This window comes from Somniosus microcephalus, chromosome 9, assembly GCF_052327205.1.
Source record: "Somniosus microcephalus isolate GS21.2 chromosome 9, FLI_Smic_1.0, whole genome shotgun sequence".
Classification (NCBI taxonomy): domain Eukaryota; kingdom Metazoa; phylum Chordata; class Chondrichthyes; order Squaliformes; family Somniosidae; genus Somniosus; species Somniosus microcephalus.
In genome coordinates, this window is record NC_140995.1 from 168829935 (window position 1) to 168902023 (window position 72089).

Genomic DNA, 72089 nt, shown 5'->3' on the forward strand with positions numbered 1-72089 from the left:
CTCGCCCTGCTTCTCCGCTGCGGCTTCTAAAAATGGCGTCTCCCGCGCTCTTCCTTCTTCTCCGCAGCTCAACGGCGTCTCCCGCGCTCTCCCTTCTTCTCCCTGCAGACACTGTTCAGCCCTTGAGCCCTGACTGTGCTCTGCGCGTTCTTTTTTTTTTTTGTGCGCCTTTCCCGTTTCTGCCGCTCGGTCCTGAACCCGGCTGCTGCTTTACCCTCTCTCTCTCCATTTTGTTTTTCCTTGACGCCGCTTGGTTTTCAACCCGCGGCTTCACCCTGTGCGCTTCACCCTCTGTCTTACCCCGTCGACGCTGCTCGGCTTTCTCTCCGCCGTCAGTCGGCTCCAGCCGCCGCTGTCCGGGAAGGGTCTGTGCTGTACCTGTCGTCAGTCTATTGCTGATCGTTGTGGCTGGTGAACCAAGCCCGGCTCTCCACAGCCTGCCCTGCGATGTTCACTCTCTGCCAGACGACTGGGCGGTTGCTCGTGGTCGACGCCCGTGTTTCTGGCCTCGACTTTCTTCCACCGCCCTCCCGGAGCGAATCATCAAAGAGAAATGCAGAGTTGCAGGTAGATTCGAATCGACACTCGTCGCCACTGTTAGGTCCGTGATTCTGAGAGTATGATGTTTTTCAATAACCACACGGATGCTGTAACTTAACAATCAACAGGTATTTACTGGAGTAGGGTAGTTTCAAGACTGGGGTAGAGAGGCATGCTCAAGGCTTATATACAGGTGTGGTCACTGCCGGTACTACAGTATACAGGAGCTGTAAAAGTAGTTCTCTCTTAAAGGTACATACACTACACGCGGGAGACGCCATTTTGAGCCAGTCTAACCACACCCAGGGATGCCGAAGAGTGGCAGTGTCACAGCGTTTGACAATGAAGTCGAAGATTGGATGACATATGTCGAACGCATAGAAGTGTACTGCAAGGCGAATGAAGTGCCAGGTGACAGGAAAGCGCTGGTATTGTTGAATTCAATGGGTGCAAAAACGTATGGCTTACTGCGAAACCTAGTAACCCCAGAGAAGCCAGTGGAAAAGGATTTTGAAAGCATAGTGTCAATCCTACAGGACCACTTAAACCCCACACTGCTGCTGATAGCAGAAAGATTTAAGTTTCACAAAAGGAACCAGCATAAAGATGAAAGTAATGATGAGTATTTAACGGAACTGCGCAAGCTATCGAAACACTGCCAGTTTGGAACGGGACTAGCAGATACTTTAAGGGACAAGTTTGTGTGTGGGCTTCAAAGTGAAGGAACCCAGAAACGGCTTCTATCAGAAAAGGATCTTACGCTGGACAAGGCTTTCAGCATTGCAGTATCACACAAAGCAGCAGCACGGGGCGCGGCAGAGATACAACGGAGACCGCAAAAATATGGCACAAATGAAATGTCATACGGAACAGTGAAGTGCTTTCGCTGTGGCAGAACAACACACGACCTTAAGGATTGCTGGTTCAAGGACAAAGTGTGCAGACAGTGTGGAAAAGTAGGACACATAGCAAGAGTCTGCAGGTCGGGAAAAAAAACCAGCAGCAGGAAATCTCCACAGGAGAAGTACAAGAAGGTACATAAGGTGACGGAGAGTAGTTCAGACGAACAGAAAAGTGATACAGACTCCGGAAGCAAGGAGCTGGGTTGTCTGAAACTACATATTGTGATCAAAATGGAGGATCACCAAACTATCTGGGTCACACTCAAGATAGCAGGAGTCCAAGTGAAAATGGAATTGGACACAGGATCAGCTCCAACAGTCATAAACCGAAGGGACTACAAGCGGCTATTCTCACATATACCCTTGAGAGACAGAAAGATTGTCTTGAAGATGTACACGGGGCAAAAAGTCTACCCCAAAGGAAAAATAAGGATGAACGTTATATAACGGCAAGGAAACACCAAAAATGGACCTATATGTATTGACAGATGGAGGACCACCACTACTAGGATGTGAATGGATCCGGAAGATACAGCTAGATTGGCATTCCATACAAGCACTTACTGTAGATGCCAAAAAGGATGACGACGTCACACCTGGACGACTGTCAAAAATGCTAACTGACGCACAAGAAGTGTTCCAGCAGGGACTCGGAACACTAAAAGGCATAACAGCAACGATCAAAATAGAGGAAAATGCAAGCCCAAAGTTTTTTAATGCCAGACCGGTACCTTATGCGATCCGCCCAGCCGTCGAAGCAGAGCTGGAAGGTTTGGAATGTTCAGGAGTACTGTCCAAAGTAGACTGGAGCGAGTGGGCTACACCCATCGTTCCTGTAATGAAGAGGTCGTTGAGTAATACACCTGGGGAACCAAAGAAGGTTTGCATCTGTGGGGACTTTAAGGTGACAGCGAACCCAATCCTTCACACTGTACAATATCCGCTTCCGCGGATTGAAGATATTTTCGCCTCGCTATCTGGAGGGAAACGCTTCACTAAGATTGATCTGGCCCAGGCGTACCTGCAAATGGAGGTAGAAGAAGCCTCGAAACAGTACCTCACGATCAACACTCATAAAGGTCTCTATCAATACAACCGGCTGGTGTTCGGGGTAGCATCAGCTCCGGCTATTTGGCAAAGGGCAATGGAACAAGTCCTGCAAGGGATTCCAGGGACCCAGTGTTATTTGGACGGCATCCTGGTCACGGGCGAAAATGACACTGATCACCTCGCCAACCTGGAGCAGGTGCTCACTAGATTGAAGGAATATGGGCGCCGAGCTAATCGCCACAAATGCGAGTTTTTCCAGAAGCAGATCTCGTATTGTGGCCATGTTATTGATAAAGAGGGGTTACATAAGTCCCCTGAAAAGATTGAAGCAGTAGTCAAGGCTCCAGCACCGGAAAATGTGTCACAACTGAGGTCGTTCCTCGGGCTGGTGAACTACTACCATAAGTTCTTGCCGAATTTGTCTACCGTACTACACCCACTGAACACCCTACTGCAAACGGGGGTACCATGGAAGTGGAGTGATGAATGTAAATGAGCTTTCCAGAAGAGCAAAGCATTGATCACATCAAAAGAGGTGTTTGTTGTGTCGGTACCTTTCTACCTGGACACAATTTAGGACTCAGAACTCAGAGATTCAAACATGAAGTGCTTTATTGGAAGGAAAGGAAGTTCTGGCAATTTCCGAACAAAGAGAGCTAAAACTTAACAGAGAACACCCAACCATTTATCTCCTGTGACAGCGCCACCACAGGTGGGAGGAGAACACACAATAGAACACACAATACATAACATTTCCTCCCCTCTTAAATGGAAGGTCCACATTATTCCTCAACAGGTAAGTTACTTTCAATGTACTCAACGAACCTAGGGTAGAGGTAGACTGCCTCAAACCCTGACTTTACCCTGGGGTTTATTCAGCCCCAGTCTTGTGGGTAAGTCACTAAGCCTACAGATCCAAGCGTCTTGGAGGCCGCCGCTCTCTGACAGGATACCGGCGGTCATCGCTGGCTTCCACAGCAGTAGGCATTGACACAGGCCTGGAAGGAGAAGGTGCCTGTGTCAGTTGAAAGTCAGGAGTTTGCACAGGTGGAACAGTCTCTTTGACTTCCTGTGTTGGAGAAGAGCACTGTGGCAAAGGATGCTGGTTTGCAGTATCAGCCGGAAACAGTTCAGGCCAACCAGCCGTTGGAGCCTCTCTGGCTGTCTCTGCTCCTAGCAACAGTTGATCTGTGTGTCTTCTCCAGATGACGTCCTCAGCAGTCTCAACCGTGTAAGCCATCACCGTAGCAGGAACCCATTTCGGTCCAGTGTTGTAGTTTCGAGCTAGGACGTGCTCTCCAGGGTGAAACCGTCTCTCCTTGGCTCTTTTCTCTCTCTTTTCAACTTGAGCTTGTTGTTGACAATGGACAACCTGTTCTGCCCTTGGAGGTTTGAGTAAGTCAAAACTTGTCCGCAACTGCCTCTTCATCATGAGCGAAGCGGGGGAAGTTTTGGTTGTGGCATGCGGCTCGTTCCTGTAGGACAACAGGAAGCTGTTCAGACGTTGGTGGATTGAGCCCTGACCTTGTGATGCCTTCAAGGCGTGCTTCAAAGTTTGCACAAACCTTTCTGCCTGGCCGTTAGTAGAGGGATGATAGGGCGCAGACCTGATGTGTTGGACACCATTCACATGCAGGAAGGTTGCAAACTCCTGTGATACAAATTGTGGACCGTTGTCACTTATGAGTTGTTCTGTTGAGCCATAACGGCTGAACATCTCACCAAGTTTCTCAATTGTTTTCTCTGCCGTGGTAGACCTCATCACAGCGACCTCCGTCCACTTGCTACGAGCGTCCACAACCACCATAAACATCTTCCCTTCGAAAGGACCGGCGAAGTCCACATGTACTCGCTGCCACACTTCTGCAGGCCAATCCCAGGGGTGTAGGGTTGCCAGCTGTGGAACATTCCGGACCCTTTGACATGGGGAACATGTTTTGGCTTTCTCCTCAATATTCCCATCGAGACCTGGCCACCAGAAGTAGCTTCTTGCCATTTCCTTCATCCGAACCATCCCACTGTGGCCTATATGAAGTTGTTGCAGTATAGGTTCCCTCAGAGGTGGCGGAATGATGACACGACATCCCCAAAGAAGACAACCTGCCTGGACAGAGAGCTCATTTCTTTTTGAAACGTAAGGTTTCAAACTAGGAGAATCTCCTATCGCTCTCCCTCGAATGACATCGTCCATTACCTCAGACAGGACTGGATCGTTGCGGGTGTACCTTCGCACCTGAACTGCAGTGACAGGTGCTCCCTCCACTTGTCTAAAGTAGAAGATGTCTATCTGACGAGGCTCTGGGGGAGTAACAGGCAAGGGTAGCCTCGAGAGACTGTCTGCGTTGCCGTGCAAGTCTGATTTGCGATATTTGATGTCGTATGTGTGTCCTGACAACAGTAAAGCCCACCTTTGCATCCTGCTTGCAGCGAGAGACGGAATTCCGGTGTGGGGCCCGAAGATTGAAGTCAATGGACGGTGGTCCGTCAGGAGTGTGAACCTTCTCCCAAACAGGTACTGATGAAATTTTTGAATTCCAAAAACGATTTCCAAGGCCTCGCGCTCGATCTGCGCATAGTTACTCTCAGCCTTGTTCAAGGTGCGTGATGCGAAGGCGATAGGTTTCTCTTCACCCGAAGCCATGATGTGGGATATGACTGCTCCCACACCATATGGTGATGCATCACATGCTAGCTGCACGGGTAGCTTTGGGTCAAAGTGTGTCAGGACCTCCGAATTCAGCAATGCTTTCTTTGCTTGGGCGAAAGTTTCGTTGCACAGTTCAGTCCATTTCCATGTTTTGCCTTGACATAGCAACTGATGTAACGGCTTCAGCAATGTTGCTAAGTCTGGAATAAACTTCCCATAGTAGTTAAGTAGCCCCAGAAATGAACGTAACTGGCTCACATTCTGGGGTGCTGGGGCCTCCACGTTCGCCTTGACCTTTGGCGGCGCCTTATGCAGGCCAGTAGTGTCAATCACATGCCCCAGGTACTCAACTGAAGCCTGAAAGAATTCACATTTGTCTTTACGAACTCTGAGTCCGTACTCTTTCAGTCGTTGTAGTGTCACATCCAAGTTCAGAAGATGATCCTCCTCATTTGTCCCAGTGACAAGGATGTCGTCCAGGTAGCACTGGACTCCTGGCAGTCCACTCAAAATCTGATCCATTGCCCTTTGGAATAGAGCAGGGGCCGACGTAATTCCAAACGGAAGGCAGCAGTACCTGTATAGCCCTTTTTGTGTCACAATTGTCAGCAGCTCCTTTGATTTGTCATCGACATGCATTTGTAGATAAGCCTGGCATAAGTCTATTTTGCTGAACTTTTGCCCTCCGGCCAGGCCCGTAAAAAGATCATCAATGAGGGGAAGAGGGTACTGTTCCGCAGACAGCACCGGGTTAATAGTCACTTTAAAATCCCCGCAGATTCGAACAGATCCATCCTTTTTCAGGACAGGAACAATGGGTGTGGCCCATTTGCTCACGCTCACAGGCTCCAGGACTCCATTCTCGACTAAGGCCTCCAAGTTAGCCTCAACTTTGGGCCTAATTGCATAGGGTACAGGTCGGACTTTGTGAAACTTCGGCTTGCTGTCAGGTTTAATGTCCAGTTTCACGCTGATCTTTTTCATGCTCCCAAGTTCCCCATTGAAGAGTTCTGCATGTTTGTTTAACACTGCAGTCAGACCCGACTCCCCTTTTGACATCATGCGGACTGCAGGCCAGTCCAGCTTGATTTTCTCTAGCCACGCACGTCCCAGTAGCGATGGGTAATTTCCCTTTACCACATATAGTGGCAGTTTTGCAGTCTGTCCGTTCAATTTAACTGTCACCTCAATGACGCCTCTCATGGCCACAGGTTCGCCGGTATACGTCTTTAGCACAATGTTTGTTGGCTGAAGGGTAAGATGCTTTAGCATTTTGTTGTAGACAGTGTCTGAAACAAGGGACACAGCCGCGCCTGTGTCCACCTCCATCCTCACTGATTGTCCCTCCACCAGTGGTGACACCCAGTAGCCATTTGAACCACCTGCAACCGTCAGTATGTGCACCTCTTCCTCCTCAGAGGTGTCGCTCCCCTTTGTTTTGCTTGTTCCATCATACTGCACTGAATGAACACTCTTTTTCCTCTCCTGTCCAAATACAGACATTTTGCTTCCATGCTTCCCAGCTCTGTCTGTTCTTTTTTTACCTCTACAGGCGCGTTCAATGTGACCCTTTTTGCCACAATTTCGGCATTCCAGCTCCGTACACCAGCAGTCATTAGCGTGATGGCCCGTTTTCCCACAACGGTAACATGTGCCGTTCCGCGCACCTTTAGGCTCAGACGACACCTTGTGAACTCTCCCTGTTGAACTCAGTTGGTGAGCCTCCTTTTCCGCCATCTCCATGGAGACACTAACTTCAATGGCCTTTTCAAGAGTAAGGTTGTCCCCAGTAAGAAGGCGCATCTGTGTGGCTGCATTTTGCAGACCACACGCCAGCCTGTCTCTAATGGTGTCATTCAGCACCTCCTTGAACTGGCAGTGTTCCGACAACCTTTTTAAAGCAGCAATAAACATCGTCACTGATTCCCCCTCCTCTTGATTCCGTTTGTGAAATCTAAATCTCTCAGCAATAACCAGAGGTTTTGGTGAAAAATGTGCTCCAAGAATTTCCACTAGTTGCTTATATGTTTTAGTTCCTGGCTTATCTGGCTGCATGAGGCTGCGAAGTAAATTGAAAGCCTTCGGCCCGATTACACTCAAAAAGGTAGGCACGACCTTTTCATTTGCCACCGCATTCGCCAATACAAAATAGTCAAAACGTTCCATATATGCGCTCCATTGCTCCACATTTTCATCAAAATCACCGATGTTTCCTAATATAGTAGCCATCTCACGTTTCAAATTAAATTTTCTGTTTACTCACTGCACCCGTAACGTTCGCAGATTCATCCGCTCCTTGTTGCCACTTGTTGTGTCGGTACCTTCCTACCAAGACACAATTTAGGACTCAGAACTCAGAGATTCAAACATGAAGTGCTTTATTGGAAGGAAAGGAAGTTCTGGCAAGTTCCGAACAAAGAGAGCTAAAACTTAACAGAGAACACCCAACCATTTATCTCCTGTGACAGCACCACCACAGGTGGGAGGAGAACACACAATAGAACACACAATACATAACAGTGTTGGCTCATTTCAACCCAGCACTACCAATTCGGTTGGCGTGTGATGCATCACCCTATGGCATTGGAGCGGTGCTGTCGCACAAATTCCCGCTTGGCTCAGAGAGGCCAGTAGCTTTTGCGTCTCGGTCACTAACCTCAGCCGAGCGTAACTACGCCCAGATTGACAGGGAGGCCCTCAGCCTAGTGTGGGGAGTGAAAAAGTTCAATCACTATCTGCACGGGCAGAAGTTCACCTTGCTGACTGACCACCAACCACTTGTCTCCATCTTTAATCCAAAGAAGGGCGTTCTGGTGATGACTGCGCAACGGCTACAAAGATGGTCCCTTTTCATGGGGCGCACCAATATGAAATCGAGTATAAGGGCACGAAACAGCATGGAAATGCTGATGGGCTATCACACCTGCCACTGCCTACTGCGGAGGAAGCACCAGCAGTGGATCCTGTCGAAATATTTCATTCGACTGTAATTGAATGCTTGCCAGTAACTAATGCTGGTATAGAGAAGGAGACCCGAAATGACCCGACACTGTCTCGGGTATATGATTTGACGGTGAAGGGATGGCCAGCACATGGCAACTCACTGTTGCCAGCATTCTCATCCAGAAGAGAACAGCTGTCAGTATGCCAGGGGACCTTGATGTGTGAATCCCGAGTGGTAATTCCACCCAAGTTAAGGGGGAGAGTGCTCAATGAGCTTCACGAAGGTCATCTGGGAGGGGTGAAAATGAAAAGCCTTGCTAGGGCTTATGTGTGGTGGCCGGGGATCGATCAGCAAATCGAGGACCTGACGAAAAGCTGCTCAGGTTGCCAGAAGGTGCAAAATGCACCACCACATGCCCCTCTACACCCATGGGAGTGCCCTCATCTCCATGGCAACGGGTGCATATTGATTTTGCTGGTCCATTCATGGACTCAATGTTTTTAATAGCCGTGGATGCGCACTCGAAATGGCCTGAGGTGAACAAAATGTCCTCCACCACCACGGAGAAAACTATTGCAGTCCTACGGACCATTTTTGCCAGGAACGGCTTGCCAGAGCAGATTTGCTCTGATAACGGACCACAGTTTGTGTCCGAAGAGTTTCGAAGATTTATGAAAAGGAATGGGGTAAGGCATTACACATCCGCCCCGTATCATCCAGCCACAAATGGATTGGCTGAGAGGTTCGTACAAACCTTTAAAAAAGCAGTAAAGGCCATGTGTGATGATGACATTCCACTGCAGCATAAGGTGGACAATTTCCTGTTAGCCTACAGAAATGCGACACATACAGTCACCAACCAGGCCCCGGCCATGATGTTCTTTAACCGAAGGTTGAGATCTCGTCTGGATTTGCTCAGACCAAATGTACGAAGAGATGATGAGAGTAAGCAATTCCAGCACATCAATGAGAATCCGACAAGGAGCTTCAATGTAGGGCAACCAGTCTTGGCCCGCGACTACCGAACAGAGAAATGGCAACCAGGAACGATATGCACACGGCAGGGGCCACTAATGTACACAGTGGATGTTGGGGAGAACATTGTGAGATGCCATGTTGACCAGATCCTAGAGTCACAGGAACGAGTCAACCCCATGTCTCGCCCATACGTACCTGGTGATGAACCCGATGTACAGGTAGCATCTACCCCAGAAACAGTAGCATCGGAAGCGGATGAACCAACCAACGACAGGGGGCCAGAATCGCCTCCGCACCAAGAGCAAGACACTCGGGAAAGACGCTATCCAGAAAGGATCAGGAAGCCTCCCCAAAGACTGAATTTATAAATGGGCTATTTTCAGTTAATGTTGCATGTTAAAAGTGTTAATTGTAATTAGTTTGATATTTAATTGTTAAATGAGTGTTATGGTATTGTTAATCTAAAAGGGGAGGAATTGTAATGTATGTACCTTTAAGGGGAGAACTACTTTTTACAGCTCCTGTATACTGTAGTACCGGAAGTGACCACACCTGTATATAAACGCTGAGTAGGGATCTATATAGTTAGTTCTAGAGTAACCCTCATTCAGTAAACAGCTGTTGATCGTTCCCTGCAGTCTCTTGTCTAATTATTGAAGGACACAACATCAAGATACACGGATCTAACAAAATCAGAAAGCACTTTTTCACACAAAGAGCAGTAGAAACCTGGAACTCCCTTCCCCAAAAAGCTGTTGATGCTGCGACAATTGGAGCTTTCAAGACTGAGATTGATAGATTTTTGTTCGGGAAGGGTATCAAGGGGTATGGAGCTAAGGCGTTGAGTTGAGGTACAGATCAGCCATAATCTAATTGAATGGTGGAACGGGCTTGAGGGGCTGAATGACCTACTCCTGCTGCTATGTTGCTATGTTCCTATAACAGCTTTAGTCTTTCTCTATCAAACTAACCTTACTTTAATGTCATAACCTTGTTCAAAATAAAGCAACCAGCCATTTACTGACAGGACAGTCTGTCGGAGGGGAAGTTAAGCAACAACTATGAGAGGCCCTTGCTTTAGCCGATTGCTGCCCTTTTATAAGCAATGAGAATTAATTACAAAAAAGGGAAAAGCTAACTCCATTTATACAAATCCATGTTTAAAATATGACAATGGGAAACCTGCACAAATGTTTAGCTCTTTTACGTTTATGGAACCCATTGTTCCATTCTGTTTCTGGCCCGAGCGACTTGGACGCGTACCAGACGTTGGCTGTGCCGCCTCTGTTTTACTGCAGTGTTCACTGTGATGTAGGCGAGTCAGTTCCCCAGCAAAGTTTTGGCATAAATTCTCCACTGAAGGATCGGGGAACACAACAGTTTAACTTATGGTGTGGGGGGCAACTGTTATCTCTTATCTTCACTACAGAGATTTGAGGTGTTAAAAACCAATTAGTGAAGTAGTTCTTTGACATGCATGGCTCTGACCCTACCTATCTCTCCCAGCCACAGCCACAAACTAATGTTTACTTTTCTGTCTGTATAGGGTAAGATGGCACTTAATGTCTGTTAGCGGAGTATATGGGTGGGGTGTTTCCTTCCCGAGGGGGATTGCCCATCATGAGGAAAGGGCCTTTCAGCTACAGGGCCACATGAGTTTACTGTCTGATGTCAGACATTGGATTGAGCCAAGGTGTGTGTCACATTTCTTGCTTTGGCTAGGAGATAGAGAAGGTTTGTGAATGTGCTGCGTGCTCCAAACCTCTTTCTTGGCTGCAGCGTGGAAAAAGGAGATCCGAGTGTGAGGAAGCTCGGGCAGCTTCTGAGCACTGGCATACTTGGCCAGTTTGGGGTGAATCGCCCTTTCTCATTTCGCACATTGAACGTGAAGGTAAAACTTACGCGATGTGGCAGATGAACATGCTGCACCATTGAAACATTTTGTTCTTCCTTCCAACAGGTTCACTGCAATGAGGGGGGAGGGGGGGCTGCTGCAGAGGGCACGAGGGAGGCTGCAGTGGGCACGAGGGAGGCTGCAGAGGGCACGAGGGAGGGGCTGCAGAGGGCACGAGGGAGGGGCTGCAGAGGACACGAGGGAGGGGCTGCAGAGGGCACGAGGGAGGGGCTGCAGATGGCACGAGGGAGGGGCTGCAGAGGGCACGAGGGAGGGGCTGCAGATGGCACGAGGGAGGGGCTGCAGAGGGCACGAGGGAGGGGCTGCAGAGGGCACGAGGGAGGCTGCAGAGGGCACGAGGGAGGGGCTGCAGAGGACACGAGGGAGGGGCTGCAGAGGACACGAGGGAGGGGCTACAGAGGGCACGAGGGAGGCTGCAGGGGGCACGAGGGAGGGGCTGCAGAGGACACGAGGGAGGCTGCAGGGGGCACGAGGGAGGGGCTGCAGAGGGCACGAGGGAGGGTCTGCAGAGGACACGAGGGAGGGGCTACAGAGGACACGAGGGAGGCTGCAGGGGGCACGAGGGAGGGGCTGCGGAGGACATGAGGGAGGCTGCAGAGGACACAAGGGAGGGGCTGCAGAGGACACAAGGGAGGGGTGCTGCAGAGGGCATTGAGGGGGAACTGCTGGGGGCACAGAGGCTGCAGAGGGAACTGAGTCAGCAGAGGGCATGGAGGCAGGGGCTGCAGAGGCCATTGCGGTGGGGGCTCCAGATGGCACTGAGGCTGCAGTGGGCACAGGGACGGCTGCAGAGGGCACTGAGATGGTGACTGAGTTGGAGGAGGAGGAAAGGGGTTGTAGTGTATGTAACCGTCTACCTTTAAGAGACTATTGTATGCAACCATTCACCTTTAAGAGAACTATTTTAGGTGTGGCACTACTTATTTGGCTTCTGTATACGGTAATACCGACGGTGACCACACCGGTATATAAGTGCTGTGGCATGATTTATAGGGCAGATTCGCCCTGACCTTCGAATAGTAAAGTCCTGTTTGTTTGTTACTCCTGAAGTCTGTGTCGTTATTAACTGCACAACCCACAGACTTTACAGTGGCGACGAGTCCGATCGTACACTGCGGCAAGACTACCAAAGCAACTAAAGAGCGTCGAAGAGAGGCAACCGCCCTCGTCGTTCTGCTGGGAGAAAACACGAGGCTGCAGCAATAGAAAGGAGGAAGACTTTAGCAACAAAAGCTTCCATCAGCAACAGGCACTGACTGTCCCTTCTGCCACGGTGCGGAGTGAGCCGATCAGCAGGAAGCAAGGCGGCCACGGAGACTGTGAGTAAGGGAAAGTGTAAAGAATATCCGGAGGATAAGGGCTGTGCACTCGACCACGGTCGAGGGGGAAAGGAGCTGGACGGAAAGTCGGGTCCAACGGCGTCGTGAGACAGCCAGACCACGATCGGCGGGAAAGCCGGGCAGCGACCGAAGCCACGAAGCGCTGAGACCGGGAGCGTAGGCGCGGGAAGAGAGAAACTCAGCCGCAGCCGGGGAGGGAAGCACCGGACTGCGAGAGGGCTGGGAGGCGAATGGGAACCGAGCGTGCGGGAGAAACAGAGCCGACCAAGGGAGACTGCGCAAGAGCCAGTCCAGCGGCTGAACTGTTCTCCGCCAACGGGAGTACCCAGCGCCGGTAGAGCCGAGCGGGCGGGAGAGAGAGAGACAGAGCCGAGCAAGGGGAGAGAGACTGCGCGAGAGCCAGTCCAGCGGCTGAACTGTTCTCCGTCAACGGGGTGTACCCAGAGCCGGTAGAGCCATGCGAGCGGGAGAGAGAGACAGAGCCGAGTAAGGGGAACTGTGCGAGAGCCAGCCCAGCGGCTGAACCTGTCCGCTGTGGGGAAAGCGTACCCCTCCCACCAGGGAAGAAACGCGGGAAGCCGCCATTAGGCGGAGAAGACGACAGACGCGGGAAACCGCCATTGAAGGGGCGGGGAGAGAAGGAAAGAGCGGGAAACCGCCATTTTCGCGGGAAAAGCCGCCATCTTAGAAAAAATAAATAAATAAATAATAATTTAAAGAAATACTTGTGTTGTTCCCAAGGAAAGGAAGATGCCTGAGCATGGGGACATCAACGATTTTAATTCTGAGATAGAAGACTGGACCACGTACGTGGAACGTATTGAGATACATTGTAAGGCTAATAAAATAGCAAAGGATGAAAAAGCTTTAACCTTACTTAACATAATGGGTGCGAAAACATTCGGGTTGTTGAAGCATCTTCTCTCACCAGCTAAACCGGCGGATCAGACTTTCGATGATATTGTAGCAGTGCTGAAGGATCACTTGAACCCCGCACCATTGATGTTGGCTGAACGATTCAAATTCTATGCAAGAACGCAACGGAAATGCGAAAGCAACGCGGAATACTTGGTCGAACTGCGTAGGCTAGCGAAACACTGCCAGTTCGGAGGGAATCTGACAGAGGCACTGCGAGACAAGTTCGTATGCGGATTGTCCAAGGAAGGGACGCAAAAGCGACTACTCGAAGAGAACGATCTTCCACTGGATAAGGCTGTCCTTATCGCAGCAGCAAACGAGGCCGCAGCGAAAGGAACTGCGGAAATGCAGCTAAAGGCAGCGGCACTCGGTGTGGACCAAATTACCTCGAGTATAACAAAATGCTATCGCTGTGGGAAGACAACACACGATCAGAACCAATGCTGGTTTAAGAACCAGGAATGTAGGAAATGTGGCAAACTGGGTCACATCGCTAAGGTATGCCGGTCAGGGAAGAAGACCAACAACCAAAGGAAGCCATCACAGGAAAAGTACAACAAGGTACACAAGGTGGCTGAGAAGAGTTCAGACGAACAGAATTCAGACTCAGACCCAAACGGCCAGGAGCTGGGTAGTCTGAGAATTCATAATGTGAGTAAGGAAGCTGACCTACAAACTATCTGGGTCATGCTAAAAATAGCTGGAGTCCAAGTGAAAATGGAGTTGGATACTGGATCAGCTGTATCAGTCATAAATCGAAGGGATTACCACAGGCTATTCTCACATATACCCTTAAGAGATACCAAGTTCGTATTGCAGACATACACGGGGCATAAAGTATACCCCATGGGAAAGATAAGAGTCAAGGTGAGAGATAGGGGTAAAGAACACCCAAGAATGAACTTATACGTACTACCTGAGGGAGGACCACCACTTCTAGGACGGGAGTGGATCAAGAAAATAGACATGGAATGGCACTACCTACAAGCAATGACGAGTGAGGACTCGGTGCAGACAAGCAGCTCAGACTCTGAGCCGGAAGACGATAAGTCCAGCCCAAGTATGAAAAACAAGGTTAACATGAACTCACTGACTAAGGTTGGAAAAACGATGGCGTGTATAAAGACAGAGAATTCTGAGTCTGTTCAAGTTACAGACATATGCATTACGGAGGAACACCGGGCTCGAACTCAACGTTATCTCAAAGTATGACAACAATTAGAACAATTGAGTTACCGTCTCGTACAAGAGATGAAAACAATGAAAAAGTTCTATGACACCGAATGGGAGAGTCTGGAAAGACAACAGAACCTGCTGGCTCAAGCAGAGAGCGACCATAGAGCCATCGTGACCAATTACCGATCACATCTCCCTTATGATGTTCAGGAGTTAGAATATTTGCATGATCTAGAGATACAGCATAAAGGCAAACCACGCTACACTGAGGATTTTGTCCTGCAATTGGAGACGGAGCTAGTGCAGGCAAGGTTAAGAGAAGCTGAATCGCAATGTGCACTTAAAGAGATGCAGAAAAAAATCTTGGACATAGAAAAGAGAAACGCTTCTTTACCTGATGAGAATAATGTGGCCATGTTGCAAGAGGAGCTTATGGGGCGAAACTGAAAGAAGCTAAGCAAAGGATGTTGGAACTTGAAACACAGAACCAAATCAGCAGTAACCAGCTATGTTGAGCAGAGAAGGTCTACAGGAGAAGGTGCAATATCTCTCAGCCCAGAATAAGGGACTACTCACTCAGTTAAATGAAAGTAAAGGGAAAATGGCTGAGATAGACTGCAAGAATAAAGAAGAGTTGATGGCAGTGAGACTTCAAGAGGCAGATAGCATAGCAGCCTTGGCTGAACTCCAACAGAAAATTGCGAAAGAAGCAAATGAAGAGGAATCTTTAGGAAGCCAGGATTTTATTCCAGTTCTTCTCTACGCCTCCTTACAAGCAGAGTGTGAGAAGTTGAAAGAACAGTATGAACAGGCCCAGGCTATAATTCTGGAGGGGGTTAACTCGGCAACCTCCGAAAAGCTAGTTTCAGTAGAAGCATATGAGCAACTAAAGGTTGAACATGAGCAAGAAGTCCAAAGGCTGCAGGAAATTCTTGATGAGCTCAAGGCCAAGACAGACTCATCGGTAGAAGTTCCATCCATAGATGAGAAATTAGAGGTGAAAGACATGGCAGAATATGAAAGACAAGATGTCCAAGAACTCATAAAAATATTGAAGGAAACCCAAGACAAATATGAGGCGGCAATGACCGAGGTTCAACAACTTGAAGAACAGATTCAACTGGGAATCCTTTCAGTGGAAGAAAAGGAAACTGTAAGAAACACAGAGACTGTAAGAATGGCCCCTGAACATGAGCTAGAGAGCATCAAGGCGCAACTTCTCCGAGCGCTGAAAGCCAAAGTACAAGAGGAAAAGAAGGTGAAAGCATTGGAGGAAAAGGTGGATGAAATGGAGAAGACTCTGATCCACAGTGTTCCCGTGGAAGAGTTAACGGTCAGCCAACTCCTTCATATGCTGAGGGACAAGACTCTGCAATGGGAACAATCTGAACACGAGCTTCAATCTTCAAAGGGAAGGAGTTCGGAGCTCTCAAAAGTTATGGAAATAGCTGAGTTTGCAACACAGATTTTACTGGGATGCCAAAAGTATGCTGAATCACGTCTATGTGAACAACAGAATGTTGAAACAGCTGCTCCAGTAGAAGGATTGAATAGCCCGATCAATCAATCCCCGATGGAAGGGGAAGTGTTGAAATCACAAATGAGGTCCTTAGTGAAGGATTTGCAGGAAACCCAGGAAGAGCGGGATGACTATGAACGCATGAAGAAGTCCCTTCAGGAAAGATGTCTAGGGAGGGAACAACGGTCGGCTAACGTCCAGTTGGGTAAGGAAGAAGTAGCAGGCCCTCTCGCTAGACTAGCTCAGGATGACACCGAATATTACCATGACCTGTTGAGTGACACGGAATATTACGAGGACTTGGTCTGCCCAGCTTGTGATGAAAACTCCCAAAGTGCAGAAATCAGGATGAAGCACTTAAAGTCTAAGGAACATAGGGAGATGGTGGCGCTACAGCTGGCAGCTGAGAAGGGAGCCCCGAGAGTCTCCAAGAAGCAAAAAAGGAAAAGACGAAGCCGAAGATGATAACCATCTAAATCATTATCACTTCTAATGGGAAAGTAGGGAAAAATTACTAAGGCAGTCCAGCTGTTTGTAAAAGTCAGCACTGCTGGTTCAGCAGGACGGAAGTTCAAGCTGTTACGTCAAGGGAAAGACTATTGGATGAGTCACGCTAGCAATGTGAACCGGCTACACCACAGAGATGTTGTTCGGACCGAGTCAAGACCAGAGACTGAATCTGTGAACTGTTCCCACAGAGACTGAACCTGTGAACTGTTTTCCGCAGAGACTATATCTGTAAATTGTTTTACATAAAGTTGAATATATGTTATGTTTAATGGGGAATACGTATGTTGTAAGCTAAAAAGGGAGGATTGTAGTGTATGTAACCGTCTACCTTTAAGAGACTATTGTATGTAACCGTTCACCTTTAAGAGAGCTATTTTAGGTGTGGCACTACTTGTTTGGCTTCTGTATACGGTAATACCGACGGTGACCACACCGGTATATAAGTGCTGTGGCATGATTTATAGGGCAGATTCGCCCTGACCTTCGAATAGTAAAGTCCTGTTTGTTTGTTACTCCTGAAGTCTGTGTCGTTATTAACTGCACAACCCACAGACTTTACAGGGGTGGTAGCAGGAGGGGGGTGAGGGACCACTGGAAGGTGGGGGAGATACGTCCCGGGGTAGACATATTGGGGAAATGAGTCCCGGTCCCCTGTACAACAGGGTAGACATCAGGCTCAGCTTGATGACGACTGGGAGGTAGAGAGCAGGGGGGAGAAATTCAGTATCGCCCTGTTTGGGGCGCAAATATTGGCCGGGCACAAAGTTTAGTGCCTGACGCTAATTATCACCTCCGACTGCAAACTTGGCTTTTATCGCCCCTGGAGGTGATTGGAGCGCTAAATCAGGCGCTGCACACCTGTCTTAAGACGCAAAGGCCGAGGAGCGAGGCGCTAACTCAGAGAGCGGGCGCAGCGCAGGTGATGTCAGTTAGTGATGGAACACAGACACACTGGCACCGGATAGTTCTTAAAGGGGAGGGTCGCTCTTGCTCTCCAGCCACACCCTGCTCATTGGAGCCTTGGATCTCGGCCTGGAGAAACCTGTGCCTACATTTTCCAGCCAAGGACTATGGGGAGGGTGAGAGAATGAGCTCAGCGCTTCAGCGAGATGTCCTTGGAGGCTCTGGTTGGCACGGTGGAGCGCAGAAGATCTATTCTGTACCCAGAGAGTGGCAGAAGGCCTTTGCCGTGCAACTACAGAAGAGTGTGGAGGGAAGTGGCTCAGCACGTCTCCTCCAGGAGCAGAGTGCCCAGGACCCATACTCAATGTCGGAAGAAGTTCAACGACCTCACTCGGGTCGTCAGGGTGAGTGGCTTTTTTTCAATACATCTCCATCCCTCCATCTCAACCTCACTCTGTGGCCAGAGGGTCTTAAAACCCCAATGCCCAACACTCATCTAACACCTATGGCCCTCTCATGAAACACACACACACATTCCACACTTTGCATATAGTAAGGGCTATTCAACTATGGAAGGCACATCAGGCAAGACCATGGCTGCCTACAGTAAGGGCTATTCAATTATGGGAGGCACATCAGGCAAGACCATGGCTGTATATTTACTCAGATGCCGTCCTTTTTCTTGCAGGTCAAGGTATCTCATAATAGGAGACAGCAGCAACAGACAGGTGGAGGGTGGCCTCAGCTGCAAACCCTCAGCGATCTTGAGGCGCACGTCCACAGGATTGTGGCAAACAAGGTGATCGGTCCCGTCACCCCTGGAGAGGTCGACCCCGTTCGGGACAGCAATGGTAAGGTCATCACCTTTTTCTCCTTTCTCATTCCATTTGTCCCTCACAACACCAGCATTTGACACTTTCAATCCAACTTACTAAATCGCTGCACTCCTTCCTCCCTTACTGCCCCCTGTACTCACGCTAAAGCCACTCTTGTACATCCCTGCTTTCAGATGGTGATTCAGCAGCTGAGGAGACGGGCCCACAAGCGGCCAGTGGGAGCAAAGCCGCAGGCAAGGAGGAAGAGGAAGCCGGAGCATCGGCGCCACCCTCTCCCGAGAAAGCCCATGCCCACACTGGGAACACGTCTTCCCTGGAGGGGAGCAGGGGGGAATGATCTGATGAGGGTGAAGCTCCAGGACCCAGCGGGCTGCAGCAACGCGATGTGGCTAGGAAAGCTCGGGGACCTTTTCCCCGGAGGGAGAGTAGGCCAGCGAGTCCTGCTGCACTGGACGCAGAGGAGGAGCGGCTCATTGCTGAAATGAACACCCAGGCGGTGGACATGCACACTCAACTCATGGGTGCAGTGGGAAGGGTGCCCGAATGCATTGATGCACTGGCAAGGAGTGTGGAGCACTTCGCTGTAGCACAGGCGGATGCCACGCTAAAGCTTAGTGCTGCAATTCAGTCACTGGCTGCCATGATCCCATCTCAGACTGCTCTCATGCAGACTCAGATTGAGGCCATGCATGCACTGACTGCTGCCATTGTTGCTGGTTCAGACACATTTCCCCGGGGGTCTCAGCGTGCCGCAGCAGGCCAGCAATCTGTGCTCCAGCCCATTGCTCCGGATGCTGATGTGCTGCCCTGTGGGAGTGCCAGTGTGTCACTCAAGCTGGGAGTTGCTGTCTTCTCTGAAGATGACAGCATTCCTGCTGTCACCACTGTCACTTCCGCATTGCACTTGCTACCACCTATAGCCTAGACTGCTGCCGCCCATGCAGAGTTGGTGCAGTCTGCAGCCGGGCCCTCCAGGCCCAGAGCTGGTCGGGGCCGTCCTTCAAGGGCACCTGCAGTCTCAGGTTCTGACAATCAGCAGCCTTCCACCAGCCTTTCTGCAGTTACTGGGGCCCCATTACAGAGGAGCAGTAGGGTGGGAAGGGGAGAAGTACGCAAGGGAAGGAGATCACTCTCAAAGGGCAAAAAGTAGGAGGTGTGACGAAATGTTGGTCAATTTTTTATTAAAGGCCGAGGTTCGTGTTCAAACTTTTGATCAGTGTTTTGGACATTATCTCCAGGTTGTGAGAACTAGTTATGTTAATGAATGATTTTTTGTGTTTGTTTCCATTAGTTTGTCATGAAGAAATGACACACACAGAGTTTGTAAAATAAAAAAGCTTTTGTATTTAAAATGTACAGGTTTGGCCTTTGGAATCATTGCTGCCTTGGCCGGCTTAGGGGTTGCGGGTTGGTTTCATTCATGTTCTCCATGCCAGAAGCCATTTCCTCAGTAGGGGCCTCGAAGCGGCTTATTATCAGCCATTGATGGACGGCCCTTGCAGGTTCAACATTGTGGGCCTCCCTCCCGCCTTGGTGCTGCTGCTGATCATCCTCCTGTGACGGGGTTGGGGAGCCATGGGGCCGTGTTCACACGGGGCCGTGCTCTCCTGGTAATGTAGGTTCTGGACCCAAGTGCAGAAACGAGGCGAGAGGCAAATATACAGTACTTTGTTTGAACTTTACTAGATTCACACATAACTAGATTAACACAAGGAACACAGCAATATACATAAGAACTAGAGACAAGTTACAAAACAACACTAAGCTTGAGACAAGCTACCACAAGGGCAACCGGCTTGCCGAGACGGGACTCGAGACAAGCTACCACAGGGGTAAGCCACACATAACTAGATTCACACAAGGAACACGGCAATATACATAAGAACTAGAGACAAATTACAAGACGGCTAGTCAAGATAGGAACTCAGGACAGCTTCCATGAGGAAAAGCCACTTGTCCATACTGAGCTTGAGACAAGCTACCTCAAGGGCAACCGGCTTGCCGAGACAGGACTCGAGACAAGCTACCACAGGGGTAATCAGCTTATCAATACAAAGCTCAGGACAAGCTCCAACATGGCAACACGCTAGTCCAGCCCAGCACCTTATCAAGACTAACAACAAGAACACAGACTTAGATACATCTTAAACACAGAACTCGAGAATACATCTTAAATACAAAGCTCAAGAGACACCATGGCAACCAACTAGTTAAAGCCAGGAGCCACAGAGCAAGGGCTAGTCCCTCCGGTTACCTGGCTAGGACTGAGCTCAGAGTGAAGCAACCACAGAACTTATATACCAAGAAAACCAGGTGAAACCCATGAACAGCTAACAGGCCGTTAAGACTTAACACAGAAGGCTAGGAACAATTAACAGAGAAACAAACAAGTGAAGGTGCCATCTAGAGGTTACAAAAGGAACTGACTGGCACCCTCACACCTCCTCCTCTTCCTCCTCCTCCTCCGGTGGTGCTCCAAGGCCTGGTGGCATTGGCTGTGTCCTGAGGATTGCCAGGTTATGCAGCATGCAGCACACAACTGTCTTGTTTTGCACACTTTGTACAAAAATAATAAATTGCAGGACAACAGAGTATTACAGTTTCTCTTTTAATGAAGCATCAGGTCTGTAAGCTTTCATCAGTACAGCACCGTGTGGACAAGATGGAGTCAGGACCCCCGGGTCTTCTAAACAATAGCAGTCCTTACAGATGCCTGCAGGCCAATGACAACTCAGCATGTGATCACATGTGAATATAATAGGTATTTCTTACCTATTGGCCTGCGGGCCAATGATAAATCAATATGCAAATGTTACATCCCCTTTCTTTTAAAAGAAAAATGTTATGCATTACTTTTGAACCTTTCTTCTACATAATGTTCTCAGTAGCATCAACATATAAGTAAACGCAACATTTAACTAGCACTGAAAATATCTCAACGTTTCAATAACTATGTACAGTTTTTTTTAGGGCAGCGATCCGCCTACACCCTTTGGCAGTTCACAAATCAAGGATAACTCTAGGCTTGACCTCTCATCCTGACCTTGTGTGGTATGGAACTGAGCATGCTCCTGAATCGGTCAACAAATCAGGTTCAGGTTTAGGTTCAGGTAAGTATGATGTGTTTTGTGTATTGCTCTGTTCATCACACTCTGTTGAACTGATCCTCTCGTCAGAATGACGGTGTTGTTCCTTGGTGTTCAGGAGGTGCCTGCGATTGCGGCGGTACACCTGTCCTTCTGGGGTGCGGACGTGATACGATCGCTCAGTGTCAGCTGGCTGGATGACGACTGCTGGCTTCCAGTAGTCATGCTCCTGGATTCTGACGGATTCTCCATTGTGCAGCAGCGGCAGTAGTCTAGCTGACCTGTCATAGTATCTCTTTTGGTGTTGCTGTCTCTGTACATGTTTTGCATGCACTTGCTTGCAGCTGACGACCTGCCAGGGCCTGTCTGGGATATGGTGAGATATCATGGGCTCTTTGACATTTGATGGGCGGCGTTCTAGACAAATGGAACACTTTCCGACAATGTCCTCAATGTATTTGCACATTCCGGACCAAAACATAATGTCACGTGCTCTTTGTTTGCAGTTTTCCATGCCCATATGTCCAGCATGAATTTTTGTCAACACCTCTTCTCTGAGACTGGTAGGAATGATGATTTTCTCCCCTTTGAAGATGGTTCCGTTGATTTGTGACATTTTGTCTCTGTGGTTCCAGAATTTAGATATGCTCTGAGGGCATTTCCTCCTTTCCTCAGGCCATCCTTCATGTATGACTTTGCTCAACAGTGTGAGTTGTGCATCTTTCTCTGTTCCTGCTCAGATCTCCTTCAGTTTTGAGTCACTCACAGGTAAGCTGTTGTACACCATGTGCACCTGCACATCCATGCCTTCACTGAGGCTGCTGTCCTGGTAGCTAAGAGACTTTCTGGAGAGCGTGTCTGCGACAGGAATGTCTTTGCCTGGACGGTGAATAATTGTGAAGTCGTACTTCTGTAGCTGAAGGATCATTCTCTGTAGCCTTGGTGGGGCTGCGGCTAGTGGTTTCCTCATGGTTGACTCGAGGGGCTTGTGGTCGGATTCCACAATGACTTGTCAGCCATGGATGTACTGGTAGAAACGCTTACATCCAAACAGAATTGCATATAGCTCTTTCTCGATTTGAGCATAGTTGATTTCACTGTCTGAGAGAGATCTGGAAGCGTAGCTGATGGGCTTTCCTTCTTGCAGTAATACTGCGCCTAGTCCATACTTTGACACGTCCACTTGTAGTCTGAGCTCCTTGTTGGGGTCGAAGTAGGTAAGAACTGGTCCTGGTTCTCTGGTGATTAGGTCTTTCATTTTCTGAAATGCTGTGTCATGTTGTTTGTCCCACAGGAACTCATTGGGTTGTTTGAGCAACTGACGGATGGGTGCGTTGATTTCGGAGAGGCTCGGGGCAAACTTGGCTAAGTAGTTAACCATGCCTAGTACTGTCTCCAGCTCTGCGCGGTTCTTCGGCGGCTCCATCTTCTTGATGGCGGCGATTTTCTCTGGATCCGGCTTAATGCAATCAGTTGAGAGGCGATACCCGAAATAACTGATCTCGGTGGATCCGATTATGCTTTTCTCGGGGTTGAGCCGGATACCTTTTTCCCGTGATCTTTGTAGCATCGCACGGAGGTTCCTGTCATGTTCCTCTCTATTCCTGCCATAGATGCGGATGTCGTCTACGATTGCGACTACTCCGTCGAGGCCTTCATAGGTTTCGTCGATCTTCCACTGGAATCATCCTGAGCTGAGATAAGACCAAATGGTAAACGCAGAAATCGGTAGCGTCCAAGTGGTGTGTTGAACGTTGTTAGCTTAGATGACTCTTCCGTGAGCTTGATATTCCAGTATCCTGATCGTGCGTCCATTACACTGAAGTAATGTGCTCCCACTAGCTGTGGGTGTGATGTCATCTAGCGTTGGTAGAGGGTAGTGAGGGCGTTTGATAGCCTTGTTCAAATCTCTGGGGTCGAGACAGACTCTGAGCTTGCCTGTACATGGTTTCTCAACCACTACTAACGCGTTGACCCACTCTGTCGGTTCTGTTTCCTGGACGATGATTTTTGTATTCTCCATGCTCTGCAGCTCCTCCTTCAGGTGACTACACAGAGCAAGGGGTATCCTTCTCGGTGGGCAAACCACAGGGGTTGCTGCTGGGTCAAGGTGAATAGTGCATTCACCTGGGAATAGTCCAATTCCTTTGAAGATGTCAGCAAACTCCTCCATGACTGTCTGCTTCTCAACTGGTGCTGTCAATGATAGCACGAGCTTGACGAGGTCCATGTCTAAACATGTCTTTAGACCTAGCACTGGTGGTGCTCGAGTGTCAATAATGTAAAAGTCCAGCATCATATCGCTTTCTTTGTACTTGCAATTCGTCACGCATGTGCCTTTTACAATGAGCTGCTCACACCCATAGCCGGTCAGTCTGCATGAGGTGGGCTGCAGCTCACACTCATCCTTCAAGCTGTGATACTCACTCAGAGGAATTACATTAACCTGAGATCAAGTGTCTAGTTTAAACTTAAGCTCTTTGCCTTGTTTTCCTATCTCAATATCGGTATAGGCTTGCTCAGTCTCTGAAATCTGTTTTTTCTGTGACACAGAATCAATAAACAATTCCTCTGCATTTGGCTCTTGTTATATCCGAGTAGTAAGGTCCAATTACTTGATATAAGTGAGACTTCAGGAACTCAAAACTTTACTTTTAATTTACACAGAATAAGGAGAGAACAGAGCTCTTACAAGCTACAGGCATGCACTTCTAATTCTACTGCATGATGCATCCAAGATGGATGATCCTATGATGTCATACCCACAATGCAACATTACCTTATAACACTGGTAAATGAACCCCTTAGCATTTGTCTCCCTCTGGTGGATAACTTAAGCATTACATCCGAGATTACTATATCCCCCCCTCTTAAGTTACAACAATTCTTAACAGCATTCTTAAAAAGTCCATAAGGAAACTCCTTTAACGATAGTCCATCCTGAACAATCTAGCAGGTTGTGATCAATCGCTCTGGCGGCTTGTGAGACCTTGTTGAACGTCTTACAGTCAAGTCCCTGCTTGGTTGTGGTAAAGCCACCTGTTGCTCCTGAGCAGTACCCAGACTATCTGACTCTGCTACGATGGTTTCCTCTTGATTAAGGGGTCCAGGTATAACTGTCTCTGTTCATGGTGCTGGTACCACCAGTGCATTTGAATAACTGGGGACCAACTTGTCCTCCAACCTTTCCTCTGGAACCTCCAGTTCGATCTCCCTTTGTCTGGAAAGTATCTGATCCACATGTCTGCGTACTACCTGACCAGTTCCCAACATGACCCTATATGAAACTATGACGCCAGGAATCCATTTTGGACCATAACTGAAATTTCTGGTAAGGACCGCATCTCCTTCTCCAAAACTGCGGCTCTTTGTCCTTCTGTCATGGTTCTCCTTTTGTTTGAATTGTCGGTTTACCACCTTCCTTTTTAGATCTGGGTGAACCAGGTCAAGAGTGGAGCATAGTCGACGCCCTAACAATAACTCAGCAGGAGAGAGTCCTGTGGTAGATTGAGGTGTTATTCTGTAACTGAACAGAACTCGTGACACCTTTGCTGTCAAACTCCCTTCCGCACTTTTTTTCATCATCTCCTTAAATGTTTGTACGGCTCTCTCCACAAGTCCATTTGAAGACGGATGATATGGAGCTGAAGTCACGTGTACTATGCCATTGTTTCTCATGAACTCTTTTGTTTCTGTACTCACAAAACACATGGCATTGTCACTTACTACGATCTCCGGTATCCCTTGATTACTAAAACTCCTACGCAGGCAGTCTATAGTAACAGTAGATGAAGCAGAATTTACAGGATACACATCCATCCATTTGGAATGTGCATCAATGATTATGAGGAACATCTCTCCCATGAATGGACCCACATAATCTACATGTAATCTCCTCCATGGTTTCTCCGGCCACTCCCAGGGGTGGAGTGGAGCTGCTGCCAGTGCCTTCCTGTGTTCTTGACAAGTGCTGCATATCTTGAAAAGATTTTCTATCTCCTCATCTAGCTTTGGCCACCAAAAGTAACTCCTTGCCAAGGCTTTCATGCGCGAAACTCCAGGATGACACTGATGTCGTTGCACTAGTATAGACTGTCGTGCTGGCTGTGGAATAATCACTCAAGCTCCCCACAACACGCAACCATCCTGCTCACCCAGCTCTGTCTTCCTGATACTGTAAGGTGTGAAATCAGTCCCTTCCGGATGTTGTGGCCAACCCCTCATTAGATATTCTCAGACTCTAGACAGTACTGGATCCTTACCAGTCCAAGTCCTTACTTGTTCTGCGGTCACAATTGCCGTGTTCGTGTCCTCCAACATCAAAACTCTGTCCTCTGGAGCTGCACGGATAGATGTACCTGGTAGTGGAAGACGGCTTAAGGCATCTGCGTTCCCATGGTACTTGCCCGCTTTGTAAACGATGACATACTCATATGCCCTTAACGTCACTGCCCATCTCTGGATTCGGGGTGACACCATCTGTGGTATTGCTTTCATCTCATTGAAAAGAGATAGAAGAGGTTTATGATCGGTGCATATGGTGAATTTCCTGCCATATATGTACTTATGAAACCTCTGTAACCCAAACATTACTGCTAATCCCTGTTTATCCAACTGGGAATAGTTTTTTTCTGCTGGGGTCAGAGTTCGAGACATAATCCCGATCGGTCTTTCAGTTCCATCTTCCATACAGTGTGAAAGAACTGCCCCCACCCCATAAGGTGAAGCATCACAAGAGAGAATGATGTCTTTCTCTGCATTGTAGTGAACCAGCACATCCGAGGACAGCATCAGTTTCTTGGACTGTTCAAATGAAACCCTCTGTTCCTCCTCCCACTGCCACTGTGTCTCCTTGCGCAGTAGTTTGTGAACAGGTGCTAACACTGTTGACAAGTTTGGCAAAAACCTATTATTATAGTTTAGCAGTCCCAGGTAAGCTTTTAACTCAGTCACATTTGTAGGATCTGGTGCCTCCTGCAGTGCTTTTACCTTCTCCTTGATTGGATGGAGCCCGGTGGCGTCCACTCTGTGTCCCAGGAACATGGCCTCATTCCCCAGGAAAGTACACTTACTTCTCTTGAGCCGTAACCCAGCCTTGTCCAATCTTTGCAGTACCTCTCTCAGAGTGCTCAGATGCTCCTGGTCGGTTCTTCCTGTCACCAGAATATCATCCAGATAGATGGAAACATGTGGAATCCCTTGCAGTACACCCTCGATAGTTCTCTGGAAGATAGCTGGACTAGATGAGACACCAAATGGCAAGCGGTTATAGGTAAACAAACTCTTGTGTGTATTTATGGTTACATACTTCTTGGATTCCACCTCTAGCGTAATCTGCAAGTATGCATGACTCATATCCAGCTTCGTGAATTTCTTCCCTCCAGCCAGGTTTGCAAAAAGATCCTCAGTTTTAGGAATAGGATACTGTTCTAGTTTAGACACCCTATTTACAGTCAATTTATAATCTCCACAGATTCTTACCGAATTGTCCGATTTTAAAACAGGTACAATGGGAGCTGCCCATTCCGAACATTTTACGGGTTCCAGAATGTTCTCCCTCAAAAGACGATCAAGCTCAGCCTCTACCTTCGGTTTCATGGTATAAGGCACAGGTCGTTGTTTAAAAAATCTTGGCAGTGCCTCCTTGTCGACATAAATCTTAGCTGGGGGGCCATTAAATGTTCCAAGTTCTTCCTTGAACACGTTCTCATGTTCAATCAACACGTCTTGCAAAGACAACTGTTTGCCTCTCTCCATTTGATTTATTGATCCCCAATCTAATTTAAGTTCTTTTATCCAGCCCCGACCTAACAAATTTGGCCCAGAACCTGATACTACAGCTACAGGTAGCTGTTCCACGGTGTCCCTGTGTTTCAGTTACAGTAGCTGTACCCAAGGTTGTCACTCGTTCACCGGTATAGGTTTTAAGCTTCATAGAGCAAGACTTTAACTCTGGAACTTTTGCACGGTTCCACAATTTTGAGTACTCTTCCCTGTTCATTATGGTAACACCATATCCAGTATCCACCTCAAAGTTGACCTTAGTGTCATTTACTATCAGTTGCAAAGTGATAGGATCCACTTTTGGAATGTCCTCTACCATACTATGCAATATGAACACGTCGTCTTCTTTCTCAGCTTCTCCACTGATGTGATGTGCTCCCTGTTTTTTCACTTCTCTTCCAAGGTTTTGCTTTTCCCCCCCTTTAGGTTTGTATACCTCCCAGGTAGCTTTTGCTCTACCTGCACGTTTTATATGTCCTTTTTTTCCCACACTTGTGGCACTTTTCCTCCAGAAACCTGCATTCCCTTGCCAGGTGATCTCCATTGCATCTATAACATGCTTTTACATGCCCACGTTGTGGTGTACGACTCATATTTAACTTGTGCACCAGCATCTGACCTGCAACTTGCTTTGTAGTAGACCAGTCGCAACCTTATATTTCTTGTACATCTCGGTTCGCTGTCTCTATTAATTGAGCTGCTCGTGGCGCCGGTTATGGTTTTCAACTGTGCTTGGGCTATCTCGGGCGATCTAACTATGTCTATAGCTTTGTCCAGCGTTAGCCCGGACCCAACATTCAAAAGTTTCTCTCTCACTTTAGCTGAATGTATTCCAAACATGATGCGGTCTCTGACCATCTCATCTTTATCTGTATATGCACAGTCTTTTACCAGCAGTTTTAACTCAGTCACAAACTGTTCAAACGACTCACTAGCTCCTTGTACTTTCTCCTGAAACTTGTACCTAGCGAATATCATATTTGTCTTGGGCATCACATATGCTTCAAAACGCTTTTTCATACGTAAGCCCAGTCTCAGATAATAATCTCCTCTGCATTCGAGCATCCATTATTCTGCAAACCAGCCTATCTCTCAGCATGTCTTTCAAGCTGTTCCCGTAATTGCAATCATGTGCCAGTTTTCTCAACACCACTACATAATCCAACACAGTTTCTCCCGGTATCCTGTTCCGTGAATTAAATTTGAAACGCTGTACAATCTCACTCAGTCTGGGATTGAAATGTTCCTTTAGCAAATCCACTAATCAGTAAATGATTTATCTCCAGGCTTTGCAGGACTGCATAAGTTTCTCAATAAACTATACGTCAGACTTCCCACCGAAGTTAGCAAAATAGCTCTCCTTTTTGCAACATCGACAATATCATTTGCTACAAAGAAATGCTCCAATAACTCACAGTACTCGATCCATGTTTGATTCTGAACATCAAAAGCAGAAATCTCTCCTACTCGAGTAGCCATGATTCAGATGCAGTGATCTTGTAATTTCCTTTCTTCAAGTTGATATCTGTTAATCCTTGTCGCCAAATGTTATATCCAAGTAGTAAGGTCCAATTAATTAATTGATATAAGTGAGACTTCAGGAACTCAAAACTTGACTTTTAATTTACACAGAATAAGGAGAGAACAGAGCTCTTACAAGCTACAGGCATGCACTTCTAATTCTACTGCACGATGCATCCAAGATGGATGATCCTATGATGTCATACCCACAATGCAACATTACCTTATAACACTGGTAAATGAACCCCTTAGCATTTGTCTCCCTCTGGTGGATAACTTAAGCATTACATCCGAGATTACTATAGCTCTCTATCTGGCATTTGGCTGTCACTCACTGTGTGTACTGCTTTTCCGAAAACAGTCTTGCAAACTTTAGCAAAGTGGTTCCGTTTACCACATTTAGTATATTGCCTTCCTTTGGCAGGGCAGTACACCTTTTCTCCATGCCAGTTGTTTCCACAATATCCACAGTTTTTGAAGCGTTTTATGTCTGTGTCGCCCATTTTTAGAACTCTCGCTGTTCTTTCTGTTCTGAAACACACTCTCTGGGCAGTGTTCTTTGGTGTGCATCTATTAACTGCATGCACTGTCTGTTCACTCGAATTGCTCGTGGTGTCGGTTATGGTTTTCAACTGTGCTTGGGCTATCTCGGGCGATCTAACTATGTCTATAGCTTTGTCCAGCGTTAGCCCGGACCCAACATTCAAAAGTTTCTCTCTCACTTTAGCTGAATGTATTCCAAACATGATGCGGTCTCTGACCATCTCATCTTTATCTGCATATGCACAGTCTTTTACCAGCAGTTTTAACTCAGTCACGAACTGTTCAAACGACTCACTAGCTCCTTGTACTTTCTCCTGAAACTTGTACCTAGCGAATATCGTATTTGTCTTGGGCATCACATATGCTTCAAAACAGTCAAAATAAGTTTTCAGTACCTTTGCTTCATCTGCGGTGAGAGACCATGTGTTTAAAATGTCTCTCCCCTTTTCTCCGATCCATAAGAGTAGATAGCTGCATTTTTCTTCCTCCCCTTTGCTTTTCAGTGGACCCGAGAACATCAATTCCACGTGTTGCTTGAACTTGCACCATTCTCTATGTAAGTTCAAAGATCCCCAATTCATTCGAGGTAAGGGAGCTCCAACGATGTCCATTTCAAATCCTTGTTCTGACACCATGCCTTGTTTTGCACACTTTGTACAAAAATATTAAATTGCAGGAAAACAGAGTATTACAGTTTAAACTCTTTTAATGAAGCATCAGGTCTGTAAGCTTTCATCAGTACAGCACCGTGTGAACAAGATGGAATCAGGACCCCCGGGTCTTCTAAACAATAGCAGTCCTTACAGATGCCTGCAGGCCAATGACAACTCAGCATGTGATCACATGTGAATATAATAGGTATTCCTTACAGATGCCTGCAGGCCAATGATAAATCAATATGCAAATGTTACAACAACTATGAAGAGGGAGACTCACTCAGGCGAGTACTGCAGTGCTCCTCCTGACTGGTCCAGACAGCGGAACTGTTGCTTGAGCATGCTGATCATCTGCTCAACAATGTTCCTGGTGGCGAGATGGCTCTCATTGTACCGCAGCTCAGCAGGGGTGTTGGGGTTACGGAGCAGTGTCATCAGCCAGGTGCACAGTGGATAACCCTTGTCCCCGAGGAGCCAACCACTTGGCTGATGCGGTGCCTGGAAAAGTTCTGGCACAGCAGTCTGGCGCAGGATGAAAGCACCGTGGCTGCTGACAGGATAGCAGGCATTGACTGTGAGTATCAGCTGTATGTGGTCACAGACCAACAGGTGTTTAAGGAGTGGAACCCCTTGCGGTTTCGGAAAACCTCTGCATTCTCATGCGGTGCCCGCAATGCCACATGCGTGCAGTCAATGGCGTCCTGCTCCATGGGGAAGCCCGCTATCCTCGCAAAGCCCAGTGCGCATTCATGCTGTTTGTCCCTGGTCATCGGGAAAGAGATGTACTGCCGTCTCATTTTATAGAGGACATTTGTGACCTGACGGATACGGCAATGGACCGCGAACTGGGAGATATTGGCGATGTCCCCAGTAGCTGCTTGAAAGGAGTCAGTGGCATAAAAGTTCAGAGCCACTGTAACCTTCACTGCCACCGACAGAGACATCCTGGTCCTCAGTAGAGGCTGCAGATCTGGCTGCAGCAGGTGGCAGAGCTCAGTGACCACCTCTTTGCTGAAGCACAGCCTGCACAAACACTGCTCCTCAGACAAATTAATGTAGGAGAATTGTTACCGAAATACCCTGGGAGGGTAAGGTCACCTGTACAGAGGCCTGTTGGCCCTCCTCCATTTGGCCATGATTGCCACTCTCTCTCTGCATCTCTGTTGCCTCCGATTCTGCAGACGCAGGACGACACCCCGAATCAGTGCAGCCCCCACAGTCTCTTGGTAATCGAAGTAATGAAAGTCAAATCCAAAAGTACCTGCAATGTGATGCTCAGTAGCCAAAACTACTTCACACAGCGTTGACTCTATACAGAAGTCTCTCCTTCTCTCTCTCAGAATCTCTCTCTCTGTCAGAATCTCTCTCTCTGTCAGAATCTCTCTCTCTGTCAGAATGAGTGGTGCAAAAATGTCTGCCACAGAAAAAGCCAGGAAGAGGCTGCCTTTAAATAGCGCCCCCCAGCCCCTCATTGACTGGGAAACATTCCAGTCTCCCTGTCCATTATTGTCCAAATGACTGAGCCACCAGCTATTTTCTAGCCGGCCTGCCCGTTGTAGCCGTGGCTTCCTCAGGGGGGCCATGACCTATGGCCACAGCGACACCCAGGTTGGCATCTTCTAGATCGTCCATTTCCACTGGCATTTTGTCTGCTGGGTTTAGGGGCAGTCCTTCCCGGAGAGCAAAGCTTTGCAATGCACAGCATACCAGCACGATTCTCAATCCTCGCCACTTTGTTAGGCGAGTACTGCAAACCCCCCTGACCCGTCCAAGCACCGGAAGCGTGATTTCAGCACCCCCATTGTCCTCTCCACCACTTGGCATGTGCACACGTTAGCACGGTTGTACCACTCCTGTGTGGCACCATTGGTCTTGCAATATGGTGTCAGCAGGCACAGCTTTAGCAGGTAGGCTTTGTCACCTAAGATCCATCCAGTTCCTTGCCGCGTTTTGGTGAAGACGTCAAGTAAGTTTGAGTGCCAAAGGATGAAAGCATCATGAGCACTTCTCCGGTGATCTACATTGACCCTTATGATCCACAGTTGGGCATTGTAAAGGATCATCACATTTAATGAATGGAAGCCTTTCCTTTCAATCCATGTCACAGGTGCATGATGAGGTGCCTTCAATTGCATGTGGTTGCCGTCGATGGCCCCCTGCACTCTGGGGAATCCAGCGATCCTGTGGAATGCAATAGAACTCTCCCTATGCTGCACTGGGGTCACGTCACAGATGATGACATCAGAAGCCCTGCAGAATATGACATCCATGACCTGCTGAATGCATCCCCTCGCAGCACCCTGGTGATGTTGCACATGTCAATGGTGCCTGCCTGCAATGATCCGTATGCATAAAATGTGAGGGCTGTAGTTACTTTCATGGCCACTAACAAGGCCTTGAAGGAGTTAGAACGTGGCTGAAGGTCTTCTTTCCATATGTCACCAAGGCGGCCAATTGCCTCCTTACTTGCCTGAACGACTATCGACCTGTCGCACTCACACCCATCATAATGAAATGTTTCGAGAGACTGGTCCTGGCTCACATCAAAGCCAGTGTTCCCACCTCACTTGACCAACACCAGTTTGCCTATCGTGCAAACAGATCAACGGAGGATGCAATCACAACTGCTCTACACTCTGCACTGAATCACTTAGATGGTAAAGAGACCTACATCAGAATGCTGTTCATAGACTACAGCTCAGCATTCAACACTATCGTCCCCAACAAGCTGGCCACCAAACTCCACACTCTTGGCCTGAACACTTCCCTCTGCAACTGGACCCTGGACTTCCTAACAAACAGACCCCAGTCTGTCAAATTAGGTAACCACACCTCCCCCCCCGACCCTGAACACGGGGGCCCCACAAGGATGTGTGCTGAGCCCCCTCCTCTACTCCCTCTTCACCCACGACTGTGTGGCTGTTAATGGTTCCAACACCATCATCAAGTTTGCGGATGATACCATGGTAGTAGGCCAGATCACCAACAACGATGAGTCAGCCTACAGGGAGGAGGTCCAGCATCTCGTGAAGTGGTGCGCCGATAACAACCTGGCCCTTAACATCAAGAAAACCAAAGAAATCATTGTGGACTTCAGGAAGTCTAAAGGTAGAAGTCACACCCCCATCCACATCAATGGGGCTGTGGTGGAAAGGGTGGACAGCTTTAAGTTCCTCGGAGTCCACATCACGGAACACCTCTCCTGGTCCCTCAATACCTCCTCTCTGGTGAAGAAGGCCCAGCAGCGCCTATATTTCCTAAGGAGGCTGAAGGGATGTAACCTGTCACCCCTGATCCTCTCTAACTTTTACCGCTGCACAATAGAGAGCATCCTGACGAATTGTATCACAGTATGGTATGGCAGCTGTAGCTACTATGACCGGAAAGCCATGCAGCGGGTAGTCAAAACTGCCCAACGCATTACCGGCACCCGGCTACCGACCATAGAGCACATATACCAGAAACGCTGTTTACGGAGGTCACGGACCATCATCAAAGACCCTACCCACCCCAGCCACAGTCTGTTTGCCCTCCTGCCATCTGGGAGATGCTACAGATGCATTCGCACCCGTACGACCAGATTTAGGAACAGCTTCTTTCCCAGGGCTGTCATCCTACTGAACTCCACAAATAAACTCTAAAGCCTACACATCTGCCAATGCACTTTATTATGGTTATGTTTATGTTAATGTATTACAAGCCAAATGTATGTTGAATGTTTAAATGTCTTAATCTAAATGTACACTCTCGGGAGCCGTAAGCCTACATTTCGTTGTACTGCACTTGTGCACTAACAATGACAATAAAGTTGATTATTATATTATTATTATGATATTATATTATTACTGATGTGCAGCCTCCTCACCCACAGCTCCTCCGACATCATCTCGAAATACATCCTCTCTCCGTGGGCTCTCTGGGGTGAGTAATAGTTCCTCCTGGTGAGCCTCTGCCCATGGTGCCTGGCTCTCCATCATCGTTTCCTGCATTCACCTTCCATGCTGAAAGACTGCTGAAAAGATAAGACATTTTTCTCTCTCTTTTACATCTCACAGTCCTCTTTAAGCACTTGCAGGACTGCTGATGGCACATAAATGTGAAAAAATCTGATACCCAGGTCTCACAGTTCTTTCTGCAAAGAATCCCTCAGCTGAAATGCTCCCTTTGTGTAAATCTAGGCTCAAGTAACATGTGGGACAATAAATCACGCCCTTGACACGATGCTTGTGTCATTTCAGATCAGACCTAAATATCTGCGGTGGGTTTAGTTTATATTTATGGCACAAATTCAACAACTTCTTGTGATGCTGGCAGCGAGATGCCATTTTCATGAAGCTACTAGTGGAGCGGCGCAAATCGTCCAGCAATTTGTGGTGATATGCACTACATGTGGTATCTCTTCCTCGCCACAAGGTTGCTGGCCAATTTACATGTTAATAACGGCGAGCACCAATAAACTTGCCGCTTTTTCCCAGGAAATTCTGGCCCAATATCTTCTTCTGTTCCCCATCTTTGTAATTGTTCATCAGAGATCTGATTGGGTAACTTCCCTTCCAACATATCTTTTAGTCCTTAGTCCTCGGGAGCAGCCCGAGGTGGGAGAGCTTAAAGGCTTAAAAGGGAGCAGTCAGAGGCACCGAGGCCCACAGCCCCGAGACCGGAGAAGCAGCGGACCTGCGCGGGAGCAGCCCGAGGCGGGAGAGCTTAAAGGCTTAAAAGGGAGCAGTCAGAGGCACCGAGGCCCACAGCCCCGAGACCGGAGAAGCAGCGGACCTGCGCGGGAGCAGCCCGAGGCGGGAGAGCTTAAAGGCTTAAAAGGGAGCAGTCAGAGGCACCGAGGCCCACAGCCCCGAGACCGGAGAAGCAGCGGACCTGCACGGGAGCAGCCCGAGGCGGGAGAGCTTAAAGGCTTAAAAGGGAGCAGTCAGAGGCATACCAATCCAGGTTCCAGGAGAGAGGTAAAAGGTAATCCAAGTGTGACGTCACCAGGGAGCAGGTAAGTGATTGGTTGGTGAGTATTTCTCTCTTTTCAATACAAGCTTGAATTCTGTGGTGTTAAATTTCTGTGGTGTAGTGGGGACAGTTGGTAAATAAAGTGCCCTAGAGTATACCTGTAACTGGGGTATTGAATAAATTTTTTAATTAATTAAAGGAGTAAGTCATGGCAGGAGAGTTCAGACCTGTGTTCTGCTCCTCTTGCTCCATGTGGGAAGTCAGGGACGCTGCCAGTGTCCCTGACGACCATGTGTGCGGGAAATGCATCCAGCTGCAGCTACTTGTAGACCGCATTGCGGCGCTCGAGCTGTGGGTGGATGAATTTTGGAGCATGCGCGATGCTGAGAGGGTCGTGGATAGCACGTTTAGCGAGTTGTTCACGCCTCAGGGTAGGGCAGCACAGAGGGTGACCATCAGGCGGAGCAACAAAGGCAGGCAGGTAGTGCAGGGAACCCCTGCGGACATCCCCCTTTCAAACAGGTATACCAAGTTGGATACTGTTGAGGGGGATGACTCACCAGGGGAAGGCAGCAGCAGCCAGCTTCCTGGCACCAGGGATGCTTCTGCTGCTCAGGAAGGGAGGAAAAAGAGTGGGAGAGCAATAGTGGTAGGGGATTCTATCGTAAGGGGAACAGATAGGCGTTTCTGTGGCCGCAAACGTGACTCCAGGATGGTTTGTTGCCTCCCTGGGGCCAGGGTCAGGGATGTCACTGAGCGGCTACAGGGCATTCTTAAGGGGGAGGGTGAGCAGGCAGAGGTCGTGGTCCACATTGGGACCAACGACATAGGTAGGAAGGGGGATGAGGCCCTGCATCAAGAATTTAGGGAGCTAGGTAACAGATTAAAGAGCAGGACCTCAAAGGTTGTAATCTCTGGATTACTCCCAGTGCCACGTGCTAGTGAGTATAGGAATGGGAGGATAGAGCAGATGAATGCATGGCTAAAGGGTTGGTGTAGGGGGGAGGGTTTTACTTTCCTGGATCACTGGGCCTGCTTCTGGGAAAGGTGGGACTTGTACAAGTCGGACGGGTTGCACCTGAACCAGAGCGGGACAAATATCCTTGCGGGGAGGTTTGCTAGCACTGCTGGGGGGGGTTTAAACTAACTTGGCAGGGGGATGGGATACAGAGGGGAGCTGAAATAGGGGGTGATGTGCTGCCAATTCACAGAATCACAGAAACCCCACAGTGCAGATAGAGGCCATTTCGGCCCATCGAGCCTGCACCGACACATATCCCACCCGATCCCCGTAACCCCTACACCAACACATATCCCACCCTATCCCCATAACCCCACGTATTTAATCCCCCTAACACTAAGGGTCAATTTATCATAGCCAATCAACCTAACCCGCACATCTTTGGACTGTGGGAGGAAACCGGAGCACCCGGAGGAAACCCACGCAAACACGGGGCAATTATAGAGAAAAAAACAAGTCAGCTTGGTAGACAAGGCAAACATATAAGGGCAAGGCTGGATGGCATCTATTTTAATGCAAGGAGTCTTGCAAAGAAGGTGGATGAACTGAAGGTGTTGATAAACACATGGGAGTATGATATTGTTGCTATCACGGAGACATGGTTGAGGGAGGGGCAAGACTGGCAGCTCAATATTCCGGGGTACAGAATCTTCAGGCGAGACAGAGGGGGAGGTATAAGAGGAGGGGGTGTCGCAATATTAATTAAGGAGTCAATTACTGCAGTAAGGAGGGATGATATATTAGCAGGTTCCTCTAATGAGGCCATATGGGTGGAGCTTAAAAACAAAAAGGGGGCAAGCACTTTGCTGGGAGTGTACTATAGGCCTCCAAACAGTCAGGGGGAGATAGAGGAACAGATATGTAGGCAAATCTCAGAGAAATGTGCAAATAATAGGGTAATAATAATGGGGGATTTCAACTTCCCCAATATTAACTGGGATAGTCAGAGTGTGAAAGGCTCAGAGGGTGTAGAATTCTTAAAGTGCATCCAGGAGAGCTTTTTGAGCCAGCATGTAGAAAATCCTACAAGAGAGGGGGCGGTACTGGACCTAATTCTAGGGAATGTGGCCGGCCAAGTGGAAAAAGTGCTAGTAGGTGAGCACTTTGGTGACAGTGACCATAATATGGTAAGATTTAAGGTGGTCATGGAAAAGGACAGGGATGGGCCGGAAATAAAGGTTCTAAATTGGGGGAAGGCCGATTTTAATAGGATAAGGCAGGATCTGGCCAAAATGGACTGGGATCAGCTACTTGTAGGAAAATCCGCATCAGAGCAATGGGAGGCTTTCAGAAGGGAGATTGGGATCATACAATGGCAACATGTTCCCGTAAAGGTCAAGGGTGGTTCCAAAAACCACAGGGAACCTTGGATGTCAGGGGATATACGAGAATGGATTAGGAAAAAAAGGAGGGCTTTTGGCAGATACAAAAGGCTAAAGACGGAGGAAGCCCTAGAGGAGTACAAAAAGTGCAGGGGGATACTTAAAAAAGAAATTAGGAGATCAAGGAGGGGCCATGAAATAACACTGGCGAGCAAAATAAAGGAAAATCCTAAGATGTTTTATAAGTATATTAAGGGTAAGAGGATAACTAGGGAAAAAATAGGGCCCATTAGGGACAAAAGTGGCAATCTGTGTGTGGAGCCGGAAGATGTAGGAGGGGTTCTAAATGAATTTTTGCATCTGTTTTCACTATGGAGAAGGACGATGTAGACATAGAAATAGGGCGGGGGGACTGTGATATGCTCGAACATATTCACATCGAGAGGGAGGAGGTATTGGCAGTTTTAGCTGGCCTAAAAATGGATAAATCCCCAGGCCCGGATGAAATGTATCCCAGGCTGCTGTGTGAGGCAAAGGAAGAGATTGCGGGGGCTCTAACACATATATTCAGGACCTCTCTGGCCACAGGGGATGTGCCAGAGGACTGGAGAACCGCTAATGTAGTACCATTATTCAAGAAGGGAAGTAGGGAAAAACCGGGGAACTACAGGCCAGTGAGCCTAACATCAGTGGTAGGAAAATTATTGGAAAAAATTCTGAGGGACAAAATGTGTCTCCACTTGGAGAGGCAAGGATTAATCAGGGATAGTCAACATGGCTTTGTCAAGGGAAGATCATGTCTGACTAATTTGATTGAATTTTTTGAGGGGGTGACTAGGTGTGTGGATGAGGGTAACGCAGTGGATGTGGTATATATGGATTTCAGTAAGGCCTTCGATAAAGTCCCGCACAAGAGACTGGTCAAGAAGGTAAGAGCCCATGGAATCCAGGGTGCCTTGGCACATTGGATACAAAACTGGCTTAGTGACAGAAGGCAGAGGGTGATGGTCGAAGGTTGTTTTTGTGACTGGAAGCCTGTGGCCAGTGGGGTACCACAGGGATCGGTGCTGGGTCCCTTGCTGTTTGTGGTCTACATTAATGACTTGGATATGAATGTAAAAGGTATGATCAGTAAGTTCGCGGATGATACAAAAATTGGTAGGGTGGTTAATAGCGAGGAGGGTAGCCTCAGTCTGCAGGATGATATAGATGGGTTGGTCAGATGGGCGGAACAGTGGCAAATGGAATTTAACCCGGAAAAGTGCGAGGTGATGCACTTTGGGGGGACTAACAAGGCAAGGGAATACACAATGAATGGTAAGACCCTAGGCAAGACGGAGGGTCAGAGGGATCTGGGTGTGCAAGTACACAGATCCCTGAAGGCGGCGGAACAGGTGGATAAGGTGGTAAAAAAGGCATATGGGATACTTGCCTTCATTAGCCGAGGCATTGAATATAAGAGCAAGGAGGTTATGATGGAACTGTATAAAACACTGGTTAGGCCACAGCTGGAATACTGTGTGCAGTTCTGGTCGCCACACTACAGGAAGGATGTGATCGCGTTGGAGAGGGTGCAGAGGAGGCTCACCAGGATGTTACCGGGGCTGGAGCGCTTCAGCTATGAAGAGAGACTGGGCAGATTGGGTTTGTTTTCCTTGGAGCAGAGGAGGCTGAGGGGGGACATGATTGAGGTGTACAAAATTATGAGGGGCATAGATAGGATGGATGCTGAGGAGCTTTTTCCCTTAGTAGAGGGGTCAATAACTAGGGGGCATAGATTCAAGGTAAAGGGCGGGAGGTTTAGAGGGGATTTGAGAAAGAACTTTTTCACCCAGAGGGTGGTTGGAGTCTGGAACTCACTGCCTGAAAGGGTTGTGGAGGCAGGAACCCTCACAACATTTAAGAAGCATTTGGATCAGCACTTGAAATGCCATAGCATACAAGGCTACGGACCAAATGCTGGATTATGGGATTAGATCAGACAGGGCTTGATGGCCGGCGCGGACACGATGGGCCGAAGGGCCTCTATCCGTGCTGTATAACTCTATGACTCTAATCATTCCTTCTCAGTAGGACATATAAAAAGTACAGGTGACTCCCCGCAAGGCATTGGAGCATGGGATATTTTGGTTGCTAATTATCTCGTTTATCTTATCTTAGTTAAATTTATCGCCACTACTATTTCTTTAAATGATAAGATGATTTCCATCTGTTCATTTATTAGTCCATTCTCTCCTTTTTTCTTTATTTACCAATTTCTTCAATTGTGTTATTAATTTGACCTGATCACAGTATTGTCTTTCTATGTCTAATCTATTAAACTCTGCTCCTGTGGCTGCCCCATTTCTTTCCTTTGTGAGAAAGTCTGCTTATCTTCCTTGTCTTGATATTCACTCAACATTTCCCAATTCCTTCCCCCTGTTTGTTGTCTAAACTGGTGTAATTTATGATCTAACATCACTTGTAGCCACGTTTCATCGTGCCCATCACATAAACCTTGGTGGATTTGTGAGAAATGTCCCTTTCTGGATCACTCTCTGTTGTAGCAATGCTTCGATAGTGGTGCGGACATATGGTCTGCTTTCTTCTGGGATGGGATACTGTTTGTGGGAGGTGAGCTATTGTGGTCCATTTATCTGCTCCGCCCCGGCTAACCACCTGCAATTGTGCTTGTGTGTGACAAACACCGTTTGTTGCTAGTGAATGATATCCGTACCTGTCCTGGTGGACAGGAGGCTCATTGGTCTCAGGCTGTTTAATAGCATACGCTGAATGAGCATCCAACACTTCCACACATTGCCCCTGTCCCACACCTGAGTGCATTATTCAGTTTGCATAATCCACACATGCTCCCATATAACCCAACGCATTTGAACCCAACAATCCCTGCTGACCTCGCATAACCATTAAGACAGGATCCTTAACAATGATATCTTGATCTAAATTTATACAAGATGATTGTGACATGTCAGCCAGTGTAGGCTGTACGATAAAGCTAGTTAAAGGAGCAAGCACCCCTGTACTCAAGCCATGAGTCCGAGGTTGTGAGATATGTACGATGGTGGCTGATGGTGTCTACCATTAATTAACGGATGGTGGCTGACGGTCACACACCAGTCATGCCGAAACCTCACTACTGGCTTCGGGGAGGCCACATAGCCCGAGGCTGAACCAGGAGATGTTGATCCTCCTTAAGTTTGGTTAGGTGGCAGAGAAAGAGGCAAATCATCCTGGGTTACAGTCGCAACCGCTCCTGCTCCTCTTTGCACATTTAACTGTGCCTCCAATTGTTCTTTTTGCTGTTGCAACCAGCGGATCTCATGACTTTCTTGCCCGTTGCTGGCCTGGGGAGCTTGTCCAGAGGGTGAACCCCTCTGGTCTCCCATTCCAACATTCTCGTGCCATGTGGCCCGGTTTCCCCAAATTATAACAATTCCCTGAACTCTGCTCAGCTGAACCTCCCTTCTCTCGACCTTTATCCTAATTCGACCATGGTCCTTCTACTGCTGCTGCACCTCTGCCCTTTTCCTGCATTGGTGCTCTTTCTGAGGCAGTCAATTCCCATGTGATTGCGATCATTTCGCTAACAATCCGCCACAGTTCACCTTTGTGGACTGAAACTCACATACATTCAACTGACTCACAAACATAGGGCTGGATTTTGCCAGCCCCGAGGAGGCGGATTTGAAGGCGGGTCAGGTGGGAAAGTTGCAAAAAATGGCGGCGGGCTCTGATCCCGCCTTCAACCCGCCTCTGCGCAACTTTCCCAAATGCAAGCTTGCAGACTCCGTTTCGGACCCATCTCCAAGCGGCGGGATAGGCCCTTAAAGCACTTAACTACCACTTAAGTACCTCTATAATCCCATTTTGAGAGGCCTTTCAGAGTTTACCACATTTCCCATGTGCTGCACGTCTCCCCTGGAACACGCCAGCTAATCCTGTCGGATTCACAAGTGGTGGCTTACTAACAGCTGCAGCTCCACCATAAAAACAGAGTTTTCCACAATGACCATTTGCAGGTGGCAGAACTTTCTTTTCTCAGGTCTTGGAGAACTTTTTGCAGGTCTACTGTTTTTGGAAGTGTTGAAGCTGAGATCCATCTCCACTGTGACCTCCTGGGAAAACCCTCTGCCCACTTTGACTGAGCGCTTCCTCAACTGAGGTATATACCAGAAGCATGGGAACCATGTACTTCCTTTCCTCCTGGACATCAGATTCGGATGAAGACCAACTGCGGCAGCAGCAGCACCAACAGCAGCAGCAACAACAGGAGCACCAAGCTGCTGCTCACCCACCTGAAGCTGCACAGGCCAGAAGGCGCCAGCGCAGGGAAGCATATCGCCGCAACAGATACCCCCAAAACAGGGTTTACAGACAGAGGATGATCTACCTCAATGTGAGTGAGCAGCAGTGCCAAAGGAGGCTGAGACTTTCGCGAGAGATAGTGGGTGACATCTGCGCAATGCTGCAGCAAGACCTGAAGCCCAGAGGAGCGGTTGGACACCCCTTACCAGTGGCCGTCAATGTCACCACTGCACTCAACATTTTGCTTCAGGCTCATTCCAGGGATCAGCAGCAGATATCAGCGGCATCTCCCAGGCGGCTGTACACACTTGCATCACGCAGGTAACCGATGCTCTCTTTGCAAAGGCGCACAATTACATCAACTCCTCCAAGGATCAAGTAAGTTTAACCGCGCGTGCGGTTGGATTTCCTAATATGGCAGGCTTTCCAAGGGTGCAGGGCATCGTAGACTGCACACATGTGGTCCTTAAGGCATCCCATCACAATCCAGATCTTTTTGTCAACCGCAAGAGCTTCCACTCCCTCAACATGCAGCTGGTGTGTAGCCACAATAAGGACATTTTGCATGTTTGCGCCAAGTACCCTGGCAGTTGCCATGACTCGTTCATCCTGCGGCAGTCTAGTGTGCCTCCGCTCTTTAGTCCGCCAAACCAACTTTGCGGATGGCTACTTGGAGACAAGGGCTATCCCCTGAAGACATGGCTAATGACGCCGCTCAGGAGGCCATCCAACGAAGCTGAGGAGCGCTACAACTCCAGCCACATTTCGACCAGATCCATAACCGAGCAAACCATCGGCTTGCTGAAGATGCGATTCAGATGCCTGGATAGATCAGGTGGAGTCCTGCAGTACTCAGCAGCCAGAGTCTCCAGAATCGCCGTGGTCTGCTGTGTACTTCACAACATGGCACAGCATCGTGGCTTGCAACTGCCTGAGGGACAAGTGGCTCAGCGCATAGCTTCCTCAGATGAGGATGAGGATGAGGAGGAGGAGGAGGATGAGGATGAGGAGGAGAGCAAGAACAAAAACCTTGCGGAGGCGTATCAGCCAGTGGCAGCAGCATGCAAGAACATTGCTGCAAGGGATGCACTCATCTTGACCAGATTTGCTTAGGCTGCCCAATCAAACACATTTGGCTTGCACTTTCTTATCACACCATAGACAATGGACAAGAACCTGTGGCTTCCTATCACTCTGACCACCATACTGACAAATCCAAGTCGCCCTGAGCCCTCAAAATCCTATTTGCGAAATGACACAGCCCACAACTTCAACAGTTTACCATCAATTCATTTTATAACATTCAGTAAAGGATGGCATTTCACAATTTAACACAACAGAACACCCAAGTGACTACCCTTGTGACTACTTGTGCTTTATCTTCCTCTTACGCGTGCTCCTACGTGGTGCTTCCCCTGTGGCTTCAGCAGATGTAGAGGCCCCTTGCTCACTTTCATGCTGCTCCTGCCTCAACACCTTTGGCGGGCGTCCTCTGGGGTTGCGAGCCTGTGAGGGCTCGCCAAAAGTCTGCTGCTCCTGCGGCTGTGCAGGGGCTGAGACACCCATCTCAGTTTGGTGAGGAATCTGGTGGGGCTCTGATCGAGGGCTCTGCAGTGGCATGGGAGTGTGAGAGCTTGGAGAGGAGCCCACACTTCCTTGTTGTCTGCCACCAACAACCCTCTCATGTGTCAGCCCCACTTCAGAGCTAGCAAGTGGCTTGACAGCACCTTGTTGCACTTCAGGGGGGCCACGAGGACCCCTTTCTGCACTGGCAGTCCTACTCCAGAGGACTTCCATGAAGCTTTGGTTTCTCTGCTCAATAGCTGCCCATCGATCCTCCAGAGATGTCAGTCTATTCTGTACAATCACCATGTTTTCAACACTGGCGACTTAGCTCCTCCATGGCCGGAACCATCCTCTCCTCTACCGTAGCCACCCTCTCCTCTACAGTAGCCATCCTTACCATGGAGGTAGCCATCCTTTCCACGGAGGTTGCCATCCTTTCCGTGGCGATGCGTTCATGCGCCAATGCATCCACAAAGGCTCTGCTCATGTTAGCGATGGACTCCTCCATCCTCTCCACACTCGCAGTGACCCAGGAGACAAAAACTGCCAGAGACTCCTTCCTGCACCTGTTCCTGGAGTTCCATCACCGCTCTCCTTCTGGATGGACCTGGAGGCACAGTGTCAACATGCAGCTGAACCAAGCTGGGAGCGCCCTGCAGCCTCCGACGAGGACTCTCCACTGCTGTCCCTGCCTCCACCATCTGCTGATGCTCACTTGTGAGCTGTGATACACCAGGTGACAACACTACTCTATGTCCCGAAGGTCCTACCAAGGTGTGAGTGTCTGCGCTGGTGCTGGGTGCACTTAATTCTGGTGACGCTGTGCCCTCAGAGGTTGCAGCTTCCTCTGAGGAGTCTTTTTTTTTATTCATTGATGGGATGTGGGCGTCGCTGGCTGGCTAGGCCTGCATTTAGTGCCCATCCCTAATTGCCCTTGAGAAGATGGTGGTGAGCCACCTTCTTGAACCGCTGCAGTCCATATGGTGTAGGTACACCCACAATGCTGTTAGGAAGGGAGTTCTGTAAAGTCCGCGCCTCAATAATACACGGACTTCGGGAGAACAGTTTAACAGGTACTTTACTGAACAAGAGGCAGCTTGAAACTGAAACTACAGAAGCCTGCTAGGGCCTTTTATACAGGGGTGGTCACTGCCGGTACTGCAGTCTAAAACCAGTTATTCCCTTAAAGGGACATACACAACAATTCCTCCCCTTTTAGATAAACAGTACATAACATTCATTTAACAACTAAATAATAACTAATTACAATTACAATTTTCTCAGTAATATATACATCAACTGGAATAGTCATTTGTAAGTTCAGTCTTTGAGGAGGCTTCCTGATCCGGACTGGATAGCGCCTTTCTCGAGTATCCTGTTCTGGCAGTGGAGTCAATTCTGGCTCATTGTCATTGGTTGGTTCGTCAGCTTCCAATACCCCTGCTTCTGAGGTAGACGCAATCTGTACTTCGGGCTCATTACCAGGTGCATATGCTTGTGGTACAGGTTTGGCTTGTTCCTGTGACTCTAGAATCTGGTCAGCATGGCGTCTCACGATGCTCTCTCCAACGTCCACTGTGTACATTAGTGGTCCCTGCTGTGTGCATATCGTGCCTGGCTGCCATTTTTCTGTTCGGTAGTCGCAGGCCAAGACTGGTTGCCCTATCTTGAAGCTTCTGGTTGGCTTCTCATTTATGTGCTGGAACTGCTTATCCTCAACATCTCATCTTATGTTTAGTTTGAGCAAATCCAAGCGACATCTTAGTCTCCGGTTGAAAAACAGTACGGCTGGAGTTTGGTTGGTTACTGCATGTGTCGCATTCCGGTAAGCAAACAAGAAGTTATCCACCTTGTGTTGCAGTGGTATGTCGTCATTATACATTGCCTTTATGGCCTTTTTAAAGGTCTGAACAAACCTCTCAGCCAATCCATTTGTGGCTGGATGATATGGGGCAGATGTGTAATGTTTCACCCCATTATTCTTCAGGAACCTCCGGAAATCCTCAGACACAAACTGTGGGCCATTGTCGGAACAGATCTGTTCTGGCAACCCATTCCTGGCGAAGATGGTCCTTAGGACTGCAATAGTTTTCTCCGTGGTGGTGGAGGACATTTTAATGACCTCTGGCCATTTCGAATGGGTGTCCACAGCGATTAGAAACATTGAGTCCATAATCAATGTGTACCCGTTGCCATGGAGATGAGGGCCACTCCCATGGATGTAGCGGGGCCTGTGGTGGAGCGTTTTGGACCTTCTGGCATCCTGTGCATCTCTTGGTCATATCCTCGATTTCTTTATCGATTCCCGGCCACCACACAAATGCCCTGGCTAGGCTCTTCATTTTTACCCCTCCCAGATGACCCTCGTGAAGCTCATTGAGTACTCTATCTCTCAACTTGGGTGGAATTACCACTCGGGATCCACACATCAAGGTTCCCCGGCACACTGACAGCTGTTCCCTCCTTGGCAAGAATGCTGGCAACAGTGAGTCGCCATATGCTGGCCATCCCTTCACCGTCAAATCATAGACCCGAGAGAGTGTCGGGTCATTTCGGGTTTCCTTCTCAATACTTGCGTTTGTAACAGGCAAACATTCGACTATGGTCGCATGGAATATCTCCACCGGGTCCACTGCAGGTGCTTCTTCCGCCATAGGCAATGGTAGGCGCGACAGCCCATCAGCGTTTCCATGTCGTTTCGTACCTTCGTACTCTATCTCATACTGATGTGCCCCTAGAAAAAGTGACCATCTTTGCAGCCGTTGCGCCGTCATCACAGGAACGCCCTTCTTTGGGTTAAGAATTGAGACCAGGGGTTGATGATCAGTCAGTAGGGTAAATTTCTGCCCGTGCAGATAGTGATTGAACTTCTTTACCCCCCACACCAGGCTGAGGGCATCCCTGTCAATCTGGGTGTAGTTACGCTCGGCTGAGGTTAGCGAGCGCGATGCAAAGGTTATTGGCCTCTCTGAACCGTCACGGAATTTGTGTGACAGCACCGCTCCAATGCCGTAAGGTGACGCATCACATGCCAACCGAATCGGTAGTGTTGGGTTGTAGTGGGCCAATACTTCTTTTGAAGTGATTCGGCATTTACATTCCTGAAAGGCACGCTTACACTCATCACTTCATTTCCATGTTACACCAGTTTGAAGGAGGGCGTTCAGTGGGTGCAGAATTGTAGATAAATTCAGCAAGAACTTATGGTAGTAGTTCACCAACCCAAGGAACGACCTCAGTTACGACACATTTTCTGATGCTGGAGCCTTGACTACAGCTTCAATCTTGTCCGGCGACTTATGCAACCCTTCCTCATCAATCATGTGGCCACAATACGAGATTTGTCTCCTGAAGAACTCGCATTTGGGACGGTTGGCTCGTAGCCCATATTCCTGCAATCTCGTGAGCACCTGTTCCAGGTTGGCAAGGTGTTCATTGTCATTTTCGCCCGTAACCAGGATGTCATCCAAGTAACACTGGGCCCCCGGGATCCCTTGCAGGACTTGTTCCATTGCCCTCTGCCACATAGCCGGGGCCGATGCTACCCCAAATACCAGTCGATTGTACTGGTAAAGGCCTTTCTGAGTGTTTATCGTGAGGTATTTCCTAGATGCTTCTTCCACCTCCATTTGTAGATACGCTTGAGCCAGGTCAATCTTTGTAAAACGTTTCCCTCCAGATAGTGAGGCGAAATTATCTTCTATCCGCGGAAGCGGATACTGTACTGTGTGCAGGACTGGGTTCACAGTCACCTTGAAGTCCCCACAGATGCGAACCTTCCTTGGCTCCCCAGGTGTGCTGCTCAATGCTTTCTTCATTACAGGAACGATGGGTGTGGCCCACTCACTCCAGTCCACCTTAGACAGCACCCCCGAACGCTCCAGACTCTCCAGTTCAGCTTCCACAGCTGGGCGTATCGCGTATGGCACCAGTCTGGCCTTGAAAAATTTTGGGGTTGCGTTATCCTCAATATTTATGGTTGCCTTTACTCCTTTTAGAGTCCCAAGTATTTGTTGGAACACCTCTTCCGCGTCAGATAGAATTTGTGACAGACGTCCAGGTGCGACGTCATCATCTTTTTTGTCAGTCACAGTTAGTGCCAGAATGGAATGCCAATCCAATTGTAGTCTTCGGATCCATTCACGTCCCAATAATGGTGGTCCTCCATCTCGTAGTATATACATGTATAGTTTCTGTGTTTCCTTTCCGTTATATTCAACTGGCACCCTTATTTTCCCTCTGGGGTAGACCTTTTGCCCCGTGTATGTCTTCAATACAATGGACGTGTCCTTTAAGGGTATGTGTGAGAATAGCCGCTCATAGTCTCGTCAATTCATGACAGTTAGGGCTGATCCTGTGTCCAATTCCATCTTCACTGGGGACCCTGCTATCATGAGGGTGACCCAAATGGTTCGGTGATCTTCTTTTGCGATCACGTTGTGTAACTTTAAACAACTTAGTCGCCTGCTCCCGGAGTCCTTATCACTCTCCTGATCTTCTGAACTACGATCTGTCAGTTTCTTTACTTTCCTGTACTGTTCCTTAGTAGTTCTTGTCATGTTGGTCTTCTTTCCCGACCTGCAGACTCTTGCTATATGTCCCATTTTCCCGCATTGCCTGCATATTTTGTCTTTAAACCAGCAGTCCTTCTGCTCATGGGTTGTTCTGCCACAGCGACAGCACTTTTCGGTTCCATATGCCATTTCGTTAGTGCTGTATTCTTGTGGTTTCTGTTGCATTTCCGCAGCTCCCCGTGCTGCTGCTTCATAGGATACTGCCACGCTGAAAGCCTGTTCTAGCGTCAGGTCCTTTTTTGAAAGTAGTCATTTCTGGGTTCCTTCACTCTGGAGCCCGCAGACAAACTTATCCCGTAAGGTGTCTGCCAGTCCTGCTCCGAACTGGCAGTGCTTCAATAACTTGCGTAGTTCCGTAAGATAGTCAGCATTGCTCTCATCTTTGTGCTGGTTTCTTTTATGGAACTTGAATCTTTCTGCTATCAGCAGTGGTGTAGGGCTTAGGTGTTCCTGTAAGATATGAACAATCTCCTCAAAACTTTTCTCCATTGGTTTAGCTGGGGTAATTAAATTCCGCAATAGGCCGTACGTACTCGCACCCATCAGATTTAATAATACCGACGCCCTCTTTCCATCAGCCACCTCATTTGCCTTGCAGTACACTTCAGTTCTTTCCACATACGTGGTCCAGTCTTCTACCTCGTTGTCGAAAGCAGTGATACTGCCACTTTTCGGCATCTTGGGCGATTTAAAATGGCGCCTCCAGCGCTTTTGCTTCTTCCCCAATGGAATAAAATGGCGCCGCCCGCGCTTTTGCTTCTTCCCCAACGGGATAAAATGGCGCCTCCCGCGCTTTTGCTTTTTCCCCTTACTGCCACGCTGCTCCTAGCGTTCTACGGGGTAATGGCAGCGACCCGCAGCTTCGGCGCGTCTCGCTTTCCTTCCCCCCCGTTTGGTTTCTCTCCGCTGTCCTGTTCTCGAGCACCGACCGCGCCCTGTGCGCTCCACCCTCTCGCTCTTGTTTTCTTTTCCCGGCGACGCTGCACGGCCCAATTTGTAGAGCCGCTCGATCGAGCTTGAGCCCGCTGCAGTCCGGAAGGGTCAGCGCGCTACCTGCTACCAGCGCGATTCGCTGGAGCCACAGTCTCTCCCGCAATTCTCCAAACACTGATGGATTCTTTGGGCGGTTGCCCTCGGTCGACGCCCGTTGCTCAGACTACGACCTTCCTGGACCTTCCTTTCAGGCGAGATCCCCGTGTGATGATGCCACACTGCAGGTGAGTTCGAACTTACTCGTCGCCACTGTAAAGTCCGCGCCTCAATAATACACGGACTTCGGGAGAACAGTTTAACAGGTACTTTACTGAACAAGAGGCAGCTTGAAACTGAAACTGCAGAAGCCTGCTAGCGCCTTTTATACAGGGGTGGTCACTGCCGGTACTGCAGTCTAAGACCAGTTATTCCCTTAAAGGGACATACACAGGATTTTGGCCCAGCGACACTGAAGGAACGGCGATACAGGTCCAAGTCAGGATGGTGTGTGGCTTGGAGGGGAACTTGTAGGTGGTGATGTTCCCATGCGTCTGCTGCCCTTGTCCTTCTAAGTGGTAGAGATCGCGGGTTTGGAAGGTGCTGTTGAAGGAGCTTTGGCGAGTTGCTGCAGTGCATCTTGTAGATGGTCCACACTGCAGCCACAATGCGCCGGTGGTGGAGGGAGTGAATGTTGAAGGTGGTGGATGGAGTGCTAATCAAGCGGGCTGCTTTATCCTGAATGGTGTCGAGCTTCTTGAGTGTTGTTGGAGCTGCACTCATCCAGGCAAGTGGAGAGTATTCCGTCACAATCCTGACTTGTGCCTTGTAGATGGTGGAAAGGCTTTAGGGAGTCAGGAGGTGAGACACTCGCCGCAGAATTCTGGCTCAGGCTGTTCCTCCGGGACAGTGGGGAGGGGGCTGCCGATGGTCCTGTGGGGGAGTAAAGGAAAGAGTGAGACATGTGATATAAACTTTGCATGCACATAGAATTGTGCAGATGATTATAAGTCAATCTGTTAGAGCATCAGAAGCCATATCAGTCACTTATGCAATGTAAATGAGAGAGTTACAAAACTATTCTGTCACCAGCTTGCTCTGATGCGCCCGTCTGTCTATCCCTCACTTGCACACCCTCCTCGGCTCCCATGATCTCAAGGGCCACCTCCTCAGCGCTGGTGAGCTGGGCTATTGAGGGTGGCCCGCCTCCTGTCTTTGCCCTTTCCCTCTTATTGTGGGCTCCCTTTTCCTGCAATGAGGGACACAAGTGGAGTTTGAGTGAGAATGATGGAGTGAGTGTAGAGAATCCATAGCATAGAAGCTTAGAAGGACACAAAGATGGAGTGAGGTCCCAAGACCAAGGGCCCTCTCTGTGTGTTGTAAGTTGTTGTCATAGCATAACAGTGATAGGGAATGTGAGGGCAGCATAGTCGAATAGTTAAGTGAATGTGTACATAGAGAGAGAGGGAATGGTTAAGGGTGCAAGGGATGTAAGGCTCAAGTGGGATGTGGAGGAGGAGGTTGACAATGCAGAGTGCTGGTGATGAGAAGAGATGGGGAGCAGATTAAGGGTAATGGTGATGTCATACTCACTTTTCTTATGCGGAGAAGGTCATTAAACCTCTTTCTGCACTGCAGCCAGGTTCTGCTGCACATTGATATTGCACTGACCTCCTCTGCCACTTACAGCCACACAGCTTTGGTCTGCTGGGGAGGTTTTTTCCTCCCAGAGGAAGGAAACAGCACCTCTTTCTGAGCTCTGGCTCCCTCCACCAGAGCATGGAGGGAGTCCTCTTCAAAGCAGGGTGCGGCCTTGGATCTTGAAGTTGATACCTCCGCAGCACAAATCCCTTAGAAGAATCCCATATAAAAGTTCTAAGGCAGAAAATGAACCAAGGCTGCTTGCAGGCCTTAAATGCAGCTGCATAAATGACATCATCAGAGGCGAGTTTCAGGACCAAAAGACTCATTGGGCCAGGGGTTCGCACACACTGGGAATCAATTGCCCAATTAGGGCAAAATCGCTAAATTATCCCATCTGACATCGGAGGCAGGAGCGGGAACCGCCGACCACCTGACCTGCCCTCAACCCGCCCCCAATGGCAAAATCCAGCCCATAGCTTTTAAGGGCACATCATTGCTGGTGGATTACAGCACCTTGGGTGCACCAGTGCTGCAGCCACCTGCTTTGCCATGTTATTTCATTCCATTCTCAAATTGTACATGTTAAACAGTCGGGTTGCAAATGTTGCATTTTTTCTGTTTGTCCTGGCAGTCTGTCATGATCCATTCCTAGCACTGTCAGTATGGCACGTTTTCAAGCTTGACCTGTAGTGGGTGGTGTAGCCCCATGCAAATTGGCCAGTATGGCATATTTCGCAGATGGCGTACATGCGGCCAACAACACCTGACCCTGGTCTTGATCATCTAATTTGGGTTGCTGAGCAGTAAGATTTAATGGCCCAGAAATTCGGGTCGGGGGCTTCCCACGGGTGCAAGCCCCCAATCTGCGCTTACCTTGCGCGCTGGCCGTTGAGCTGTGGGGCCCATGGAATTCCGATCCGGGGTCTGGTCCAGTTGCCGGCGCGCAGTGCTTGCGTATCCCAGGGGCGCAGTTAGTTCGATGCGTCCCCTGGGATCACGTGGGCCATGTGCAGCCAATCGGAGCAGAGAATGCTCCATTCATAAGTCTGACAGGAAGTGCTGTCAAAACTTATAAATACTACGGCCCCAAAACAGCACTAAATCTTCAAATAATTCTTTTTTTAAATCAAATTTTTTAAATTAACTATAAATTACATGAAATAACTATTTTAAACAATAATTTAAATTTTTGAAAAAAATAATTTTATATTCTAACGGGGCTAAAAATAAACTTACCTTGCTTTAAAGTATTTAAAAATAATAAACCTGTGGAAAAAATGTTTTAATTTTAATTAATTCACCACTTACCTTGTAAAAAGCAGGCCTTACGCCTGCTTTTTCCATTTCTAAATTCTGCAGGCTTACATTCCCGGAGAAATCTGTAAAAAAAACTAAGTTTGATGCACACACACAGCCTCCCCCGCACACGCGTTCGACCTCTGAACCTCTTCGTTCAGAGGAACGGAAGTGCTGGTTTCCCGCGCATGCACAGTGCATGCAGGACACTGGCACTTCCATCGGGCCTACGGGTGAGTACCCCGTGTGTACTCACCCGTGGAGACCCGAATTTCTGGGCCATTATCTTCTGCATAGCATCCTCGGGTTCAGAAACCATATCAATGGCTCCCAATTCTGCTGCTCATACCTTGGCCTCATTAGCATTGAGGAGTCCAGTTTGTTCTGAATGGCCAGTTGTAAGGGGTCGTTTTAACGCGCTTATGGTGTGCTAAATCGGTTTTGATTTCGCACTGCTCATGAGTGGTTCTGAAGCGCTCCCCCCTCACCGGTTCTAGACACTGGGCTTATTGCCAGACAACCTTGATGTGTGGCCCAACTTGTGACTCGGAAGACAAATGGATCAGGTGAGACAAGGTGAGTTTTAAATCAGAAATATCTTTATTTTCAAGGAGAATAAACACAGAGAATGCAAGAATCAATTTAGACAAGAATCATTAGCACGTCTCCCAATGGGAACTAAAATTTAACACACAAGGAATAACTTTGACTATCTTAAATCATACAACAATTCTTAATCAGCGGTATACTAAAACGGGGGTGGGAAAAGCGCACGGACACATCGAGGGATAAATCACACTCCTTAATTACAAAACCCTTAATGTTACAAACCCTCCCGTTGCTAAAATATACCTCAACTATGTCAGTTAGGTAGAGTTGGGCCTTTATGCTCACCAGAATTTTAAAACCCTCCTGGATCTTGGTACTCCTTGTTACGTCTGGGATCTCCAATCTTCCTTATGGGACCGGCTCCTGGACCCGCTCTCCTGCACAAACTTGGAAGTCCTCTGAACTCCTCGAGCCGTCTCCTCTTCTGCACGGTCTTCGAACTCCTGATGGTACCTGGACTTGGACTTCACTGCTTCTGGTGAATCTTGTGGATCTGTCTGAGTCTGGCTGGATCTCTCTCCTGCACAATCTTGAAAGTCCTCCAAACTCCTCGAACCGTCTCCTCTCCACTCGGCCTTCGAACTCCTGATGGTCTTGGATCTGGACTGAACTTCTGAATCTGCTCTCCTGCACAATCTTGTGGGTCCTCCTCGCTCTGTCCTTGACCTTGTGTCTGTGTGAATCTGTGATGGATCTGGCTGAATCTCACTGAATGAAAAGAGAGGAAGTCTTGCTGTTGATTTTCCCTCAACCAGTTATACTGTTTCCTTGTCCTTATCTCGGCGCCAAATCAGGGGTTTTCTTTTGTCAAGGTAATGGGCAGGCTGCTTTGACAAAAGCAAGTACTTTATTTTAATGTCTTGTAAATGAAACTGATGGGACCTGTCCTGTGTCCCTCTGAGTTTGGTACAGATAATGGTTTTTTTCCTGTGCTCAGCGATTTCAGAGATGGGTTTACGTTTTGCTAGCAATTAGCGCACCTCCAGGTGCAAATACTTTTGTTTTGACTTCGTTACTTATGTAACCATTTTATCATATCAATTGCAGTCAGTTCTGGAATCTTCTAATCGGTGATGACTCAGGCTGCTGTAAGATATTGCTGGTGTGTCCTTTTGAACTGAGCCATGAGAACTGCCAACTCCATCTTGTGTTCTCACAATGTGGCCACTTCAGGGGTTTTACCAACCTAGACTGTATTTTCTGGATTTTGCGAATCCTACACAGCTCTATCCAGCGGAACTGCATTGTTACAATTGTCTGTGTAGGTTATTACTGCCACTGGTCAGCCATTCTCTATCAGAGATGCCGATGGTTTGACAGAGTAGGAGCTGCCTGATGCTTGGTATGAGGGTGACTCATCATCGCCATGATAATGAGCTGTCTCATACTCCTGGTGTCCCAACCTATGTCATTACCATCATCTCCTAGCCGGGTCATCAAACTTTCTACTATCCGTCGCATGTAGTTAGCCCTCAATTTTTCCTTTTCTATTTCCCTTTACAAACTTTATGATTTTCTGCATTTGAAGATGACTTATGTAGAGCGACTCTCAATGTGGTTCGTGTATCTTTCAAACTTTGCTGTTTACTGGCTAAGTGCGGTCATTTCTAGCTGGCACTGTAATTCCATTACTTTAACTTGCAACATATCACATCAGATTTCCCACTCTTTGGTTTCTTCTCTAGCCTGGTGCAACTGCTTTTTCCTTTTCTGTCAAATGACCTTTCTGATTCTTTACCTTTTCTTCTGATATTTCTACCTAGAAATGTATAGCATACATCAACAGTCATCTGGCTGGTTTAACTACTAGTTTCCCATCTGCTACTTCTTTATTTACATCTGTCATCCTATATGGCTGGTCTTCCTTTGTCATTGCATGAACTTAACCCTCTTTCCCTGATAGCTTTTTATCAAAGGCTTTAGTCGCCTTCATGGTCCCTTTACTCTATTGGAGGACATCATCCCCTCTCTCCTGTATTTCTTTAATACAGTTCTCCTGCTCTGGTCAGTTGAATTGATCAGTCTGACTTTACGGAGACCTGCACTTAACATGCACTGTTTTTATTATCTCTAAACTACCACACAGACTCCTCCTGGCTAGCTCACCAGTTTGTAAGACATTCAGAAGGAGACTATACCAAAATGGTTGTGTTAATTAAAGAGTTTTATTTAGTACAAGAGAAAGCACAGTTAATAAGTCAGATTGCTAACAATCTCACCAGTTAAAGAAATAGATACAACAGAAGTGATATTATCCGTTCCTATTGGGAGCAGCACCTTGTTGTTCCTTGACTACGTTAAGCTCAAAGCTTTCAAGGGCTTTTTAGTGGTTTTTTTGTGTTGTACCTTTTTTTAATCTTAGTAATGCCTTGCTAACGTGATAATAACATTTCAGCATGCTCTGATTATTTTTAATTAATACGTAATATGGTAACCATTAAATCATCTTATAAATTATATAATTCTCTTCAGTGAGTCTGCATAACATTATCTAGTCTTTGTCCATTGTTATTTTCACAGCTTGTTCCTTACTATCATCTTTTCTTTTACGTTAACTATCATTCTCTTGTATTTCGTTGGTTTTCTGAATACCTGGCTTGGTGCCTAAAACATACCATGTCTGGCCTTGCAGATTATTAGTATACTTTGTTCACAGGTTCTAATCTCCTCCTGAATATGAACTCTTGGAATCTGCTTATATTGCAGATTCTTAGTTTTAATATGTGTAAATGCTTTTAATATAGAGACATTTTTAATAAAGTAATTAAAATTATTAGGCCCTCCCCCACAGGTCTACCTCTGACTACATTGCTTTACTCTGTATCAAGCCTGTGCTGTACCTGACCTGGGAGTTTTTGATGAGACAGTGTAGAGAGAGCTTTACCCCATTATTGCCCATGATGCCCCCTCCAGTTATAGCTTTGATGGTCCCACCTCATAAAAACCCTGATGATTACTCCACTTATTGCCTCTGAGAATGAGGAAATCTACATGATATAAGGGGTTAATTTCAAGTGCTTGCTGGGTAAAAGTTTTCAGACTTGACACTGGGCAAGTGTCGATGTGTAACTAGAGCTATTGCACGTACTCGAACTACAGCCAAGAACAGATGCCTGCCCACCTAATGAGAATGTAGAAGTGGAATAATGAGTTTCTTTGGTGTACCAATGACCTGATAACTTGTGACCGAAAGCAAAGCTTGCCTCCCTTATATATGATTAAAGAGGACCTCCGGTTACACGATTCATGCCCTGTTATAGATTAACGGTTGACTTATGTGTCCAGGATCCTTCTGTCAATATGTTATTTCTACCTGATGATTAATCTAAAATGTATCCTGATAGAGGAACAAAGGGATTTCAATCAAACTTGTTTGTTACACTGTATAAATATAGAACGTTTACACTGTATCATTGGAATAGTAGCCTCACCCCTTGAGTGGAGGTGCTGATTCCCCTTGCAAGAAAAGGAAAATAAAAGGCCTGTCCGTCTGACGAATCCAAGTGTGTATTGAGTCATTACCCAGAGCTAAGAAGTAAGGCACTTCTACAAGGCCCCTTTCTGTTACAGCAAATAGACTGGTTTCAGAATAAAGAGGAAGCTGTAATATCCCTGCCTCATCCCAACATCATTTGCTCAAACTACCTCTCATTGCCAAAGCAGATGGGAGATAACACTGCCTGATATAAAGAGAGGGAGACTTTTTGGGTGTATAAAACAAGAGGTGGACATGGGGGTCATTGAATAGTGAGGATGGGAGGGAGAATTCATAAGGGGTAATTCTGGGAGGCTGTGCTCTGTGATGAAATATTCAATTCATCACTGCCTGTGACTGTGGTTGGTTTCAGGTTTCCCCTCACCATTGTATTGCCTGTGACTGTGGTTGGTTTCAGGTTTCTCCTCACCATTGTATTGTATATTGGAATGTATGGAATGTGTTGTGTGTAGGGCTCTGCCCATACCTGGCCTCTATGTAAGCCAGCTCAGTCTGGCCTCATATCCAGTACTGCAGAGCTCCAGATGGAAGATACCTCTCTCCACTGCGTGTTATCTTCTAAGTTAATAAAAGCCTTGTTTTGTTCCGCTAACATCGAGTCTCGGGATTATTGAGGCACATCAATTTTATTAACTTATTTTTCAACACAATGGATCAACTCCTGAAACCCGAATGTTTGGATTTGGATCAGCATGCTCCGGACGCATCAGCACGCTTCGGACACTGGTTTATGTGTATGGAATTCTTCCTGGACAATTCCGCAGCCGTCAAAGACGCTACGGACGCTGCGAGTATGAAACTCGGAATTCTGCAGAATTGGGTAAGCCACCGGGTTTACCCCCTCATCCAAGACGCCGACACGTACCTGGCCGCCTGCGACATCTTAAAGGCGCATTACCAGCAGCCTACGAATGAGGTGTATGCTAGGCATCTGCTCGCCACTCGCGCACAGCGACTTGGGGAATCGGTGGAGGAGTTCCTAGGCACCCTGAAAATGCTTGGCAAAGACTGCAAGTGCCGAGATGTAAAAGCCGCAGTGTACACCGACGAGCTTGTTCGCGATGCCTTTATCACAGGCCTCAGCTTCACTTACATCCGGCAAAGACTGCTGGAAAAAACGGGATTGGACCTGAAACAGGCTGCGGACACTGCGCGATCCCTGGATGTGGCCCAGAGAAACTCGGACGCCTACTCTTCAGCCCGCGCCATCCACGCCGCCACGTGTGCACCAAGGGCGCCGCCATCTTGGAAGGCATCTTCCCCGCCCGGCAGCCCGACACCGTCGGGGCCTCGCTCTCCCCCCAGAAGCCCTACAACAGCCGCGACGCGTCGGGGACCCAACTGCTACTTCTGCAGGCAGCCAAAGCACACCAGAAACCTGTGCCCGGCGAAAGGCACCACCTGCTTTAAGTGCGGTAAGAAGGGGCACTTCGGGAAGGTGTGCAGAGGGAACCCCGCCGGAAAACCAAAACCCGCCACCGCCGCGTGTGTGCCGTGGGAGCGGCCATCTTGGACGCCATCTTGCCCGACCTCGTGGGGTCCGCCATCTTGTGAGCAGACAGCGTGGGCGCCATCTTGTCTCGATCAGGGCCCTACAGTGGCATCGGTCACAGTGGACCAGACCAGGCCCCACCCGCTATCCAAATCAATGGTGGACATCGAGGTAAATGGGTGCCGGGTTAAATGTTTAATTGACAGCGGAAGCACGGAGAGTTTTAGCCACCCTGAACTGGCACAACAACTCTCCCTAAAGGTGGTCCCTACTCGGGGTACCATCTCTATGGCTGATAAAACCCAGACATCGACCATTCTGGGTTACTGCACGGTACAATTGTCCGTTAACGGGACTGTATACGATAATTTTAAAGTATTAATCATGAAGAATCTATGCGTGAGCGTGATCTTGGGCCTGGATTTCCAGTGCAACCACCAAAGCATCACGCTCAAGTACGGTGGGTCCCAGCCACCCCTCACAGTGTGCGGCCTGGCTACCCTGAAGGTAAAGCCGCCTTTGCTATTCGCGAACCTTACCCCTAACTGCCGGCCAATAGCGACCAAAAGCAGGAGGGACAGCTGGGTGGACAGGCGGTTTATCGCGACCGAGGTAGACAGGCTCCTGAAAGAGCGCATTATTGAATGCAGCAATAGCCCGTGGCGCGCCCAAGTGGTGGTGGTAAGGGGTAGCGAGAAGAAACGGATGGTGATCGACTATAGCCAAATGATCAACAGGTACACCCAACTAGACGCCTACCCGCTACCCCGCATATCAGAAATGGTGAACCAAATTGCCCAATACCGGGTGTTCTCCACCATCGACCTCAAGTCAGCGTACCACCAGCTCCCTATCAGACCAGAGGACCGCCCGTACACCGCCTTCGAGGCGAACGGACGCCTCTACCAATTCCTCAGAGTCCCCTTTGGGGTGACGAATGGGGTCTCGGTCTTCCAGAGGGAGATGGATCGCATGGTCGATGACCACCACTTGCAGGCAACCTTCCCCTACCTCGACAACGTCACCATCTGCGGTCACAACCAGCAGGATCACGACTCGAACCTCGAGAGGTTCCTGAAAACCGCACAAAAACTCAACCTCACCTACAACGAGGACAAGTGCATTTTCAACACCACGCGCCTCTGCATACTAGGCAGCGTGGTGGAGAATGGGGAAATCGGACCAGACCCCGACCGATTGCGCCCCCTACGGGAGCTGCCCCTGCCCAACACTCCCAAAGCCCTGAAAAGGTGCCTGGGGTTATTTTCTTATTATTCCCAATGGGTCCCCAACTACTCCGACAAAGCCCGCCCCCTCTTGAAAGCATCCTCTTTCCCGCTCTCTGCTGAGGCCCACGCCGCCTTCAAAAGCATTAAGCAGGATATTGAGCGGGCCACGCTACAGGCAGTGGACGAGAACACTCCATTTCAAGTGGAAAGTGATGCGTCTGACTTTGCCTTGGCGGCCACCCTCAACCAGGCGGGGCGGCCCGTAGCTTTCTTCTCGAGGACCCTCCAAGGGCCCGAGATCAGACACTCCTCCGTGGAAAAGGAGGCCCAAGCCATCATGGAGGCAGTGCGCCACTGGCGCCACTACCTAGCCGGCAAACGCTTCACCCTACTTACCGACCAGCGGTCGGTAGCGTTTATGTTCAATAATAAACAGAGGGGGAAGATCAAAAATGATAAGATTCTTAGGTGGCGGATCGAGCTCTCCACCTTCGAGTATGACATCATTTACCGGCCAGGGGCCCTTAACGAATCCCCAGATGCCCTCTCACGAGGGATGTGTGCCAGCGCCACCGGGGATTGGCTACAGACCCTCCACAACGACCTCTGCCACCCAGGGGTCACGCGGCTGTTCCACTTCATAAAGTCTCGCAACTTACCCTACTCGATTGAGGAAGTTCGGTCTCTGACCAGGAACTGCCGCACTTGCGCTGAGTGCAAGCCTCGGTTCTACCACCCTGATAGAGCCCACTTAATCAAAGCTACACGGCCCTTTGAGCGGCTCAGCTTAGATTTCAAGGGCCCCCTCCCGTCCGTCGACCGCAATGTTTACTTCCTGAACATTGTGGACGAATACTCCCGGTTCCCATTCGCCTTCCCCTGCCCAGACATGACCAGCGCCACGGTCATTAAATGCCTCAACAGCCTGTTCTGCCTGTTCGGTATGCCGAGCTACATCCACACGGATAGGGGGGCGTCCTTCATGAGTGAAGAGCTACGCCAGTACATGCTGTCCAGGCATATTGCCACGAGCCATACCACCAGCTACAACCCCCGGGGTAACGGTCAAGTGGAGCGAGAGAACAGGACAGTATGGAAAGCAGTCACTCTAGCTCTAAGGACCAAGGGCCTCCCTATCTCCCGCTGGCAGGAAGTCCTCTCAGATGTGCTCCATTCGATACGGTCGCTATTGTGTACTGCCACTAATGCCACGCCTCATGAACGAATGTTTAGCTTTCCCCGGAAATTCACCTCAGGCGTATCCATGCCGTCATGGCTCTCCACCCCAGGTCCGGTATTCATGCGAAGGCATGTGAGGGGCCATAAGATGGACCCTCTCGTGGAGCCAGTGCACCTACTCCACGCCAACCCCCAATACGCGTATGTCCGGCACGCCGACGGAAGGGAGGACACCGTGTCAATAAAAGACGTCGCCCCAGCCGGTAACGACAACAACCACGGCAATAGCAGCAACAACGACCACAGCAACTCTTACCCACCCACTACTCTTTCATCACCCCCGGAAGAACATCGACCAACGGCACCCCCACCAACTACCCCTTCAACAACCCTGGCGGCACTCCCGGCAGAGACCCAGGAGGCCACCGGAGACACCCAGCTGACACCCGCGACACCACAACAGCCACGTCGGTCGCAGAGGACTACCAAACCCCCGAACAGACTAAATCTATAGAAGGGGTGAATGTGATGAAATATTCCATTCATCACTGCCTGTGACTGTGGTTGGTTTCAGGTTTCCCCTCGCCATTGTATTGCCTGTGACTGTGGTTGGTTTCAGGTTTCTCCTCACCATTGTATTGTATATTGGAATGTATGGAATGTGTTGTGTGTAGGGCTCCGCCCATACCTGGCCTCTATGTAAGCCAGCTCAGCCTGGCCTCATATCCAGTACTGCAGAGCTCCAGATGGAAGATACCTCTCTCCACTGCGTGTTATCTTCTAAGTTAATAAAAGCCTTGTTTTGTTCCGCTAACATCGAGTCTCGGGATTATTGAGGCACATCATGCTCCCTGCCTGGAGTTTCAGTATATGGGAGTGGGGTCGGAGACAGGACTGATTGTACAATCTGCACTCATGCCCAGTGAGGCTGCTTCCCAGGAGCAGAGCCTTGCCATGTGACCCTGTAACACCTCGAGTGGGAGGGGCTTGGCTGCTTTGTGACATAGTTCCTGACTGTTGTGTGATTGGCTGCTGGCTGCATTGTGATGTCACCTGGAGACAGGTTTACGGTCCTGGTTACACACCATTGGTGGGAGTTACTGTGGGTGGAGCTGGTGTTTGGCAGCTGACCAATGTTCACCCTAATTTTTTTTGGGTGCGCGACCCCTCTAAGGTTCGTGCATGCATGAAATTTAATATTAGAAAAGTCAGTCCCGGGCTGCACAGGACCGGCAGACAGCTGCACGGTCGCGCAGCTTAGAGGGAGCATTGCTGCTGACGCTGTGAGTTTATAATCCCTATAAATAGGGCAAATGAAAGAAAAGAACAATTGTATATTAAAGTAAATAATTCAAACAAATGTTATTAATTGCAAATATATTCAAATTAAATGTAATCATAGTCAGCAAAAATAATCCCATTGTATTCCAGTTAGAGATTCTAGAATTAATATTAATCATTTTTATGTTAAAAATTTCTTGGAGTGAGCAGTATCTCAGGAAGGTAGAGAGAGAAGTCGACTTATCCCCACACTAACTGGGACTGGAGAAAGGTCACTGGCTTCACAGAGCAGATCTGGTGGGACTAAAACCCCCAGTATCGAAGACAGGATAAAATGGGAAGCTTCAACAATGACTGAAAAGGTGAGGAGCTTTACTGAGAATCCCTTCAGTCCAGGATTTTGCCAAGTTAAGAGGCTAACCAGCTACTGGGAGCAGTTTGACAGCTGCTATAAGGCTCGGCTTTTCATGTGGCAAATTGACCAGAGATTAACTCGTATGTAAACCTTGCCAGTACCTCACCTGGAAGTGCTTGACACTTAGATGTCGAGGAATTTTTATTCTGTATTCATCCCCTGCTGTACCTGAGCTGGTGTGCTTCATTGGATAGTGTCAAGGGAGCTGTGCACTGCATTGAACGCATTCTGTATCTGAGTTGGCTGTGCTTGGTGAATCAGTTTAGAGAGAGCTTTACTCTGTGCTGTTCCTGACCTGGGAGTGTTTGATGGGACAGTGTAGAGAGAGCTTTACTCCATTATTGCCCATGATGCCCCCTCCAATTATTGCTCCGATTGGTCTCACTGCTTGATACTCCTGATGATCTCTCCACTTATTGCCTCTGATGCTCCTTCCTGTTACAGGGAATAGACTGATTGCAGAGCACAGAAGAGGTTGTAATATCTCTGCCTCATCCCAACATTATTTGCTCAAACTGCCTCTCATTGCCAAAGTAGATGGGAGATAACACTGCCTGATATAAAGAGAGGGAGACTTTTTGGGTGTATAAAACAAGAGGTGGACATGGGGGTCATTGAATAGTGAGGATGGGAGGGAGAATTTGTAAGGGGTAATTCTGGGAGGCTATGCTCCCTGCCTGGAGTTTCAGTATTTGGGAGTGGGGTCGGAGACAGGACTGATTGTACAACCTGTGCTCATACCCAGTGAGGTTGCTTCCCAGAAGCAGAGCCTCACCATGTGACCCTGTAACACCTCGAGTGGGAGTGGTTTGGCCGCTTTGTGACATACAGGAAACTTTGGTTTATCCGGAGGTTAACTGTCCGGAATGCTCGAGCAACCGGCAAAAATCAGGAGCCGTTTCGTTAGGTTTTTTTTCTTTTCGTTGCTTTTTTTTCACCAGTCAGGCTCTGCAAGGTCTCGCTGAAGCTGTTGCTAAGCTACAGAGATGCTTGCAAGGTACGGCCGACTGTTTATAAGCTGTTGCTAAGCAACAGGGTTTGTTGCCAGATACGGAGTTCAAAATCACCGTGTGTTTCTACATTACCGCTGGTTTGTCCGGCACTTTTGATGGGACGGCAACAGCTCGGTCCTGTCGGTGCCGGATAGCACAAAGTTTCCTGTAGTTCCTGGCTGTTGTGTGATTGGTTATTGGCTGCTTTGTGATGTCACCTGGAGACAGGTTTACGCCCCTGGTTACACACCATTGGTGGGAGTTACTGTGGGTGGCGCTGGCGTTTGGCAGCTGACCAATGTTCACCCTAATTTTTTTTGGGTGCGCGACCCCTCTAAGGTTTGTGCATGCATGAAATTTAATATTAGAAAAGTCGGTCCCGGGCTGCACAGGACCGGCAGACAGCTGCACGGTCGCGCAGCTTAGAGGGAGCGTTGCTGCTGACACTGTGAGTGAGTTTTATCCCTATAAATAGGGCAAATGAAAGAAAAGAACAATTGTATATTAAAGTAAGTAATTCAAACAAATTTTATTAATTGCAAATATATTCAAATTAAATGTAATCATAGTCAGCATAAATAATCCCATTGTATTCCAGTTACAGATTCTAGAATTAATATTAATCATTTTTACATTAAAAGTTTCTTGGAGTGAGCAGTATCTCAGGAAGGTGGAGAGAGAAGTCGAATTATCCCCACACTAACTGGGACTGGAGAAAGGTCGTTGGTTTCACAGAGCAGATCTGGTGGGACTAAAACCCCCACTGTCGAAGACAGGATAAAACGGGAATCACAGAATCACACAAACCCCACAGTGCAGATAGAGGCCATTTCGGCCCATCGAGCCTGCACCGACACATATCCCACCCGATCCCCGTAACCCCTACACCAACACATATCCCACCCGATCCCCGTAACCCCTACACCAACACATATCCCACCCTATCCCCGTAACCCCACGTATTTAATTCCCCTAACACTAAGGGTCAATTTATCATAGCCAATCAACCTAACCTGCACAACAAGCTTCAACAATGACTGAAAAGGTGAGGAGCTTTACTGAGAATCTCTTCAGTCCAGGATTTTGCCAAGGTAAGAGGCTAACCAGCTACTGGGAGCAGTTTGACAGCTGCTATAAGGCTCGGCCTTTGATGTGGCAAGTTGACCGGAGATTAACTCGAATGTTAACCTTGCCAGTACCTCACCTGGAAGTGCTTGACACTTAGATGTCGAGGAATTTTTATTCTGTATTCATCCCCTGCTCTACCTGAGCTGGTGTGATTCATTGGATAGTGACAAGGGAGCTGTGCACTGCATTGAACACATTCTGTATCTGAGTTGGCTGTGCTTGGTGAATCAGTTTAGAGAGAGCTTTATTCTGTGCTGTTCCTGACCTGGGAGTGTTTGAAGGGACAGCGTACAGGGAGCTTTACTCCATTATTGCCCATGATGCCCCCTTCAATTATTGCTCTGATTGGTCTCACTGCTTGATATTCCTGATGATCTCTCCACTTATTGCCTCTGATGCTCCTTCCTGTTACAGGGAATAGACTGATTGCAGAACACAGAAGAGGTTGTAATATCTCTGCCTCATCCCAACATCATTTGCTCAAACTACCTCTCATTGCCAAAGCAGATGGGAGATAACACTGCCTGATATAAAGAGAGGGAGACTTTTTGGGTGTATAAAACAAGAGGTGGACATGGGGGTCATTGAATAGTGAGGATGGGAGGGAGAATTTGTAATGGGTAATTCTGGGAGGCTGTGCACCCTGCCTGGAGTTTCAGTATATGGGAGTGGGGTCGGAGACAGGACTGATTGTACAACCTGCGCTCATGCCCAGTGAGGCTGCTTCCCAGAAGCAGTGTTCTGGACTTGTTAGATGTAGGTAGTGCCCCTAGTGGTAGTTATTGTATAGCAGTGTGTTATTTGACCTTCTTCCTGTCTGCATAGGAAGTAGTATTCGAGGAAGTGTTTTCTCAGTTGTGAACAAGGCCCAAGTGCGGCGGCTTGTTTTCTATCCTCCGCCATCCTTCCTTATATGCTCGGCAAGACGCAATGTCTATGAGTATCCTTGTTTGGTAACATAATAACAATCTTGTTGGTATAGTATTTTGACAATACTTTGTCAATAAGAAGCTTAAGAACATAAGAAATAGGAGCAGGAGTAGGCCAATCGGCCCCTCGAGCCTGCTCCGCCATTCAATAAGATCATGGCTGATCTGATCCTAACCTCAAATCTACTTTCACTCTCCATCCCACCCGAACCCATGTGATCTCCCGGGAGAGGCGAAAAACCAGATAAAAAACCCAATGACCACTTTGGGAGAAAAAATCTGGGAAATTCCTCTCTGACCCATCTAGGCGATCGAAACTCGTCCAGGAGATCACTCTGTCCCTGTATTTCCTGCAGTACTTACCTTCTGTAAGAGGTGATCTCCACCCCAGCCAGGAAGAGGCCCAATTTACTCTTGAAGGACTCATAGCTGGCAGCCTGTTCCCGAGGTCTCCACTAATCCCTGTGAATAGAACCATCTCCTAAAATCTGTAGTGTATGTGCCTTTAAGACAGAACTACTTTTACAGCTCCTGTATACTGTAGTACCGGCAGTAGCCACACCTGTATATAAGCCTTGTGCATGCCTCTGTACCCCCAGACTTGAGACTACCCTCCTCCAGTAAATACCTGTTTATTGTTAAGTAACAGCATCCGTGTGGTTATTGAAAAACAGCATACTCTCAGAATCACGGATCTAACAGTGGCGACGAGTGTCGATTCGAATATACCTGCAACTGAAAAAAAAGTCGAGGCCAGGAACACGGGCGTCGACCACGAGCAACCGCCCAGTCGTCCGGCAGAGAGTGAACATTGCAGGGGAGGCTTTGGAGAGCCAGGCTTGGTTCCCCAACCACGACGATCAGCAAGAGACTGATGACAGGTCCAGCGCAGACCCTTCCCAGGCAGCGGCGGCTGGAGCCGACCGACGGCGGAGAGAAAGCCGAGCAGCGTCGACGGGGTAAGACAGAGGGTGAAGCGCACAGGGCGCAGCTGGGGGTTGAAAACCAAGCGGCGTCGAGAGAAAAAAAAAAAATGGAGAGAGAGAGGGTAAAGCAACAGTCGGGTTCAGGACCGAGCGGCGTCGAGAGAAAAAAAAAGAAGAACGCGCAGAGCACAGCCAGGGCTCAAGGGCTGAACAGTGTCCGCGGGGAGAAGAAGGGAGAGTGCGGGAGACGTCATTGAGACGCGGAGAAGAAGGAAGAGCGCGGGAGACGCCATTTTTAGAAGCCGCAGCGGAGAAGAAGGGCGAGCGCGGGAAGGAAGGAAAGCGCGGGAGACGCCATTTTGTGCCAGCGGAGAAGAAGGGAAGCGCAGGAGACGCCATTTTTGACAGTTAAATCACACCCAGGGATTCCGAAGAGTGGCAGTATCTCTACATTCGACAATGAAGTCGAAGATTGGGCGACATATGTGAAACGTATTGAGGTGTACTGCAGGGCGAATGAAGTGCCAGATGCTAGTAAAGCACTGGTTTTGTTAAATTCCATGGGTGCAAAAACTTATGGGCTACTGCGAAATCTAATAACCCCAGAGAAGCCGGTGAACAAGAATTTCGAAAGCACAGTAGAAATCCTACAGGACCACTTAAACCCCACACCGCTGCTGATAGCAGAATGATTTAAGTTCCATAAAAGGAACCAACACAAAGATGAAAGAAATGCTGAGTACCTAACGGAACTGCGCAAGCTATCGAAACACTGCCAGTTTGGAGCGGGACTAGCAGATACGTTAAGGGACAAGTTTGTGTGTGGGCTACAAAGTGAAGGAACCCAGAAACGGATTCTATCAGAAAAGGATCTTACGCTGGACAAGGCTTTCAGTATGGCAGTATCACACAAAGCAGCCGCAAGGGGTGCTGCAGAGATACAATGGAGACCGCAAGAATATGGCACCAATGAAATGTCCTATGGAACAGGGAAGTGCTATCGCTGCAGCAGAACAACACATGACCAGAAGGATTGTTGGTTCAAGGACCAAGTGTGCAGACAGTGTGGAAAAGCAGAACACATAGCAAGAGTCTGCAGGTCTGGGAAGAAAACCAACAGCAAGAAATCTCCACAGGAGAAGTACAAAAAGGTACACCAGGTGATGGACAGTGGTTCAGACAAACAGAAAAGTGACACAGACTCCGGAAGCAAGGAGCTGGGTTGTCTGAAACTACATAAGGTAACCAAAATGGAGGATCACCAGACTATCTGGGTTACACTCAAGATAGACGGAGTCCAAGTGAAAATGGAATTGGACACAGGATCAGCCCTAACAGTCATAAACCAAAGGGACTACAAGCGGCTATTTTCACATATACCCTTGAAAGCTACAGAGATTGTCTTGAAGACGTATACGGGGCAAAAAGTCTACCCCAAAGGAAAAATAAGGGTGAAAGTGACATATAAAGGCCAGGAAATACCTAAAATGGATATATATGTATTGCCAGATGGAGGACCACCACTGCTAGGACGTGAATGGATCCGGAAGATACAATTAGATTGGCACTCCATACAGGCACTGAAGGTTGAGGCCAAAAAGGATGATGACGTCACACCTGGCCGACTGTCAAAACTGCTAACTGACGCAAAAGAAGTGTTCCAGGAGGGACTAGGAACACAAAAAGGCATAACAGCAACGATTAAAATAGAGGAAAATGCAAGCCCAAAGTTTCTTATGGCCAGACCAGTGCCTTATGTGATCAGACCAGCTGTTGAAGCAGAGCTGGAAGGGTTGGAATGTTCAGGAGTACTGTCCAAAGTGGACTGGAGCGAGTGGGCTACACCCATCGTTCCTGTAATGAAGAGGTCGTTGAGTAATACGCCTGGGGAACCAAAGAATGTCCGCATCTGTGGGGATTTTAAGGTGACAGTGAACCCAGTCCTTCACACGGTACAATATCCGCTTCCACGAATTGAGGATATTTTCGCCTCGCTATCTGGAGGTAAACGCTTCACCAAAATTGATCTAGCCCAGGCGTACTTGCAAATGGAGGTAGAAGAAGCTTCAAAACAATACCTTACGATTAACACTCATAAAGGTCTCTATCAATACAACCGGCTGGTGTTCGGAGTAGCCTTGGCTCCGGCTATCTGGCAAAGGGCAATGGATCAAGTCCTGCAAGGGATTCCAGGAACCCAGTGTTATTTGGACAACATCTTGGTCATGGGCGAAAATGACAGTGATCACCTCGCCAACTTGGAGAAGGTGCTCACCAGATTAAAGGAGTATGGGCTACGAGCTAATCGCCACAAGTGCGAGTTTTTCCAGAAACAGATCTCGTATTGTGGCCACGTCATTGATATAGAGGGGTTACATAAGTCCCCTGAAAAGATTGAGGCAGCAGTCAAAGTTCCAGCACCGGAAAATGTGTCACAACTGAGGTCGTTCCTCGGGCTGGTAAACTACTACCACAAGTTCTTACCAAATTTGTCCACGGTATTACACCCACTGAACACCCTACTGCAAACAGGGGTACCATGGAATTGGGATGATGAACGTAGACGAGCTTTCCAGAAGTGTAAAGAATTGATCACATCAAAAGAGGTGTTGGCCCATTTCAACCCAGCACTACCAATTTGTTTGGCATGTGATGCATCACCCTATGGTATTGGAGCGGTGCTGTCGCACAAATTCCCAGACGGGTTGGAGAGGCCAGTAGCCTTTGCGTCTCGGTCACTAACCTCAGTCGAGCGCAACTACGCCCAGATTGACAGGGAGGCCCTCAGCCTAGTATGGGGAGTAAAAAAATTCAACCATTATCTGCATGGGCAGAAGTTCACCTTGCTGACTGACCACCAACCACTTGTCTCCATCTTTAATCCTAAGAAGGGCGTTCCAGTGATGACTGCACAACGGTTACAAAGATGGTCCCTGTTTCTAGGGGCGAATCAATATGAAATAGAATATAAAGGCACGAAACAGCATGGGAACGCTGATGGGCTATCGCGCCTGCCACTGCCTACTGTGGAGGAAGCACCAACAGTGGACCCTATCGAGATATTTTATTCGTCAATAATTGAATGATTGCCAGTAACGAACGCGGATATAGAGAAGGAGACCCGCAATGATCCGACGCTGTCTCGGTATATGATTTGACGGTGAGGGGATGGCCAACACATGGCGACTCGCTGTTGCCAGCATTCTCATCCAGAAGAGAACAGCTGTCAGTATGCCAGGGGACAGTGATGTGTGGATCCAGTGTGGTGATTCCACCCAAGTTAAGGGAGAGAGTGCTAAATGAGCTACATGAGGGTCATCTGGGGGGAGTGAAAATGAAAAGCCTTGCTAGGGCTTATGTGTGGTGGCCGGGAATCGATCAACAAATTGAAGACCTAACTAAGAGCTGCTTAGGATGCCAGAAGGTCCAAAATGCACCACCACATGCCCCTCTACACCCATGGGAGTGGCCCTCCTCTCCATGGCAATGAGTGCATATTGATTTCGCTGGTCCATTCATGGCCCCAATGTTCTTAATAGCAGTGGATGCTCATTTGAAATGGCCTGAGGTGATAAAAATGTCTTCAACCACTACAGAGAAAACGATTGCAGTCCTACGGACCATATTTGCCAGAAACGGTTTGCCAGAGCAGATTTGCTCTGATAATGGACCACAGTTTGTGTCCGAAGAATTTCAAAAATTTATGAGAAGGAATGGGGTAAGGCATTACACATCCACCCCGTATCATCCAGCCACAAATGGATTGGCTGAGAGGTTCGTACAAACCTTTAAGAAGGCGATAAAGGCCATGTGCGCTGATGAAATTCCACTACAGCATAAGATGGACAATTTCTTATTAGCCTACCGAAACGCGACACATGCAGTTCCCAACCAAACCCCGGCCATGATGTTCTTTAACCGAAGGTTGAGATCTCATTTGGACTTGCTCAGACCAAATGTGCGAAGGAATGTTGAGGACAAACAATTCCAGCACATCAACGAGAAGCCGACAAGGAGCTTCAATGTAGGACAACCAGTCTTGGCCCGTGACTATCGAACAGAGAAATGGCAACCCGGAACGATATGCACAAGGCAGGGGCCATTAATGTACACAGTGGATGTCGGGGAGAACTTTGTGAGACGCCACGTCGATCAGATCTTAGCGTCACAGGAACGCGTCAACCCCATGTCTCGAGTACCTGGGGATGAACCCGACATACCGGTAGCATCTACCTCAGAACCAGTAGCAGTGGAACCCAATGAATTACCCGATGAAAAGGGGTCAGAATCGCCTCTGCACCAAGAACAAGAACCTCAGGAAAGGGGCTATCCTGAAAGGGTCAGGAAGCCGCCCCAAAGACTGAATCTATAAATGGACTATTGTTGTTGAATGTACATGCTAAAGTGTTAATTATTATTTGAATATTAGGGGTACTACAATCTAAAAGGGGAGGAATTGTAGTGTATGTGCCTTTAAGACAGAACTACTTTTACAGCTCCTGTGTACTGTAGTACCGGCAGTGACCACACCTGTATATAAGCCTTGTGCATGCCTCTGTACCCCCAGTCTTGAGACCACCCTCCTCCAGTAAATACCTGTTGATTGTTAAGTTACAGCATCCGTGTGGTTATTGAAAAACAGCATACTCTCAGAATCACGGATCTAACAAAATCTAACACAGAATTAGAACACAAGAAGTAGGAGCAGGACCAGGCTACACGGCCCCTGGGCCCGTTCCGCCACCCACAGGGCCATGACCGATCCGAACCTAGACTCATGTCCGAATTCCTGCCCGCTCCCCGTAATCCCTAATTCCCTTTACTTCTAGGAAACTGTCTATTTCTGTTTTTAATTTATTTAATGATGTAGCTTCCACAGCTCTCTGGGGCAGCAAATTCCACAGGCCTACCACCGTCTGAGTGAAGAAGTTTCTCCTCATCTCAGTTTTGAAAGAGCAGCCCCTTATTCTAAGACTGAAAAGGTGAGGAGCTTTACTGAGAATCCCTTCAGTCCAGGATTTTGCCAAGTTAAGAGGCTAACCAGCTACTGGGAGCAGTTTGACAGCTGCTATAAGGCTCGGCTTTTCATGTGGCAAATTGACCGGAGATTAACTCGTATGTAAACCTTGCCAGTACCTCACCTGGAAGTGCTTGACACTTAGATGTCGAGGAATTTTTATTCTGTATTCATCCCCTGCTGTACCTGAGCTGGTGTGCTTCATTGGATAGTGTCAAGGGAGCTGTGCACTGCATTCAACACATTCTGTATCTGAGTTGGCTGTGCTTGGTGAATCAGTTTAGAGAGAGCTTTACTCTGTGCTGTTCCTGACCTGGGAGTGTTTGATGGGACAGTGTAGAGAGAGCTTTACTCCATTATTGCCCATGATGCCCCCTCCAATTATTGCTCCGATTGGTCTCACTGCTTGATACTCCTGATGATCTCTCCACTTATTGCCTCTGATGCTCCTTCCTGTTACAGGGAATAGACTGATTGCAGAGCACAGAAGAGGTTGTAATATCTCTGCCTCATCCCAACATTATTTGCTCAAACTGCCTCTCATTGCCAAAGTAGATGGGAGATAACACTGCCTGATATAAAGAGAGGGAGACTTTTTGGGTGTATAAAACAAGAGGTGGACATGGGGGTCATTGAATAGTGAGGATGGGAGGGAGAATTTGTAAGGGGTAATTCTGGGAGGCTATGCTCCCTGCCTGGAGTTTCAGTATTTGGGAGTGGGGTCGGAGACAGGACTGATTGTACAACCTGTGCTCATACCCAGTGAGGTTGCTTCCCAGAAGCAGAGCCTCACCATGTGACCCTGTAACACCTCGAGTGGGAGTGGTATGGCCGCTTTGTGACATACAGGAAACTTTGGTTTATCCGGAGGTTAACTGTCCGGAATGCTCGAGCCACCGGCAAAAATCAGGAGCCGTTTCGTTAGGTTTTTTTTCTTTTCGTTGCTTTTTTTTCACCAGTCAGGCTCTGCAAGGTCTCGCTGAAGCTGTTGCTAAGCTACAGAGATGCTTGCAAGGTACGGCTGACTGTTTATAAGCTGTTGCTAAGCAACAGGGTTTGTTGCCAGATACGGAGTTCAAAATCTCCGTATGTTTCTACATTAGCGCTGGTTTGTCCGGCACTTTTGATGGGACGGCAACAGCTCGGTCCTGTCGGTGCCGGATAGCACAAAGTTTCCTGTAGTTCCTGGCTGTTGTGTGATTGGCTACTGGCTGCTTTGTGATGTCACCTGGAGACAGGTTTACGCCCCTGGTTACACACCATTGGTGGGAGTTACTGTGGGTGGCGCTGGCGTTTGGCAGCTGACCAATGTTCACCCTAATTTTTTTTGGGTGCGCGACCCCTCTAAGGTTTGTGCATGCATGAAATTTAATATTAGAAAAGTCGGTCCCGGGCTGCACAGGACCGGCAGACAGCTGCACGGTCGCGCAGCTTAGAGGGAGCGTTGCTGCTGACACTGTGAGTGAGTTTTATCCCTATAAATAGGGCAAATGAAAGAAAAGAACAATTGTATATTAAAGTAAGTAATTCAAACAAATTTTATTAATTGCAAATATATTCAAATTAAATGTAATCATAGTCAGCATAAATAATCCCATTGTATTCCAGTTACAGATTCTAGAATTAATATTAATCATTTTTATATTAAAAGTTTCTTGGAGTGAGCAGTATCTCAGGAAGGTGGAGAGAGAAGTCGAATTATCCCCACACTAACTGGGACTGGAGAAAGGTCGTTGGTTTCACAGAGCAGATCTGGTGGGACTAAAACCCCCACTGTCGAAGACAGGATAAAACGGGAAGCTTCAACAATGACTGAAAAGGTGAGAAGCTTTACTGAGAATCTCTTCAGTCCAGGATTTTGCCAAGGTAAGAGGCTAACCAGCTACTGGGAGCAGTTTGACAGCTGCTATAAGGCTCGGCCTTTGATGTGGCAAGTTGACCGGAGATTAACTCATATGTAAACCTTACCAGTACCTCA